The 72,089-nt window shown below is 34.8% G+C and overlaps 4 protein-coding genes and 1 long non-coding RNA gene across 8 annotated transcripts; 3 read left to right on the top strand and 2 right to left on the bottom strand.

Annotated features, from left to right (window-relative positions):
- Positions 1-16,674: 16,674 nt before the first annotated feature.
- Positions 16,675-62,307, top strand: LOC102621644 (cytochrome b-c1 complex subunit 6-1, mitochondrial). 3 transcript variants are annotated; one of them, XM_052440482.1, is made up of 5 exons: positions 16,675-16,686; positions 59,740-59,786; positions 60,039-60,123; positions 61,876-61,965; positions 62,067-62,307. In XM_052440482.1, coding segments are annotated over exons 2-5 (210 nt in total). In that variant the 5' UTR covers positions 16,675-16,686; positions 59,740-59,784; the 3' UTR covers positions 62,100-62,307. The 3 variants fall into 3 exon arrangements, with proteins under 3 accessions (XP_052296442.1, XP_006493299.1, XP_006493300.1); XM_006493236.4 differs by lacking the exon at positions 16,675-16,686 and adding an exon at positions 59,386-59,502; XM_006493237.4 differs by lacking the exon at positions 16,675-16,686 and adding an exon at positions 59,468-59,565.
- LOC102622644 (uncharacterized) lies at positions 34,203-35,788 on the top strand. Its single transcript, XM_006493239.4, has one exon. The coding sequence runs from the start codon at positions 34,284-34,286 to the stop codon at positions 35,598-35,600; it is 1,317 nt and encodes a 438-aa protein (XP_006493302.2). The 5' UTR covers positions 34,203-34,283; the 3' UTR covers positions 35,601-35,788.
- Positions 38,682-41,974, bottom strand: LOC102622338 (actin-101). 2 transcript variants are annotated; one of them, XM_006493238.3, is made up of 5 exons: positions 41,811-41,974; positions 41,004-41,074; positions 40,494-40,887; positions 39,300-39,913; positions 38,682-39,169 (listed from the first exon to the last, which is right to left on the bottom strand). In XM_006493238.3, exons 2-5 carry the CDS (start codon positions 41,061-41,063, stop codon positions 39,104-39,106), a joined length of 1,134 nt encoding a protein of 377 aa, XP_006493301.1. In that variant the 5' UTR covers positions 41,064-41,074; positions 41,811-41,974; the 3' UTR covers positions 38,682-39,103. The 2 variants fall into 2 exon arrangements, with proteins under 2 accessions (XP_006493301.1, XP_024949214.1); XM_025093446.2 differs by lacking the exon at positions 41,811-41,974 and adding an exon at positions 41,723-41,744.
- On the top strand, positions 60,130-61,662 carry LOC127902063 (uncharacterized). The gene is made up of 2 exons (XR_008054501.1): positions 60,130-60,392; positions 60,704-61,662. It is a non-coding gene; the product is annotated as an uncharacterized LOC127902063 (long non-coding RNA).
- A 3,937-nt stretch (positions 62,308-66,244) lies between the features above and the next one.
- LOC102621358 (protein SODIUM POTASSIUM ROOT DEFECTIVE 3-like) lies at positions 66,245-67,455 on the bottom strand. The gene is made up of 3 exons (XM_006493234.4): positions 66,932-67,455; positions 66,772-66,847; positions 66,245-66,643 (listed from the first exon to the last, which is right to left on the bottom strand). The coding sequence occupies exons 1-3, from the start codon at positions 67,295-67,297 to the stop codon at positions 66,522-66,524; spliced, it is 564 nt and encodes a 187-aa protein (XP_006493297.3). The 5' UTR covers positions 67,298-67,455; the 3' UTR covers positions 66,245-66,521.
- Between the last annotated feature and the right edge of the window lie 4,634 nt (positions 67,456-72,089).

Here is a 72,089-nt window from a genome sequence, read left to right as displayed (position 1 = left end):
TCTACTAGACGGCCTCAACCTAAAGAATATATCCAGTCTTCTCGCCTGGATCAATGTGCTCTTCAAGCAACCTCTGCTGAGCAATATGTCACTCTGAAAATCCCTTCAGAGTTAATATCCCATTGGAAAAGAGAATGTTACACTCATCTCCATCTTGGAGGCATCAGATTAATCCTTACCCTTCATGGGAGAAAAGGGTTACCGGTCACAGCTCGAATTGCTATGCTTGATACCCGGTTTAAACAGTACTAAGATGCTGTTATAGGCACTGTCCTCACAACTCTTCATGCAGGAAGTGTTTTACTCACCTTTTATCCAAATTTCAACCTTTCTCTCCAAGACACCAATTTGCCCACAGCCTTGAAAGTTCAAGTTCAAATTCAAGGTGCATAACAAATTTCTTCTGCCAAAATAGCCATCTTACACCATCAACTGGTCTATAGGCTTCAAAATCATGCCTTAGATCTACCCACTCCAGAACACCACTCTGACACCCTCATGGTGTTAGCAGAATCTGACCAAATTCCCACAATCATCCAGATCCCACAACAACTTCCCCGTCATGAGCTTATCAAGCTTATGCCTCTTGAATGGATCTCCAATTATGAGCAGTTCCATAACAATACAGCTCCAATTCAGACATCTGAAAGATGGAACAGTCCAAATGACTTTTAAACCACCTCCAAGTGCTCCACAAGAGCCCCCTCGGCTCTCTTTTACCTATTCTTCAATGATCACAGCTATTCAAACAGCTCAGGAAGATCTGCCCATTACAAGGTTCAATTCTGACGGATACCCTATTTATCCAGCAAAACAAAATGGACATTTCCTATGGGATGTCCCAGGCTCCGGCATGTGTGACCCAAATTGTCCCTGTTGGGATGATTGGGAAGAGGACGATGATTATGCCACCAAAAAGAGACCCAAAAAGAAAAAACTTCCAGTCTCATGTCAACACTGTGAACCCAAATCACCAAGAGATCCTCCACCTCCACCAGCTCCGTTACCCATTTACTAAACAAAACTCAAATGGATTGCAAGGCATTGCAAACCTGAGATTCCATCCCCCATCCCAAACTCAACACCGATCGTACAACCAATAGCTTGTATGATGTTTTCTTCTACCTCTTCAGACTACTCTTCCTCCTTTCCTCCATTAGAAACTCACACAGATTCCCAACTAAATGTGGTATCCAAACCTTTTATCCCTTCAGCTATTACCTCAACTGGCCACCTAGAACCTCCCAAACCTTTTGAATCAGTCCTTAAATGGCAAACCCAAAATGCCAGAGCACATAATGATACTTTGTTACATATCAATTCAAAAGTTGAGAAAATCAGTTTACGAACTGAATAGATTGAGACGAAAGTTGACTCCATTATTGCACAGATGTAGCAGATCCACCACAATTACTGGAATGGGCCTTTGGAACTTGGAGGGCAAGATCTGGAGTTTGATGGATGGCATAGGGACAGTAGTGTCAATGGACAGTAACTGTTGGTGGAAAATGACTTGGGATTGATCACTGTCTGAATCATCAGAGGAATTTTACAGTGCGAACACAGTTTCATCAGTGGGTTCATCTTGTTCAGAGAAATAGAATTCTAGTTCATCCTTCTCGGGAGAGTAGTCTATAGTGGCTTGAAGATGCTTAACTAGCCGAATAGATTTTTCCCTTTTGTTGGGACAATCTTTGGCAAAATGACCTTTTCTTTTGCAGATGAAACATCTGCTTGATTTTCTTCGTTTAAAGTCTCTGGAAGAAGATGACAATGACTTCTTTCTGAAGAATCTGTAAGGCTTTCGGGATCTGCAAGGCCTGGATGAAAATTCTGGATTTTTTGAATTTCTGAAAATGCCTTTTCTTCTTAGAACTGCAATCACAATCCTTTTTCTTCTGACATTTGATCTGCAAGTAAGGCTTTTTGCAAGTACTCCAGAATGGTTCTTTATCTTTCAACAGTTCTTTGAAAAACTGTTTCTGTTCGCAAAGTTTGTCAAGACAAGTTTTGGCAAGTTGGAAGATTTTGCCAAGAGAGATGTTGTCAAGGGCAAGATTGGATGCGGTGAGTTGTCTCTGTATGTCTGGTTGGAGTTCATCAAGGAGGGAAGCTAGAAAGACATGCTTTAATGTCGGCTCATTGAATCCATTAAGCTTATAGAACAGCAGGGACATTCGTTTATAATGGAAGTCAAGATCCTTAGCATTGAGTGAACAGCATTTCATATTGAGATAGTCTCGGCGTGTAGCTTCAAAAACTGCAGAAGGGTCTCCAAGGAATTGATCACTGGTGGATGCTGAAGATTTTGTGTCAGGTTCGGTATGGCTATCAGAAACAGCTAGATTGGAATCAGAAGTTTGGTCATCTGTAGTAAGTGAATGGTCGGCTGTGTGGGCACTAAACTGGTGCATGGGTTCTTTATCCTTAGATTGAGGAGGAGGTTGGGATAAAGGAGTTGGTGGAGGTGCTGGTGGTGATGCCAGTGTATAACCAGGGGATTGTTGGCCAGGGATGGAAATGGATGAGTGATGAATTGTGATGGGTCGCGGTTGTGGTTTAGGCTTTGGTGTAGGTTTAGGTGGTGGCGGCAATGGATTGTCTCGGAAAAGAGTATGAGTCATGCCAAATAACTTGGAGGGATCATACTGCTTGATGGGGGAAAGCATAGAGGCAAATGGATGATAAGTTGGGCCGATGGAAGGGATAGAAGGTGATGTGGTAAAAAGGGTAGGTCTTTGTTTTTCAGATTTAATATGATCAAGTTCAGCTTTTAAGCGTCTGATTTCCCTTTCCTTTTGGTCAAATTCTTGGCCATAATAACGTTGGGCAAGCATAGTTCGTAACTCAGAGTTGAGTTGGGTAATTCTAGACTGGAGATTTTGGTGGATCTGCTACATCTGTGCAGTGATGGAGTCGACTTTTGTTTCAAGTTGTTCAGTTCGTAAACTAATTTTTTCAACTTTGGAATTGATATTTAACAAAGTATCATTCTGTGCTCTGGCATTTTGGGTTTGCCAGTTGAGGACTGATTCAAAAGGTTTAGGTGGTTCAAGATGACCAGTGGAGGTTATAGCTGAAGGGATAAAGGGTTTGGACACAACATTACGCTGGGAGTCGGTGTGGGTTTCTAAAGGAGGAAAAGAAGAGGAGTAGTTTGAAGAAGTAGAGGAAAACATCATACAAGCCAGTGGTTGGACAATAGGCGGTGAATTTGGGATAGGAGATGGAACCTTAGGTTTGCAATGCTTTGCAATCCATTGGAGTTCTGCTTTGTAGATGGGTAATGGGACTGGTGGACGTAGAGGATCTTGTGGTGGTTTGGGATTAGAGTGATGACATGAGACTGGAGGTTTTTTCTTTTTGGGTGTCTTTTTCCTTGAGGTTGCATAATCATCGTCTTTGTCCCAATCATCTCAGCAAGGACAATTTGGGTAACACATGCTGGAGCCAGGGGCATCCCATAGGAAATGGCCATTTTGCTTGGCTGGATAAACATGGTAGCCGTCAGAATTGAACCCTGTAATGGGCAGATCTTCCTGGGCTGTCTGAACAGCTGTGATCATTGAAGAATAGGTAATGGAGAGCCGATGAGGCTCTTGTGGAGCACTTGGAGGTGGTTTAAAAGTCATTCTGACTGTGTCATCTTGTCGTCTTTCAAACATGCTTTCAGATATCTGAATTAGAGCGGTATTGTTATGGAACTGTTCATAGTTGGAGATCCATTCAAGAGGCATAAGTTTGATGAGCTCATGACGGGGGATTTGTCATGGGATCTGGATGATTGTGGGAATTTGGTCAGATTCTGCTAACACCATGAGGGTGTCAGAGTGGTGTTCTGGAGTGGGTAGATCTAAGGCATGATTTTGAAGCCTATAGACCAGTTGATGATGGAGAGTGGTAATTTTGGCAAAGGAAATTTGTTCTGCACCTTGAATTTGAACTTGAACTTTCAAGGTTGTGGGCAAGTTGGGATCTTGAAGAGAAAGGTTGAAGTTTGGATAGAAAGTGAGTAAAACACTTCTTGCATGGAGGGTTGTAAGGAGAGTGCCTATAACAGCATCTTGGTATCGTTTAAACCGGGTATCAAGCATAGCAATGCGAGCCGTGACCGGTAACCCTTTTCTCCCATGAAGGGTAAGGATTAATCGGATGCCTCCAAGATGGAGATGGGTATAACCTTCTCTTTTCCAATTAGAAAGCAATTAGGAGGGTATTTCCAAAGTGACATATTGCTCAGCAGAGGTTGCTTGGAGAGCACATTGGTCTAGGCGAGATGACTGGATATATTCTTTAGGGTGTGGCCGTCTGGTAGAGATCAGGGTACGAATACTACGGGTAAAGGAACTGGGGCGTTTATATAACTGGTAAGGGCTGATGAGAGGGTAGGAGGACTCACTGATTTGGGCTGATTCAGGGATGTAGGAATATTCTACAAGGTTTTCAATCTTATTGGTGGTATGAGAAGTGCAAGATTTGGGCAAAGAAAGGGTAGAAGAAAGAGTAACAGGATTGGAAGAAGTTGAAGATGAAGTGGAAGCCATGAATAAGAAAATCTCTCTTTACTCCTGAAGCACTAGAAATCAAAGGAGAACAAAGAATTAAATCATACCATTTTGGTCATGAAAAACTGAGTTTTAGAAAACAAAAGTTCAGGGACGAGTATGCCAAAAAGAAAGGGAAATCAGACGCTTAAAAGCTGAGCTTGCTCAGATTGAATCTGACAAACAAAGACCTTCCCTTTTTAACACATCACCCCCTCTCCTTTCCATCGGCCCAACTTATCATCCATTTGCCTCTATGCTTTCCCCCATCAAGCAGTATAATCCCTCCATGTTATTTGGCATGACTCATACTCTTTTCCGAGACAATCCATTGCCACCACCACCTAAACCTAAACCAAAGCCTAAACCACAACCGCGACCCGTCACAATTCATCATTCATCCATTTCCATCCCTGGCCAACAATCCCCTGGTTATACACCAGCATCACCACCAGCACCTCCACCACCTCCTTTATCCCAACCTCCTCCTCAATCCAAGGATAAAGAACCCATGCACCAGTTTAGTGCCTACACAGCCGACCATTCACTTACTACAGATGACCAAACTTCTGATTCCAATCTAGCTGTTTCTGATAGCCATACCGAACCTAACACAGAATCTTCAGCATCCACCAGTGACTCTGAAAAGTCCTATGCTAATATCACAAGAATCTTGATGGCTCAACCTGATCAACCTGCCCAAGGCCAAATCTCTCATACAGAACCCTATGTTGATATTCCCTCAGAAGTTGAGGAAGAAATGCCTGAATCTTCTGCCACAAACCAACCCCCTCCAACTCAAGCCCAGACCGGTTCCACAAGCCAAAAATCATCAAATGGTCCATGGTTCACATTTAATGATCTTCCATCTCATAAATGGCGTGACCAATTTAATGAAATGTCTGCCTGGATTGACCTCCAAATGCTAAGGCCAGGAGCCACAACTGAATCCGTCCTTAGAGAATTTGCTACTCGTTTTACGGGTGCTCTAAGAGATTGGTTTGATTCTTTAGGCCACTACCGACAGTTACAGTTTGTTCAATTACCAGAGGTCTCAAGTGCCCTTGCGATTATCCATGATCAATTCCTTGGAGACCCTTCTGCAGTTTTTGAAGCTGCACGCCGAGACTATCTCAATATGAAATGTTGTTCACTCAATGCTAAGGATCTTGACTTCCATTATAAACGAATGTCCCTGCTGTTCTATAAGCTTAATGGATTCAATGAGCCGACATTAAAGCATGTCTTTCTAGCTTCCCTCCCAGATGAACTCCAACCAGACATACAGAGACAACTCACCGCATCCAATCTTGCCCTTGACAACATCTCTCTTGGCAAATTCTTCCAACTTGCCAAAACTTATCTTGGCAAACTTTGCGAACAAAAACAGTTTTTCAAAGAACTGTTGAAAGATAAAGAACCATTCCGGAGTGCTTGCAAAAAGCCTTACTTGCAAATCAAATGTCAGAAGAAAAAGGATTGTGATTGCAGTTCTAAGAAGAAAAGGCATTTTCGGAAATTCAAAAATCCAGAATTTTCATCCATACCTCGCAGATCCCGAAAGCCTTACAGATTCTTCAGAAAGAAGTCATCGTCATCTTCTTCCAGAGACTTTAAATGGAGAAAATCAAGCAGATGTTTCATCTGCAAAAGAAAAGGTCATTTTGCCAAAGATTGTCCCAACAAAAGGGAAAAATCTATTCGGCTAGTTAAGCATCTTCAAGCCACTATAGACTACTCTCCCGAGAAGGATGAACTAGAATTCTATTTCTCTGAACAAGATGAACCCACTGATGAAACTGTGTTCGCACTGCAAAATTCCTCTGATGATTCAGACAGTGATCGGTCCCAAGTCATTTTCCACCAACAGTTACTGTCCCTTGACACTACTGTCCCTATAGCATCCATCAAACTCCAGATCTTGCCCTCCAAGTTCCAAAGGCTCATTCCAATAATTGGTCTCATCGACACCGGCGCCCAACGCAGCATGTTAAACCCACATATTCTTCCATCGGAATATTGGACAGAATATGAAAAATATTTTAAAGCTGTCAATGGCAAACTATTCACCACCTCTTTGATTAGTAAAAAACCCATTGGTATTCAAATCTTCCCCAATTGTGTCATTTGGACCAAGGTTATCAGTTCAATCCTTCCTAATAAGGATATCTTGTTAGGTTTTGACATCCTTCACCAGATTAAACACCTCCTTAAGCTTTACTTTTGTCAAAGTCATGCTTTAATTATTAAAGCCCACTTTGTCACTTTGTAATAATTAAAGTCGTGTCATGATGTGTCTTTTACTTTTGCTTTTGTAAAAGATAGGGGTCCTGTCCTATCTTCCCGAGAATTCTCCTATATAAAGAATTCTCCCCTCCCTTGTAAGATAAGAAGCTTTGAAATAAACTCTCGTGTGTTTCCAAAAAACTCCATGAATTTCTAAACTCTCTTCTCTCTCTCTGTAAATGAAAATCTAGAAAAAGAAAAGAATAAAGAATTCAATTTGTTCATTTTGAAACCTTAAGGAAGTATGCTCTGCACTTGCCTTCCCGTAAGGATCCTGTGCATCAGAAAACTTAGGATGATTTCTTAAATGGTTTGGTGCCCTGTTTTAAGACTAAGGAAAGTCTGTTTTGGGTTATATGACCTTAAAGAAAACGTTTTAAGTTTTACTGCGCCTTCTATGGTATCAGAACCGAAAGCACTCAACTTGCACGAACAAGCAAGCACTCAACTTGTACTCAAAATCAATATCAATGAAATTTTCTTTTCATAAGCACTTTGCAATTTCTTTAGACAGCAACCAGCAAGCAAGTAAGTAGTTTTACTTTTTATTTTTATTTAGCTTTCGGGTTTAGAAGTCTCACCAAGTTAACGAAAGTATAAATTATATTTAAAGCATTAACAAAAGGTCGTCCTTGTTATTATTCAAGAGCAATGAGTTTTTAGAAGGAAAGTTTTTAATGAAAATTAAGGTTTTTTTTTTGACAAAAATAATAAGAACTTAGTAAAAATTTCTACTGATTTTCTGAAAGCTTCTTTTTAAACACAGTTAACGTTGGCCCGTTTAGTTATTGATGTGTTGAAAAGACATTTTAGGGCATTGATCAGGAGTTGAAGGTATTTTGAACCTGCATGCTTTTAGAAGCAATTAAATGAATTTTGAAAGGACAGTTTTTGGCAAAGTAGCTTCCGCAATTTTCATAAAACGTTTTTGGGAAATACTCTATATATAGGTGGGAAACCAGCGACGTATGTTTTGATGGTAAACCCGAATGGGGACTAGATCAGTTTGCACTGCTGATATAACAAGCCACATACAAGTTTCCCTTGAACAGAACCCAGCATCTGTTTTCTCTTTCCTTCGCTTTGGTATCAGAGCACCTCTTCTGTTCTTGTTTTAATTATTTTTTATACGAGTAGTTACAAGGCAGACTTCATTTGTTATATGATATTTTTCCACGATTGCTAATTTTGACCAAACTCTTGATAGTTATTACAAAAATCCTTTTGCTGTACTAGAAAAAGATTCTGATAGTTGGATAGAAAATAACCCCTACGTAGAAATTTTAGAAAGCGCTTTAGAGATTGCAGAAATAGAAGTAAACAGAATAAATATTGAATAAGTATTTTTAGACACTTTAATAGAAGAAAGGTTAGGCAATTTAAAGCTCCCAGTAGATTGATTACACATCTCCTTTACCACCTGAAATAGAAAGAAGAATAAATACTAAACATTACGCATTTACAAATTTACCAGCATTTAATTTTAGAAGACATAATTTGCAATATTATAATATAAATAAACAGAATAGATTATTAGAAAAATATGAGACGTTAGCATTAAAAATTAGGAATAGATTAGAAGATTTAGTAAATTAGTTTATGAATTTTCAGCAATTAGACTATTTAGACTTACAAATTAGTCATTATAAAAAGCAAAAATTAAATTTGACAGAAAGAATAAAAGTTAGTTGTAACATCGAACACTTAGAAAACTAGTATAAACATATTCCACACACTAGTAATAGTCAACAAAACTTCATAGTAGATTTATTAATTAATTCAGGACAACATTTAGAAGTCAACATAGAAAGGCTAAAAGAGTTAGTATTAGGACTAGGCAAATTCTTTGAGACAAGTAATATAAATACATTAAGAAGAAATCTAGATTATATCAAAGAATTATTAACAGAATTTAATAGTCAAGTTAAAAGATTCCTGAGCAAGAAAGAAATAGTAGAATTAATTCAATTATTAGACATAAAAACACCTAATCCCATAGGATCAGAAATTAAACATATTGTAGAAAGTTTAAAATTAGAAATAGAAAACATTAAATTTACACAACGTGATTTACAAGTTCAACTAGACTCTATAAAAATAATTGTTAGTGAATGAGTTCAGAAAAAATAGTAATTGAATCGTTAGCAGAATTAAAAGGAGAAATTCCACACCTAAATCCAGTAGGTTATAGCAGTAGAGAATTTAGTCAAGAAAGTAATAATATTCAACAAGCACAAGCTAACACAATAGTCAAATTATCAGTCAAAATCAATGTACGTGGCGTTGTTACACCAGAGTGATGAGATCCTTGGCAAGCCAAGATATTTAAATCTCCTTTGGACCAGTAGTCCGCACACTTTGGTTTCCAGCCGATATACACTTATCCAGTTAATACCAAATCCGAAATTCATTTTTGAAAATAATTTTTTCACGATACCACCCGAAAGCCTTCAAAGAGGGTGAACGTTGTGAGAAAACACTTTCATTTTAGAAAAATCAGTTTTGGAGGATAAACAGGACCTTTCTGATGCACGAGATCCTCAGGCTTGAGGCAAGTGCAGAGCATACTCAGTTTAGAAATTTTGAGGTGAGTGTACCATTATTAATTCAAATAATTTCTTCGATTCCTAGAAGAGAGAGAGAGGTTTAGGGAAACATGATGCATAAAACTTAAGCTTTTTTATTTCAGATTGGCTCTCCTACAACTGAGACCAAAGGTGCCTTACATAGACGATCATTGAGAAAAGGACCTCTCGAATGATCATATCACATAGCACACCTTTTTTGACAGCAAAACATGCCGATAAGGACTTTGACAAAAGGGAAAGCATACTTACAAGGACTTTAACAAAAGTAAAGCACACCGACAAGGATTTTAACAAAAGTAAAGCATACCGACAAGGACTTTAGCAAAAGTAAAGCATGCCGACAAGGACTTTAACAAAAGTAAAGCATGCCGACAAGGACTTTAACAAAACTAAAGCAAAAGACAAACGGGAGTCACATGGGTTGTGCTATCAAAACTCGCGCGACAAAGATAAGGCGTTGTCATGGAGTGAAGGGATAACGAGATGGTGACACGTCGCCTGTGTCTTTTTCATATTGGCGCTTGTGCCGACGCCTCTGCCTTTGGTCGAGATACGCCTCAGCTTGCTGATACTTTTCTTCATCAACTTCAGACATGTGCTGTGAGGTAGATGGAGCAGGAGAGTCTGGGTTTGTGACAGTATAACGGGGAGTGTCAGTATGGAGAAGGGACTGAAAGTCTTCCCATGGGTCCTGAGCATCTTGGAATAAGACATTAGTATAGTCAGGACGTTGTTCCATGACAAGGATTCCGTGAGGACTTGAACTTGAACCTGGAGTACAGCCTTGTGTTTTTGGAATTATTTCAAGGGTGTGTGATGGTCCAATGGAGGTGTGGTGAATATCTGTGGCAGGTGGAGGAACATTGTTAAGTTCCATGAGATAGGCTTTGAGAACGGAGGTGACCGATGTATCATGGATGAAGGTATAAGGATGAGGGTAAGTTCTCCATTCATATGCCATGTCCTGTGTCCAGTAGTCCCGTGTTTCTGGATGCTAAAAATAAGGCCTGTGAACAATGAAGGTTGTAGTCCACATGTTAGCTTCTTGTGCTGACATTTTGTCTAATCCATGAAAGGAGACAAATGTTGGAGTTGCTGGCGCCACCAAGTGAGGGGGGAATACCATTCAAAGAGAGTCCAGAGAAGGTCTGGTGAGAACTCTGGAGTGGTAAGGTGAGTCAGGACTGGACAGAGAGGACAAAGTGAGGCCTGTGAGAAACAGGTGCTCCATGCAAAGATTAGGAAAGCGGTCAGGTTTTTTGGTCTGAACATTAAAGAAAAATCTGTAAAGGAATTTCTTTGCAAAATCCTGAAGTTGGTAAGCTGATTGGAAAGAGATGTTCATGGGGAAATTTCTTTGGTTGAGAGCTTTGAAAGGAAGTTGGCGATTCATGGCTATAACTGGAATGGTTTGAATTGAGAAAATGAGTGCGGGTTTATTTATAGCTGGACGGGTGAGGAAGTCTGGAATGAGGTTTTGGTTGCCTTTTATTTGTTGAACAGTGAAATCATACTTAGCAAACCAGGTTTTGAGGCTGAGTAATTGCTTGTCAGGTAGCAATTTGTTCTTGAAGTCAAAGATGCGGGGAAAAGAAGAGTTATCCATGTTGATGAGGAATTTGTGGCTAATGAGATTGAATTCAAATTTCTTGAAGTCACAGGGCTCACTCTGTCCTCTCTGTCCATCTCTGAAGATGAGCTAGTTGGTACATGTGGTGTCTCACCACCTTGTATGCTACAAAGCTAGTTTTTCCCATCAAACCAGTCCTGACTCACCTTACCACCCCAGAGTTCTCACCAGACCTACTATGGACTCTCTTTGAATGGTATTCCCCACTCACTTGGTGGCGCAAGCAACTCCAACATTTGTGTACCTTTCATGGGTTAGACAACATGCTGGAACAAGAAGCTAACATGTGGACTACAGCCTTCATCGTCCACAGACCTTATTTCCAGCATCCAGAAACACGGGACTACTGGACACAGGACATGGCATATGAATGGAGAACTTACCCTCATCCTTATACCTTCATCCATGATACATCGGTCACCTCCGTTCTCAAAGCCTATCTCATGGAACTTAACAATGTTCCTCCACCTACCACAGATATTCACCACACCTCCATTGGACCATCACACACCCTTGAAATAATTCCAAAAACACAAGGCTGTACTCCAGGTTCAAGTTCAAGTCCTCACGGAATCCTTGTCATGGAACAACGTCCTGACTATACTAATGTCTTATTCCAAGATGCTCAGGACCCATGGGAAGACTTTCAGTCCCTTCTCCATACTGACACTCCCCATTATACTGTCGCCAACCCAGACTCTCCTGCTGCATCTACCTCACAGCACATGTCTGAAGTTGATGAAGAAAAGTATCAGCAAGCTGAGGCGTATCTCGACCAGAGACAGAGGCATCGGCACAAGCGACAATATGAAAAAGACACAGGAGACGTGTCACCATCCCGCTATCCATCCACTCCATGATGACACGTTATCACTCTCACACAGCTTTTGATGCAATCACCCATGTGACTCCCGTTTGTCTTTTGTTAAAGTCCTTATCCACATGCTACTTTTGTTAAAGTCTTTGTCTGTATGCTTTACTTTTGCTAAAGTCCTTGTCGGTTTGCTTTACTTTTGTAAAAGTCCTAATCGGCGTGCTTTGCTTTCAAAAAAGGTGTGCCATGTGATATGATCATTCGAGAGATCCTGTTCTCAATGATCCTCTATAAAAGGCACCCTTGGTCTCAGTTGTTAGGGGAGCCAATCTGAAAAATAAAAGCTTAAGTTTTATACATCATGTTTCCCTAAACCTCTCTCTCTCTTCTAGGAATCGAAGAAATTATTCGAATTAAATGATACGCTCACCTCAAAATTTCTAAACTGAGTATGCTCTGCACTTGCCTCAAGCCTGAGGATCCTGTGCATCAGAAAGGTCCTGTTTATACTCCAAAACTGATTTTTCTAAAATGAAAGTGTTTTCTCACAACGTTCACCCTCTTTGAAGGTTTTCGGGTGGTATCGTGAAAAAATTATTTTCAAGAATGAATTTCGGAATTGGTATTAACTGGATAAGTGTATATCGGCTGGAAACCAAGGTGTGCGGACTACTGGTCCAAAGGAGATTTAAATATCTTGGCTTGCCAAGGATCTCATCACTCTGGTATAACAACGCCACGTACAACTACCCATTGGTATCAGAGCAGTTTGAACTGTAGAGATGATGGAAATATCTTCAGAATCTGAAGATTTTGCAATTAGAAAGGCAGTATGATCATCTTGGGTTGACTGTTCTGAAAAATTTGATTCGACATCGTCATTCTCAGATAGCAAAGAAGAATGTTGAAGATGTTGTATAAGACGAACAGCTTTGGCTGGTTTGTGTGGACAATTGCGGGCAAAGTGACCGCGTTTCTTGCAAATAAAACAACGGTTGGATTTTTTCTTCTAGTACTGAGAAACATCTTTCTTTTTGAAATACCGAAAAGGTTTTTTGGAGGATGACTTTCTGTGGAAGTGTTTTCGGAAATGTCGTTTCTTTGTGGTTGGACAAACACATTTCTTTTCATCCTTACACTCGATTTTGAGATAAGGTTTTTTACAAGCTTCAGAGAAGGGTTTCTTGTCTTCCATGAGATCTTTGAAGAATTCTTTTTGTTCACAGATCTTATCAAGAGATAGCATGGCCATTTGAAAAATCTTTCCCAGAGAGATATCAGCTATGCTTAGATTTGTGGCTGTGAGTTTTCTTTGAAGATCGGGTTGTAACTCAGGGGGAAGAGAGGCAATGAAGACATGTTTAAGAGATGGCTCATTGAACCCATTTAGCTTGTAGAATAGAATACTCATTCTTTTGTAATGAGCATCCAGAAGATGTCTTTTAAGAGAACAACATTTCATCTGATGGTATTCTTTTATGTCTGCTTCATGGAAGCAATTTTTTCACCAATGAATTGCTCATGAATAAGATTGAGGGTTGTACCAATCGGAGATTCCATGAATTGGAGCTGTCTATATTCTCCTAAGCTTTCTAGCCAGTCTCGTAAAGAACCCGTGGAGCGGGCCATGAATTCACGAAGAACGGCTTGAGGTTGAGCATTAGGCTTGGTACCTTGGAGATCAATCCAAGCAGCAAATTCTTGAAGTCTAGCGGCCCATTTGTGACGGGGAATGTCATCAAATGTAAACCAAGATGCTGAAGATGGTTTTGTTGAGTGTTCATGAACTGGTGGTGGTATGGGTTCTGTTTGAGATGCTTGGTCAGAAGGATTGTCATCAACAATGGGTGTTGAAGTAGAAGCACTTGGATCTGCAGTTTCAGTGGCCATTAATATGCCTGTAATGTCAGCATATTCAGAGTCGGAGTCAGTGGAGGCATTTGATGAGTCATAAGAGGAGGACGAACATGAATTGTGTGTTTCAAGCTCAGAAGAGTCGGAGGAATCTGAAGATTGGGTCTGGACAGTATGATAATGATACTGATCCATTGGGCCTTTATCTTTTTTAAGAGGCTCGGGACCGTCTTGTGGTGATTCTTCTGGAGGAATTGTAGATGTAGAGGAAGAGGAAGTGGCCTTGGGACGTGGTTCGGAGATTTTAACTTTAAATTGTGCCTTTTTGGGTGAAGATGGTTGAGGAGTCGGTTGAAGGTGGGAGAAACCAAAGAACTGATTATAAACAGGTTGTTGAGGCTGGGATGGTGTGTAGAAAGGTGAATATGTTTCAAAGAACGGAGGAGATACGGGTTTAGGTTGTGATTGAGTAAAAAGGGAAGGTCGAGTCTTTTCAGCATCAATCCTGGACAATTCAGCTTTGAGTTTTCTGATCTCAGCTTCTTTTATATTAAACTCTGGACCCCAGATATGATTATTGATCATCCGTCTGAGATCGGCATCTAGCTCAGAGATCCGGTCTTGGAGATGTATATACATCTGATCTAAACGACTGCTGATCGAATCAACTTTAGTTTCAGTCTGGGAGACTTGAGTGGCAACACGGTCAATTTTCTTACCGAGTTGTTGGAGAGTATGATTTTGAGCATTGGCATTTTTGGTTTGCCAATTCAAAACAGCTTCATACTATTTTGGTTCTTCAGGTTGCCCAGAGGCTGTAATTGGTGATTGAACAAAAGGTTTGGAGGTGACACGAGTTTGTGTGTTTGTCTGTTTTTCAAGTGGTGGAAAGGATTCTTCATAGGAGTGACTTGAAAACATAAGGCAAGATCTGATTGGATGGACAGGAGATTTGGGATCTGGTGGAGGATGTGGAGGAAAAGATTTGCAAGATGATGGTGGATAAGAAGATTTTTTTTCTTTTTCTTTTTCTTTCTCTGCATAATTTCCAATTCTTCGCCAATATCCGTATCATCCAAGCAAGGACAATCCGGGTTGCACATATGGGCTTCAGGAACATCCCATAGAAAATGACCATTGACTTTATCAGGATATACTGGATACCCTTCGGAGGAAAAACCATGAATAGGAAGTTTCTTTTCTTGACCAGTTTGAACTGTTGTGATCATAGCAGTATAAGAAAGCTGTGGACTGTTTGAAACAGGCTCGGTGTCAGGGGTTTGAAAAGATAGTTTAACTTGACCAATTGGGCCTCTGTTAAACGTGGCTTCTGTGGTTTGTACTGGTTCCAAATTTTGGTGAAAATGCTCATAGTTAGTTAGCCATTCAAGAGGCATGAGCCTGAGCAATTCTTGTTTCTGGATTTGTTTCGGGATTTGAAGTCAAAGATGCGGGGAAAAGAAGAGTTATCCATGTTGATGAGGAATTTGTGGCTGATAAAATGGAATTCAAATTTTTTAATACCATACTTAACTGCCAAAATCTCTTTGTAGATCACATGGTAGTTCTTTTCAGAGTCTTTGAACTGGCCGCTTGCATGTGCACAGAAATGACGCACGCCATTGATGTCTTCAAGGAGAATGGCACTCCAATAATCACCGCTGGCATTAGTCTGGAGGATGCGTTGTCCACTTGTGGGAATTCGAAGTGGAGGTGATTGTGCTATCACTTTTAGCTGCTTGACAGCTTCTGTATGAGCAGGGCCTTATGGAGGGCACTGTTTCTTGAGCATACGTGACAGCTGGCTGGTGTGGATTGCAACTTTTGGGATAAAATCACGGACATAATTAACAATCCCGAGGAATTGTTGTATCTGCTTTCTATTGAGATGTGTGTCCGGAAACTTGAGTAATTCGATTGTAATATGGGGACCAGGCTGATACTGGCCGTCTTTAATCACCATGCCAAGAAAGTCAATTGATTCCTTTCCTATGCTGCTTTTCTTTTCAGAAAGCATGATGCCATGTGCCTGCACAATGTGAAAGAAATCCAAAAGGAGCTTCTGGTGGCTCTCATGGTCAGAAGAAAATAACAAGATATCATCAATGTAGACCAATACATGATGGAGAATAGGACTAAAGATTTTTGTCATGGCTTTTTGAAATAAGGAGGGAGCGACTTTGAGACCAAAAGGCATAACCGTCCATTGGTAATGGGCATCAGGGATGCAGAAGGCAGTTTTGTGACGGTCAACTGGTGAAATACGAAGTTGCCAAAAACCAGCTTTTAAATCAAACTTAGAGAAGATACGAGCCCCTTGAAGATGGACAAGCAGGGTCTGGATTTTTGGAAGGGGAAATTTATCATCTTTAAGAAAAGAATTGAGTGGCTGGTAATCAATTACTAATCTCTTTTTCCCACGAACTAATTCAGATCGTTTTTCAACATAAAAGGCTTGACAAGCCCAATCTAAATCAGTAGACTCAATAAGACCTTGTCGGAGTAACTGAGAGCATTCTTGCTTGGCAAGTAAGAGGTCTGAAGGAGACATACCCAGGTGTGATGCTTTTGTGGGGTTTATGTCTTCATTGAGTTTGAAGGGAAGGTGAATGAAGAATTGTTCATTTTTCCAAAGAGGTGAAGGATGGTGGAATTGTGAGTGGTTTTCTGGACAGAACTCTAAGAGCTTTTGTGAGATATGATTGTATGGAGAGGGTGTGTCGGAAAGGGCATACAGACGGAGAGTGTCTATATAGGGCAAGAACATTTGTTTGTAGCGAACTCCAGAACTGGTAAGGAAAAGATTTTTAACCAAATGAAGTATGTCAAAACCGATGAGTAAATCTTTATCTGGAAGTTTGGAGGCTACAATCTTTTTCCAAATTATACAATTCGGAAAGAATTGAATATCAATGGGTTTTTTGGTAATCAAAGTTGTTTCAAAGGTCTTACCATTAACTGCCCTGAAAGGTTTAGAATGAGATTCCCAACAGTCTGATGGAAGAATAGAAGGATCAACCATACTGGTATCCGCACCAGTGTCAATAAACCCAATAACAGGAATAGGTTTATGGAATTTGGAAGGAAGGATGGACATCTTGAGAGAAGGTCTTGGAATAGTAGAAACATGGTGAACAGTTTGAACTGTAGAGATGACGGAAATATCTTCAGAATCTGAAGATTCTGCAATTAGAAAGGCAGTCTGATCATCTTGGGTTGACTGTTCTGAAAAATTTGATTCGACATCGTCATTCTCAGATAACAAAGAAGAATGTTGAAGATGTTGTATAAGACGAACAGCTTTGGCTGGTTTGTGTGGACAATTGCGGGCAAAGTGACCGCGTTTCTTGCAAATGAAACAACGGTTGGATTTTTTCTTCCGGTACTGAGAAACATCTTTCTTTTTGAAATACCGAAAAGGTTTTTTGGAGGATGACTTTCTGTGGAAGTGTTTCCGGAAATATTTTTTCTTGGTGGTTGGACAAGCACATTTCTTTTTATCCTTACACTCGATTCTGAGATAAGGTTTTTTACAAGCTTCAGAGAAGGGTTTCTTGTCTTCCATGAGATCTTTGAAGAATTCTTTTTGTTCACAGATCTTATCAAGAGATAGCATGGCCATTTGAAAAATCTTTCCCAGAGAGATATCAACTATGCTTAGATTTGTGGCTGTGAGTTTTCTTTGAAGATCGGGTTGTAACTCAGGGGGAAGAGAGGCAATGAAGACATGTTTAAGAGATGGCTCATTGAACCCAATTAGCTTGTAGAATAGAATACTCATTCTTTTGTAATGAGCATCCAGAAGATGTCTTTTAAGAGAACAACATTTCATCTGATGGTATTATTTTCTGTCTGCTTCAGTGGAAGCAGTTTTTTCACTGATGAATTGCTCATGAATAATATTGAGGGCTGTACCAACCGGGGATTCCATGAATTGGAGTTGTCTGTATTCCTCTAAGCTTTCGAGCCAGTCTCGTAAAAGAACCCATGGAGCGGGCCATGAATTCACGAAGAACGGCTTGAGGTTGAGCATTAGGCTTGGTACCTTGGACATCAATCCAAGCAGTAAATTCTTGAAGTCTTGCAGCCCATTTGTGACGGGGAATGTCATCAAATGTAAACCAAGATGCTGAAGATGGTTTTGTTGAGTGTTCATGAACTGGTGGTGGTATGGGTTCTGTTTGAGATGCTTGGTCAGAAGGATTGTCATCAACAATGGGTGTTGAAGTAGAGGCACTTGGATCTGCAGTTTCAGTGGCCATTAATATGCCTGTAATGTCAGCATATTCAGAGTCGGAGTCAGTGGAGGCATTTGATGAGTCATAAGAGGAGGATGAACATGAATTGTGTGTTTCAGGCTCAGAAGAGTCGGAGGAATCTAAAGATTGGGTCTGGACAGTATGATAATGATACTGATCTATTGGGCCTTTATCTTTTTTAAGAGGCTTAGGACGGTCTTGTGGTGATTCTTCTGGAGGGATTGTAGATGTAGAAGAAGAGGAAGTGGCCTTGGGACGTGGTTCAGAGATTTTAACTTTAGATCGTGCCTTTTTGGGTGAAGATGGTTGAGGAGTCGGTTAAAGGTGGGAGAAACCAAAAAACTGATTATAAACAGGTTGTTGAGGCCGGGATGGTGTGTAGAAAGGTGAGTAAGTGTCAAAAAATGGAGGAGATACGGGTGTAGGTTGTGATTGAGTAAAAAGGGAAGGTCGAGTCTTTTCAGCATCAATCCTGGACAATTCACCTTTGAGTTTTCTGATTTCAGCTTCTTTTTTGTTAAACTCTGGACCCCATATATGATTGTTGATCATCCGTCTGAGATCGGCATCTAGCTCAGAGATCCGGTCTTGGAGATGTATATACATCTGATCTAAACGACTGCTGATCGAATCAACTTTAGTTTCAGTCTGGGAGACTTGAGTGGCAACACGGTCAATTTTCTTACCGAGTTGTTGGAGAGTATGATTTTGAGCATTGGCATTTTTGGTTTGCCAATTCAAAACAGCTTCATACTATTTTGGTTCTTTAGGTTGCCCAGAGGCTGTAATTGGAGATTGGACAAAAGGTTTTGAGGTGACACGGGTTTGTGTATCTGTCTGTTTTTCAAGTGGAGGAAAGGATTCTTCATAGGAGTGACTTGAAAACATAAGGCAAGATTTGATTGGATGGAGAGGAGGTTTGGGATCTGGTGGAGGATGTGGAGGAAGAGATTTGCAAGAGGATGGTAGATAAGAAGATTTTTTCTTTTTCTTTTTCTTTCTCCGCATAATTTCCAATTCTTCGTCAATATCCGTATCATCCAGGCAAGGACAATCCAGATTGCACATATGGGCTTCAGGAACATCCCATAGAAAATGACCCTTCGGAGGAAAAACCATGAATAGGAAGTTTCTTTTCTTGACCAGTTTGAACTGCTGTGATCATAGCAGTATAGGAAAGTTGTGGACTGTTTGAAACAGGCTCGGTGTCAGGAGTTTGAAAAGACAGTTTGATTTGACCATTTGGTCGTCTGTCAAACGTGGCTTCTGTGGTTTGTACTGGTTCTGAATTTTGGTGGAAATGCTCATAGTTGGTTAGCCATTCAAGAGGCATGAGCTTGAGCGAGTCTTGTTTCTGGATTTGTTTGGGGATTTGGATAATGGTTGGAATTATGTCTGTGTCTGCCAAGATCATCAAGGCATCAGAAGTTGTGTATGGTGTAGGAAGATCGAGGGCATGATTCTGTAATCGATAGACTATTTGATGATGGAGGGTTGCAATCTTTGATGTGGGTGTTTGTTCTGCTCCTTGGAGCTGGATCTGGAATTTAAGGGTTGTTGGAAGGTTGGGATCCTCAAGAGAGAGGTTGAAATTGGGGTAAAAGGTTAATAAGACACTGCCAGCATGAAGGGTTGTCAGAACGGTGCCTACAACAGCGTGTTGGTACTCCTTGAACCTGGTATCTAGGAGAGCAATTCTAGCTGTAACAAGTAAGCCTTTTCGACCATAAAGAGTGAGAATTAATCGTACACCACCAAGATGGAGGTGTGTGTAGCCTTCTCGTTTCCAGTTGGCAACGAGATCTGAAGGTATTTCCATAGTGACATATTGTTCACTCTGTGAGGCTTGTAGAGCACACTGGTCCAGTCTAGAAGACTGGATATACTCTTTTGGGAGTGGTCTTTTAGTGGAGATGAGGGTCCGAATACTTCTAGTGAAAGAAGTTTTCTGTTTGTAGAGATTGTAAGGACTCATGATGGGAAACTGGGACTCATTGATTTGAGCAGATTCTGGAATATAAGAATATTCAACAAGATTCTCAATTTTGGAGGTTATGTGTTTAGAGCATGATTTGGGAAGAGAGAGAGTAGAAGAAAGAGAAATATGAGATGAAGAGGATGTAGAAGTTGAAGATGTGTTTGTTTCCATGGTTGATGAATCTTCTTCTAGGAGATCAAATAAGATTATTCAAATTACTAATGATACCACCTCAACATGAAGTGTGGCTCTGATACCACAATTCCAAGGCCTTCTCTCAAGATGTCCATCCTTCCTTCCAAATTCCATAAACCTATTCCTGTTATTGGGTTTCTTGACACTGGTGCGGATACCAGTATGATTGATCCTTCTGTTCTTCCATCAGACAATTGGGAACCTCATTCTAAAGTTTTCCGAACAGTTAATGGGGAGACCTTTGAAACAACTTTGATTACCAAAAAACCCATTGGTATTCAATTCTTTCCGAATTGTATAATTTGGAAAAAGATTGTAGCCTCCAAACTTCCAGATAAAGATTTACTCATCGGTTTTGACATTCTTCATTTGGTTAAAAACCTTTTCCTTACCAGTTCTGGAGTTCACTACAAACAAATGTTCTTGCCCTATACAGACACTCTCCGTCTGTATGCCCTTTCCGACACACCCTCTCTATACAATCATATCTCACAAAAGCTCTTAGAGTTCTGTCCAGAAAACCACTCACAATTCCACCATCCTTCACCTCTTTGGAAAAATGAACAATTCTTCATTCACCTTCCCTTCAAACTCAATGAAGACATAAACCCCACAAAAGCATCACACCCGGGTATGTCTCTTTCAGACCTCTTACTTGCCAAGCAAGAATGCTCTCAGTTACTCCAACAAGGTCTTATTGAGTCTACTGATTCAGATTGGGCTTGTCAAGCCTTTTATGTTGAAAAACGATCTGAATTAGTTCGTGGAAAAAAGAGATTAGTAATTGATTACCAGCCACTCAATTCTTTTCTTAAAGATGATAAATTTCCCCTTCCAAAAATCCAGACCCTGTTTGTCCATCTTCAAGGGGCTCGTATCTTCTCTAAGTTTGATTTAAAAGCTGGTTTTTGGCAACTTCGTATTTCACCAGTTGACCGTCACAAAACTGCCTTCTGCATCCCTGATGCCCATTACCAATGGACGGTTATGCCTTTTGGTCTCAAAGTCGCTCCCTCCTTATTTCAAAAAGCCATGACCAAAATCTTTAGTCCTATTCTCCATCATGCATTGGTCTACATTGATGATATCTTGTTATTTTCTTCTAACCATGAGAGCCACTAGAAGCTCCTTTTGGATTTCTTTCACATTGTGCAGGCACATGGCATCATGCTTTCCGAAAAGAAAAGTAGCATAGGAAAAGAATCAATTGACTTTCTTAGCATGGTGATTAAAGACGGCCAGTATCAGCCTGGTCCCCATATTGCAATCGAATTACTCAAGTTTCCGGACACACATCTCAATCAGATACAACAATTCCTCGAGATTGTTAATTATGTCTGTGATTTTATCCCAAAAGTTGCAATCCACACCAGCCAGCTGTCACGCATGCTCAAGAAACAGTGCCCTCCATAGGGCCCTGCTCAGACAGAAGCTGTCAAGCAGCTAAAGGTGATAGCACAATCACCTCCTCCACTCCGAATTCCCACAAGTGGACAACGCATCCTCCAGATTGATGCCAGCGATGATTATTGGAGTGCCATTCTCCTTGAAGACATCAATGGCATGCGTCATTTCTGTGCACATGCAAGCGGACAATTCAAAAACTCTGAAAAGAACTACCATGTGATCTACAAAGAGATTTTGGCAGTCAAATATGGAATTAAGAAATTTGAATTCCATCTCATCAGCCACAAATTCCTCATCAACATGGATAACTCTTCTTTTCCCCGCATCTTTGACTTCAAGAACAAATTGCTACCTGACAAGCAATTACTCAGCCTCAAAACCTGGTTTGCTAAGTATGATTTCACTGTTCAACACATAAAAGGCAACCAAAACCTCATTCCAAACTTCCTCACCCGTCCAGCTATAAATAAACCCGCACTCATTTCCTTAATTCAAACCATTCCAGTTATAGCCATGAATCGCCAACTTCCTTTCAAAGCTCTCAACCAAAGAAATTTCCCCAGGAACATCTCTTTCCAATCAGCTTACCAACTTCAAGAGTTTGCAAAGAAATTCCTTTACAGGTTTTTCTTTAATGTTCAGACCAAAAAACCTTACCGCTTTCCTAATCTTTGCATGAAGCACCTGTTTCTCACAGGCCTCACTTTGTCCTCTTTGTCCATCTCTGAAGATGAGCTTTGGTATATGTGGTGTCTCACCACCTTGTATGCTACAAAGCTAATTTTTCCCATCAAACCAGTCTTAACTCACCTTACCACTCCAGAGTTCTCACCAGATCTTCTCTGGACTCTCTTTGAATGGTATTCCCCCCTCACTTGGTGGCGCCAGCAACTCCAACATTTGTCTACCTTTCATGGATTAGACAAAATGTCAGCACAAGAAGCTAACATGTGGACTACAGCCTTCATTGTTCACAAGCCTTATTTTCAGCGTCCAGAAACACGGGACTACTGGACACAGGACATGGCATATGAATGGAGAACTTACCCTCATCCTTATACCTTCATCCATGATACATCGGTCACCTCCGTTCTCAAAGCCTATCTCATGGAACTTAACAATGTTCCTCCACCTGCCACAGATATTCACCACACCTCCATTGGACCATCACACACCCTTGAAATAATTCCAAAAATACAAGGCTGTACTCCAGGTTCAAGTTCAAGTCCTCACGGAATCCTTGTCATGGAACAACGTCCTGACTATACTAATGTCTTATTCCAAGATGCTCAAGAGCCATGGGAAGACTTTCAGTCTCTTCTCCATACTGACACTCCCCGTTATACTGTCACAAACCCATACTCTCCTGCTGCATCTACCTCACAGCACATGTCTGAAGTTGATGAAGAAAAGTATCAGCAAGCTGAGGCGTATCTCGACTAGAGGCAGAGGCGTCGGCACAAGCGCCAATATGAAAAAGACACAGGCGACATGTCACCATCTCGTTATCCCTCCACTCCATGACAACGCCTTATCTTTGTCGCACGAGTTTTGATAGCACAACCCATGTGACTCCCGTTTGTCTTTTGCTTTACTTTTGTTAAAGTCCTTGTCGGCATGCTTTACTTTTGCTAAAGTCCTTGTCGGTATGCTTTACTTTTGTTAAAATCCTTGTCGGTGTGCTTTACTTTTGTTAAAGTCCTTGTAAGTATGCTTTCCCTTTTGTCAAAGTCCTTATTGGCATGTTTTGCTGTCAAAAAAGGTGTGCTATGTGATATGATCATTCGAGAGGTCCTGTTCTCAATGATCGTCTATATAAGGCACCTTTGGTCTCAGTTGTAGGGGAGCCAATCTGAAATAAAAAAAGCTTAAGTTTTATACATCATGTTTCCCTAAACCTCTCTCTCTCTTCTAGGAATTGAAGAAATTATTTGAATTAATAATGGTACGCTCACCTCAAAATTTCTAAACTGAGTATGCTCTGCACTTGCCTCAAGCCTGAGGATCCCGTGCATCAGAAAGGTCCTGTTTATCCTCCAAAACCGATTTTTCTAAAATGAAAGTGTTTTCTCACAACGTTCACCCTCTTTGAAGGTTTTCGGGTGGTATCGTGAAAAAATTGTTTTCAAAAATGAATTTCGGATTTGGTATTAACTGGATAAGTGTATATCGGCTGGAAACCAAAGTGTGCGGACTACTGGTCCAAAGGAGATTTAAATATCTTGGCTTGCCAAGGATCTCATCACTCTGGTGTAACAACGCCACGCACATTGATTTTGACTGATAATTTGACTATTGTGTTAGCTTGTGCTTGTTGAATATTATTACTTTCTTGACTAAATTCTCTACTGCTATAACCTATTGGATTTAGGTGTGGAATTTCTCCTTTTAATTCTGCTAACGATTCAATTACTATTTTTTCTGAACTCATTCACTAACAATTATTTTTATAGCGTCTAGTTGAACTTGTAAATCACGTTGTGTAAATTTAATGTTTTCTATTTCTAATTTTAAACTTTCTACAATATGTTTAATTTCTAATCCTACTGGATTAGGTGTTTTTATGTCTAATAATTGAATTAATTCTACTATTTCTTTCTTGCTCAAGAATCTTTTAACTTGACTATTAAATTCTGTTAATAATTCTTTGATATAATCTAGATTTCTTCTTAATGTATTTATATTACTTGTCTCAAAGAATTTGCCTAGTCCTAATACTAACTCTTTTAGCCTTTCTATGTTGACTTCTAAATGTTGTCCTGAATTAATTAATAAATCTACTATGAAGTTTTGTTGACTATTACTAGTGTCTGGAATATGTTTATACTAGTTTTCTAAGTGTTCGATGTTACAACTAACTTTTATTCTTTCTGTCAAATTTAATTTTTGCTTTTTATGATGACTAATTTGTAAGTCTAAATAGTCTAATCGCTGAAAATTCATAAACTAATTTACTAAATCTTCTAATCTATTCCTAATTTTTAATGCTAACGTCTCATATTTTTCTAATAATCTATTCTGTTTATTTATATTATAATATTGCAAATTATGTCTTCTAAAATTAAATGCTGGTAAATTTGTAAATGTGTAATGTTTAATATTTATTCTTCTTTCTATTCTAGGTGGTAAAGGAGATGTGTAATCTACTGTCAGCTTTAAATTGCCTAACCTTTCTTCTATTAAATACTTGTTCAATATTTATTCTGTTTAATTCTATTTCTACAATTTCTAAAGTGCTTTCTAAAATTTCTACGTAGGGGTTATTTTCTATCCAACTATCAGAATCTTTTTCTAGTACAGCAAAAGGATTTTTATAATAACTATCAAGAGTTTGGTCAAAATTAGCAATCGTGGAAAAATATCATATAACAAATGAAGTCTACCTTGTAACTACTCGTATAAAAAATATTTAAAACAAGAACAAAAGAGGTGCTCTGATACCAAAGAGAAGGAAAGAGAAAACAGATGACGGGTTCTGTCCAGGGGAAACTTGTAAGTGGCTTGTTATACCAGCAGTGCAAACTGATCTAGTCCCCATTCGGGTTGACCATCAGAATATACGTCACTGGTTTCCTGCCTATACACAAAGTATTTCCCAAAAAAGTTTTATGAAAATTGCAGAAGCTGCTTTGCCAAAAACTGGCCTTTCAAGTTCAAAACACCTTCAACTCCTTATCAATGCCCTAAAACGTCTTTTCAACACATCAACGGCTAAACAAGCCAATGGAGATCGTGTTTAAAAAGAAGCTTTCAGAAAATCAGCAGGAATTTTTATTAAGTTCTTATTATTTTTGTTAAAAACTTTCCCTCTAAAAACTCATTGCTTCTGAATGATAACAAGGACTGCCTTTTGTTAATGCTTTAAATATAATTTATACTTTTGTTAACTTGGCGAGACTTCTAAACCTGAAAGCTAAATAAAATAAAAAGTAAAACTACTTACTTGCTTGCTTGCTAGTTGCTGTCTAAAGAAATTGCAAAGTGTTTATGAAAAGAAAATTTTATTGATATTGATTTTGAGTACAAGTTGAGTGCTTGCTTGTTCGTGCATACACTATTTTTCACATGTATGCTCTTTACATTGACTTAAGACTCTTTAAACGCAAGACTCTGGTTAAGACTTTGGACCATTATTGACATTGATTACAAAAGACAAAAGTAGAAAATGACTCTTTACATGTGGCGAAAAGCCAATGATTAATTTAAAAAGTACAAACTGGCTAACTAGTACCTTTATAGTGACTCACTATCTATAAACAGTAACTGGCTACTATTTTAAGTGATGACTCATTGTCGGTAAGAAAAGACAAAATAAAAAAGGTGTTTTTACAGTTTTTCCTTTATTGAGTAGCAAGTAAAGGTTATTTGTAAAACCACGTGACTTTGTCTATTTTATCTTTACACTGACTCTGACTACTTTGTTTTTAGTGGTGTCCCCTATCAGTCCATCATTTCTTCAATTGCTTCAGCTATGTCCTCATCCAAAGACTGATGACTCATAGCTTCTGATTCATGTCCTAATAATGGCGTGTCATTTATTTCATCTAGTGCCTCCAAATACTCTTCACGTTTATGTAGATTATCAACTTTAATTTGTAGTGAAGGAATGAGTAACTCCTCACGAACAAGATGCTTTTGGGCTATGATTGTGTAGTGCTCTGCTTGTACGATGATCCTGTCATGAGTATATAACCATTCATAGAAGGCTGTTATTTCATGAGTTAGTCGATATAAATCCTTTGCAAAGAAATTGGGCTTGTCATGATAAAATCTTCTTTTGTACCTCTTGGCTCCTTCACAAATAAAAATGACACGGTAGGCTGGTAATATGACACCGGTCTGTGCCATAACTTCACAATGATTACAAAATTGTATGGAAGATGATGATGATGATGATGATGATGCACTGTCTAAAGGATTATATAACTGTCTAGATGATGATGCTGATGCATTGTTTAAAGGATTTATTAACTGACTAACATGATAATTTGGTCCTATTTCATGTCTAGCATATTCTATTGGGGTAAAAGCTTGTTTAGTCCCTATATTATGAGGTTAGTGTCCATTTAGTCCCTGTATTTTTAAAAACATCTCAAAACGTCCCTGCTACTAAATATTGACACTTATGCCATTATTTTTTATTATTTTTAACTTGCTTTTACAATATTACATTTTTACAATAATGTTTCTTTTTTGGATATTAATAAAAAATTAAATTATCAAATTAAACTCAAAAATAAAATAAAAACAAAAAATATATATATTAATTTTTGTGGTAGCTCACGTATGTCTAAAAAATTAATATCGTAAAAAATTACATTATCAATTTTTTTAGAAAAATTAATATTTTAACTCAAGAGTGTGTTCCACAAAAATTAATATATATATATATATATATATATATATATTTGTGTTAAACTGGTAATTTATTTTTTTCTTTTTAATAATGTCTAAAAAAATTATTATAATAGGGTTATTTTTTCTTTTTAATAATGTCTAAAAAATTATTATAATAGGGCAACATTATAAAAATAAGTTAAAAGGATGGTAGGGATGGTTTGAGGTATTTTTAAAAATATAGGGACTAAACGGACACTAACTTCAAAATATAAGGACTAAACGAGCTTTTACCTTATTCTATTGCTTCATGAAATGTGTAAAAACCTTTAACATATGGATAATTGATCATCAAATCAATTACCTGTTTCCACTGACTATAAATTCCTAGTTGTCTACCTCTAACTAATACGAAAAATGCAAAAGGTTTACTGTCTATATGTTCATTAATTTGTCTAAAATAATGCATGAGTGCATTGGCTACTTTTAGTTTATCTTGTGGGTTATTAACACACCACAAATTATCTAAAATGCATTGTTGGCTGTCTAATAACTGAAATTTGCTTTTAAAACTTAAATTTATTCCTGATGGGAACTGTCTATTGGTAATGCTAAGGGTTTGAGATTTTTAACTATTCGTTTAAGTTTTTGAATTAACTTTATATCTTCACTATTAAAGTATTTTTGTCCATTTTTACTTAATTTATTATATAAGGGTCTTATTAATGTACTGAGATTTGGTATAAATTTTCTACTATAATTTAATAATCCTAAAAAAAATTGCAATTCTTTTGTGTCTTCTATTTTATTTGGAAATTCTAATATTTTACTGACTATATGCGGTTGTAGTTCTATTGTTCCTCTGTCTATTGTTAATCCTAAAAGGTCTATTTTTTGTTTTAACAATTCTATTTTCTTTTTAGAAATGACTATATTATTATTTTTAAAACAATCTAGAATTTTATGTAAATGGGTAATATGCATAAATTTATTCTGACTAAAAACTAAAATGTCATCTATATAAACTATACAAAATTTTGCATAAGGTTTTAATATTCTATTCATTCTAGCTTGAAATACTTGTGGGGCGTTTTTAAGTCCAAACAGCATAACTAACCACTTGAAATGTCCTTCTGAACAACTAAAATATTAGCTATTGTCTAAAGTATTATCATTTAATCTTTTATAGTTAATTACCATTCTACTTTTTCCTCGTTTTTGTTCACTATGGTCATTTACAATAAATGCAGGGCTCCTATGTCTACTCGTACTATTTCTAATTACTTTTAAAGCCATGCAAAATATTTGCTTCCTTTAATTGCCATGCACATGCCGCCCACTTTGCCAATTTCCTTTTTCTTCAATTTGATTTCCATAATTTAATCCAATGCACGCAATCTTTTTAAATTGGTCAAGTAAATCCATGCACATTAAACAAGTTTCCATTTTATGCATGCTTGTTCCCAAAGTCTTTATTAATCTCTATGAAATCCTATATGCTTCCAAATGTGCATCAATTAATTAATTGGCTTAAAAAAAATCTTCAGTTATTTCCTTTCGTAATTCCTTCAAGCAGATTTCTTCTTAAATGTTCCGATTTAATTTCTCTTTAATCCCATAATATATCTAAAATAAAAAAATAAAATAAAAAACTAAGATAAAAACTAACACAATAAAAATATAATTTACTGAATTAAAACTTAACTAAAATAACTAGAATTTTTAAGACCAAAACAAGAAAGAGATGGAGAAATTAATAGCAAAATATACGAAAAATATGCACTTATCAAATTCCCCCACACTTACCCTTTGCTCATCCTCGAGCAAACCTAGAACAAAAATAAAATGAAAAGGAAATCTAAACTAGTCCACTTTCGTAGGAAGTCAAGATTGCATTTAGCGTATGCAACAAGCCTTTAAACCCGTAGGCGGCCCTAGTGGACGAGTTATAGTCTCGTGAGGGCTTTAGTGATGATACCCACAAACATCATTGTAATTTTTTTTAATAGCGAAAAAAGAACAAAAGAATTTAAAATAAAACTAGCCTCAAAGATTGCATAAGTCATATAGCTCAAAGAAAATTTCAAATATTATCGAAGTTCTAACTTTAATTCAATAGTCAATCCCATCTCTCTTTTGATTCTCATAGTGTGTGTGTGAATCAAATCTATCAAAATCCATTCCCAAAATCTTCAATATCAACAGCCTTTGCCTTGAACAAAGAAAAGAGTAGGTCAAACTAATTTTATCATCTTGATCTCTAATTTTTTTTTTCATAGGCATTTTCGTGTATTTTCTTTTGATTTTTTTTCATAATCAGGAGCTTTCACTCTACCCCTTAAGGTAGCCTTCTTCTCATGGTAGATTATCTTCTACATACTGGTGGTACATAGGTTTAAATTACTCAAGGATAGCTTCACTCTTAAGGGTTATAGGTATCTATTTCTTACTATGGTACCTGTGTAGACTACATTGTATTATGGAGATAAGAATCAAGACAAACAGTCATTTACTCAATCTAAAATTCTCAACTCAGGCTGCATCAACGTCAAATTCTAAGTCAAAACTATGACAGTTGTAAGGAATAAATAAATAAATAAAGTAAGGATCCAACCAGCCAAAACCTCCCACAGAATTGGTTCATTTCCATGTTTTTGGAGGCTTCTAGTCCATATAAATATTTCCTTTCTTTTTGTTGTTTCTTATCACATCATAAAAAAAATATAGAAAAAACGTGGATTTAATAAATGGACATTTCTTACAAACTCTTTTATACCAAACTTGCTAAGGTTCCTCTAAACAGCTGCCATTTTTCCAAGATCCCCAGCGACCTAGATGCCAAAAGGAATTACAATGCCAGAGATTAATTAGACAAAAAAAAGCAATTGAAATCCACCTATACTATTAATTTGTTATAAAAAAAAATCAACCAAACATTCATCTGCGACAAAAACAGCTTAAAGAAATAAAATGATATAGCTCATAAGTTGCAATGATACGCAATAATGTCTACCACTACGACACATGCTTATTGCCTAAACACACATCAAATGATTTAATTCTTGCAGAAGAAAGAAAAAACTGTTGTGAATTTGCAGTAAAGTTTGCACCAATGGCCAGGGAGTATTTTGAGATACCTACAACTTTTGGTCTAACAATATCCACCAACCATCTAAAGATTAAGGTCTATGGAACAAATTATCTCCTTGAATGCAGATAAAAAAAAAATGAAAGCAAATTAAAAGAAAAGTTCCGATCGCCCAAAGTACAAAATAATCATTTTCTTAACATAAAATAATAAAAATAATATTTTCCATGATAAAAAAAAATTAATTATGAAACAGTGACAAACATTATGTACTCTACAAAAATGCCAATACACATATATGCAAAATATAGGCCAAACTTTTGTGAGATCCACTATCCCACCTTTTGAAAACCGCATATAGTTTAAGGAATATCGACTCAATGACCATAACAAAATATTGAATAAGCTAATATAATTACACAATTAATAAAGGGTGCCCAAAACAAAGATATATTGTATAAGAATATATTGTTTCTACTCTATCTATTGTGACAAACAAAGATATAAACTCTCTAGCCAATTGCTAGAACAGCTTTCCTTTTTAGGCAAAAGAAGACATATGGATACTGGATAGAATCTGCTTGAACAATAATTTTTTTATCTAAATTTTTCTTCTGAAGAATACATAAAAAAACATATAACATTGTTACCTTAAGACAGTTATCAATATTAGCATAAGCAAATAATTGGAAATCATCACACCAAAACTATGCAACAAAAGAAGAATAGAAAATGTACAAAATTAAATAATAATTTATATTTTCATGTCGGCTTACTAGTAAAATCAACGGGCCTATCCTGATAATCTTAGCAAAGATTACTATGCATTGTGAAAATTGTCCTGATTATCATTCCCCGCATAAGAGGGGCAACATATGAACTCATATTGATTACTCATAAGACTTGATCCAATTGATTATACTATAGTCCATTGTCAATAATTTCAAAAAGAAAAAAAACCAACAAATAGAACTCAAGGTGAGAAAATTAAAAAGTTAACATATATTACTCTTAACCTTTATACTACTAGGTGGAATTCCACCTATTTTATGTTGATGACTACATTGAAGTTTCAAGCAACATTTGGCAGGACGGTAGAAGTAGATAAACCTTATAACCCATACTTTCACGAAGAAGAAAATAATAATCAAAGGGTGGGCTTACCTGGACTTGAAGATTAGGAGGGTGCCGAACAAATCGTGGAATTCCACTATGTTGTTTTTTATCCTTTAGAGCGTGACTTCTAATCTTTGTTATGATATCATTAGCTTAATTAAGAGTTCATTTACTGCATTGGAAACAAGTAAAGATCCTTAGATGATTTCTATGGCTTTTAATATGATGGATAAATTTGATAAATATTAGGAGTCCATGGGAAAAATAAACAAAATGTTGATTGTTGCCTCCATTTTTTATCCATGGGCTAAAATACACTTTGCTCAACATATTTTTTAGATCATTTTTGCCAATGATAGTTCAAAGATTGAAGAAATGACCACAACAGTGAATGACTTGTTAAATGATCGTTATGATATAGATTATGCATTATACTCCACACCACCTTTGTATGGTAAGAGTATTCCTAGTGGCATTATGGTACAAGTTTTTCTCCACCTATTACAACTAAGGTTAGTTTCATGGAGGTTGCTAGTGATGATAACACTCTTCGAGTTTCATGAAGGTTACTTTTTCTCTTTGTTGAAAATTGGAAAAACAGACTAAAATGAGATAATTACAGAAAAATAATAATCTATTGCCCACAATAATTTGTAAAAAAATTGATAATAAACAAAAAAAAAGCTCAAAATTACCTTTGACTTGAATTAACCCAAATCAAACTTTAAGCCAAACTCGACCTAATCGATATATAATCCTAACCTAATCTGATCTGAACTCAACTTGTATTCTTTATCGGATCCGATCCAATTATATTTAGATTGGATCAAATTGGATTATAAGTCTAAATTAAGTTTGGATGACTTTTTTTTTCCAGACTAATTTACCCAAAACCCCAATTAAATTGATCTAAACCTGAATTTGCACATTCCCTAACCCCAACTTTCAAGAACAGTTCCTATGTTAATTATAAGCATAGATAGTCAACATCAAATTGATTGTTCAGCAAAAAAAAAAGTAAAATATAATAACAAAATGCTACCGCTAAAAAATCCAGAATGAACAAAACAAAGCATGCCCACTATTTGTAGCAACCAAAAATGCAACGAGAAATCCTCATTACCAACCACATTCATTTAAATACTATTAGATATGGGAGCGGTGACTTGAGGCATAGCTTGTGATGGATTTTTTAAAATTGTCTCTTTTTTCTTGTAATTAATGAATACCATTGGGAGATTTTGATAATTTCACTTTCATTTATTTTATTTTTTTAAATCCTAAATAAAATAAAATTATTTTAAGAAACAAAGTCTCACCTCTCACTAATGTGAGAAAATAAACCACATTTCTTTTGTGAGAAAAAAATTGTGTAGTATCCCATCACTTCGATTAAGGTGGTGGACAGTCTACTAGTACTTAGAGTAATGAATTTTAAGGTGAGATCATATATCAAAAAATTAGCGAGTTAGATTCACTATTCTGCCACATAGCATAATAATAGATTGTTCCACATAAGTTTTTCTCTCATTATTAGGTGTCTATTGTAATTTTTTATGGTATCTTTTCTTTCTATACTCATTATCGTCATTCTTCTTGAATGCTCTGACACAACATTTTTCATGACATAATAACTTTCTTATGATCTATTAGAATGCTTCTTCAAACATAGCAAAAAAAGCTATATAGGACTACCCCCACCACTTTAGCATTCTAATATATTAATTAAAAAAATCAAATTTATCATTTCATCATTAATTTGGTAACTGTCTTTATTTATTATTAAATGACATGTCATATGCCATATTATTTAGAATTCAAATAGCATTGATCTTTTTTTTTTTAAATGATAAATGTGGTCATGATTCTTTTATTCAATACATTTGAATTCAAAATAAATATGTTGAATTAAAAAAAAAATTGATTTGATTAATAAATGAGTCGAAATCACTGAACTAACTAAATAAATGAGCCAAATATAAGTTTGAGCTTTGATTTACTAACTAATTTAAGATTAGTTTAATAAAATTATTTATTTACTTTTTATAATTGTAAAATTCAAGTTGATAAAACTTGTAACTTAAAAGGTAAATTTGTAGTGAATTAGATAAAAGATGAAAAGAAAAGTTAAAATTATATATTATAAAAATATCCTTGTGCTCCTATATATTGTTAGTTTCCAAATTAAATTAAAAGGATTTCTCTCTAATGATGTATATATGTTTTTATAGCATTGATATTGGGGTTATTGTGAACCCTTAGATTTAAGTAATTTCCTTATCTTTTTAATCTTTAAAAGAAAATTATTCGTTTAATTATTTTTTAAAAGTTCATTGGAAAAAAATAATAATAATAATCTGGTGAAGATAATTTTATAAGTTGAAATATAATTCTTTTTTTACTTAATTTTTTTTCAATTTTTACTCATATGTTTATTTTTAAATGTCAACTATATGAATAGTTAATAGATTTTATTTTTGGATATTGTAATTTAAAAACTGAATACTAAATTAATCATGAGTGATGTATCAAGAAATTTAAAATAATCTATTAATGCATTTAGAACAAAATGATCAATGAATTGACATATGTGAACGAATTTATGCCTCTAATTTCTAATGCAAATATAATATTGCAGTATATTATTATAATTTATTTTGTCTATATTTGAATAGAGAAAATTAAAGGAGTTATGATTTGTTAGAATAGTATCACATAAAAAGTAAATATTTTTTGGGCTCTCTACCTTATTTAATTAGTAAAATATCTCAATCTAATTTTCTTTAATTGGTAAAATTCTTTTTACCCAATAAATTTTGATATTTTACTTAATTTTAATTAATTACTATGAATCGTTGGATCTCGTCTAATAGTTCACTTTTATTCTACTATTGATACTGAAATTTTAGACCAACAATATAGAGGGACTCAAAAGTAAAATTTAAGTTAAAAGGAATTAAAGGAATAAATTCATTTATTAACCGGGTCAAATCTTGATCCTGACATTATTATTCATTTATTTTAGAAAACCTTGAAAAATTATGGAGCGTGATGATATTAACCCATTACGAAGTCCCTAGTTTTGAGTATTAGACCTCAGCACCAGTGTCCAACCCCTGGCTTAAAAAACCCTAGAAATCAAAATTAAACTCTAGGAACTCGAGATTATCTGATATATCATTTGGTGATGGACTCCGTAGAGAAACTCGAGATCAGAACGAGACCCAAGCCGAAGCGTTTCGTTAAAAACCAAATCCCAGAATCAATCCTCAACAACGCGTCCCTCAACTCCGCTATCGCCCTCCTCCCGCATAACTACAGCTTCGAAATCCACAAATGCGTCTGGCGCATCCGCTCCACGCGAGCTAAGCGCGTGGCCCTCCAACTCCCCGAAGGCTTACTCATGTACTCCCTCATTCTCTCCGACATCTTCACGTCCTTCGCTGACGTCACCTACTGCTTCATCCTTGGTGACGTCACTTACGGCGCGTGTTGCGTCGACGACCTTTCCGCATCTGCTCTAAACGCCGATCTTTTAATTCACTACGGCCACAGTTGTTTAGTCCCCGTTGATTTTACGAGAATACCCTGCCTTTACGTCTTCGTCGAGATCAAAATTGACGTCAACCGTCTGATTGACACTATCAAAGTCAACTATAGTGATCCTGGGAAACTGATACTTGCAGGTACGATACAATTCGCGTCAGCAATCAGGGCCGCCAAGCCAGAACTTGAAAAACAAGGATTTAAGGTTATGATTCCGCAGTCGAAGCCGCTGTCCGCTGGAGAAGTACTTGGTTGTACAGCGCCGAAGATTCCAGCGCGTGAATCGGACTTCAATTTGGTTTTTATTGCGGATGGGAGGTTCCATTTAGAGGCGTTTATGATTTCCAATCCAGGGATTAAAACGTTTAGATATGATCCCTATTTAGGGAAACTGTTTCTGGAGGAGTATGATAATAAGGGGATGAGGGAGACGAGAAAACGAGCAATAGAAAAGGCAATGAAGGAGGCAAGGACTTGGGGAATTGTGTTGGGTACATTGGGAAGGCAAGGGAATCCGAGAATTTTGGAAAGGTTGCAGAAGAGAATGGAAAAGAAAGGGTTTGATTACGTTGTCATTATGATGTCGGAGATCAGTCCTGCAAGAGTGGCGTTGTTTGAAGACAGTGTGGATGCTTGGATTCAAATTGCTTGTCCGAGATTGTCCATTGATTGGGGAGATGCGTTTACAAAGCCACTTTTGACTCCTTTTGAGGCTGAAATTGCACTTGGAGTCATACCTGGGTGGTGGGAAAGGGACAAGGAGAGGGAGAGGGAGAGGGAGAGGGAGGAGAGTAAATCATGTGGTGGATGTGGAAATGAAGATAAAAATTGTGACGGAGATGGTGATTATCCTATGGATTATTATGCACAGGATGGTGGGGAATGGAATTCTTCTTATGTAAAGAAGAAGTTAATGTTTCGTCCTTCTGCTGCAATCAGTGCTTCGCATGAAATGTAATGCAAGGAGGTTACTTGTTCCATGTGAGAAGATTTAACTCTACTTATTCTTTTTTTTCCAATTGCTATCTGTCACTTAAGTAAATGCCACAATTTTGATGTACATGCACCTATTTCATAGCTTTTGTAGTATTGGTAGTTTCTCTATGATACGTCCAGTTTTAATGAAAGCTCTCTGATTTATATGCATATGCATCTTGAAAAAACGCATATTCTTGCTTTGATCAGTATATTGCGTCCAAGAATGGTCTATCTTCAATATCACCATTGTGTTGGAATAGGGCAAAAGACCTTACTGATCGTAGACAAGTTACATGCAAGTCCTTAAATTGGTAAGTCTTTATATGTCACTGCTGGCACTAACATTAAATGAATTTAATTAATTAAGGTGCATACTCTGTTGCCTGACATCAAGAAGCCTCTCTGTATCCATATATTTAGGCTTTGGACAATTCTAAAAATCTTAGATCCGTGATCAAAAGCTACAACATTTTTTCCAAGTATTTGTAGGATTCTGCATCATAGTTCATTTTTTCTCGTCTCACATGAATTTGATCACATCTTCATAATCAAAGAGGTGCATGTCAATGCAAGTATGCGTATTAGCTATTGCTACCATATTGTTTTGATCGATGGTGTTTACTTAAATTGTTAAGTTGAAATAGTACATAGACTATTTGTGAAATCTTGATTTGGCTCTTCTGGCTGATGGATCCAACAAGAAATTTCCCTAAGATTTTAAACGGTTAGTTTTAGCATTTCATGTTGTTTTTCTAGATTTGCCCCGTCTTGACTGCTAAATGCTCATAAAGTCGTATTCCTTTTCACATGCATATTCTAATACTTTTTCAAAATTACAATTGATGGTACATTTTGAAAAGCAAGGAAACATATTAGACCTTTGTAATCTTATGTTATAATACCATTGTTATTAGAGACTCGTGTATCACTCATTGCTTCTTTTGATTTGCCAAATGTCACCTACGCACTAGCTTGATAATGTCACTAAAAATGTTGACCAAAAGCATTAACATTATATTGGTGCGAGTTTAATGGTAGGAGCATAATTCCCGTAAAAAAATTTAAAAGCTCCTCTGGTTTCATCTTCATATTTTCCCCACAAATTCTTCTTGTGCATTAATCAAACTTATTCTACTAAGAGTAATACATATACAAGCTCATTCACATAAACTGACGGTGATGTGGCAATAACATAGAGTGTACTCATGTAATTGTTTTAGAATTTGTTTAATTAGACTGTATCTATACTTGTATTCTTTTCTCAATTGAGTAATTTTGATGTCTTGCATTGTTACCAAGTTATCTGTCAAACCCTTTAAGAGTAGAAATCCAACGAGTCTCATTCTCCATGGCAGGAGGAATATTGATTGATAGACCCGACATGAAGCAATATTAGACTAAGCTTTGGCAGTTCAAATGCCCAGAAAGATAAAAGATAGTGATAGCGAATTTATGGGTGTTGATGTTGCCCAATACGGTCCAATTTCAATAAAATACAGATTGAGTAGTTTTTCCGTAAGATTTCAGTCCAATCCAGTATTTGAATATTGAAAGAAGCAAAATCTGTAAATTTTTCACTCATATTAGTCATCAATCCACCAAGATGAGTCCAATAACAACTATTAATTAGACTACAACTGATTGTTTTACCCTAGGGACAACTGTTATTTTATCCGCAGATGTCAACGTCCTCGAATATTATTTTACCCTAGAGATGTCTATTATTTTACCATTATTATTATTCAAGGAACGTCGACATCTATTACACTTATTATTTTACCCTCACCAATATTCGATCCTCTATTATTTTACTCTAAGGATGTCTATTATTTTAATCTTACTAATAATATTTGATCCTTGAATATTATTTTACTCTAGGGACTTCAATCATTTTACCCTTACTAATATTTAAGGGGCGTCAACGCCTACTCCATTTACTATTCTACCTATTCGAGGGACGTCAACGTCTACTCCACTTATTATTTTACAGATTCTCACTAATATTCAAGGACGTTGACTAATATTATTTTACCTTAGGGATGCCTATTATTTTGCCCTCACTAATATTTGAGAAACACCAACGTCGTCGAATGTTATTTTAACCTAGGGATGTCTATTATTTTATCCTTACTAATATTCGAGAGATATCGATGTCTACTCCACTTATTATTTTACCTTCACTAATGTTCGAGAAACATCAACATCTACTCAACTCACATTTTCGAGGGATGTCAACGTCTACTCTACTTATTATTTTACCGTCACTAATATTGTAGGGACGAGGTCGACATATACTCGACTCACATTTTCGAAGGACGTCAACGTCTACTCCGCTTATTATTTTATCCTCACTAATCTTTTAGAGATGTCAACATCTACTCGATTCACATTTTCAAGGGATGTCGACATCTACTCCACATTATTTTACCCTCTAAGTCGACATTTACTCGACCACTTACACATTATTTTACCCTTCGAGGGACAACGTTGACATCTACTCGACTCCCATTTTTTAGGGACATCGACGTCTACTCCACTTATTATTTTACCTTCACTAATATTCGAGAGACGACATCGACGTTTACTAGACCACTGACACATATTATTTTACCCTTCGAGGGACGACGTCGACATTTGCTCGACTCACATTTTCGAGGGACGTCAACGTCTACTTCATTTATTATTTTACCCTCAATAATATTTGAGGCACGTCGAAACCTACTCGATTCACATTTCAAGGAAGGAATCAAGTTCTTATATTGCAATAGGGGGACTCGAACTCATGGTCACACAAATGTGCAAGCATGAGTTCTTTGGCCGAGTGGGTGATGAATCAAGTAATTAAAACCAATCAAATTGAACTCGTTCCATGAACTAGTTCAATACTAAATATGGGTGCCCAAACATCTGACTAGTGTGTCTGTCGTGCTAACAATCATGCAGAAAAAAATTGAAAAATCAAGCCAGAAACAGCAAATTGAAAAGACATTTAACTCACGATTTGAGCAGAGCTTTTCTCAAGCATTCATCTTTTAACTAAATAAAATCATTTGAATACCAGTTCACAAGCAAACCAGGAAGAAAGCTCTCAGCGAATAGACATCGAAAACAAAGTTATTCTTACAACAAAATATATGACTCAAAAACCCCAAAAGGGAGAAAATAAGAGAACAAAACTTTAACATTCTCTTCTAAGACAAGGCACCTAAAACTTTTTTGGCTAAGTGAAAAGTATAACTAGACCAAATAAAACAAGACCACTAATAAAAATACCAATACCAGCCACTCAATGCCAATAATAATTGGCTTCTAAAACCTAGTGAGATGGCTTATGGTATATATATTTCAAGCTCAAAACCCCTAGCATACACCATGATCTTTTTTCTCAATCAATAAAACAAAGCTTCATAAGTCAACCAAGCTGAACTCACATCTGATACAATACCGACTGATGAAGACTCACCATCAATGTGTTCACCCAACCTAAAAGCATTTTCTGTGTACAATAGCTGGACCAGATTCGTCATATTCACCCTTGGATATCCACATCTGCAGCAAGGGGCACAGAAATCAGCAAAGAAGCCCAATAACATTTGTTCAATTCATCACATCCTTACTAAACCTAATGTTGAAGAACAGCATAAAGCATACATTAAAAAGAAATTAACAAGTAGGGTACCTGTTGGAAGGTGCTGAGAGATGCTAGAATAGATCCACCAATCCAGACACTGTACTTTCTTTCGGGAGGAGCAACTACCTTGATCTTCATGCTACTAGGAGCAAGGGCAGTAATTTCCCTGCTCATCCGATCAGCAATTCCAGGAAACATAGTTGACCCACCACTAAGCACAATGTTTCCATACAGATCTTTCCTGATATCAACATCACACTTCATTATGGAATTGTAAGTGGTTTCATGAATTCCAGCTGCTTCCATTCCAATCAAAGATGGCTGGAAAAGTACTTCTGGGCAGCGGAACCTCTCAGCTCCAATTGTAATCACCTGCCCGTCAGGCAACTCATAACTCTTCTCAACTGCAGAGCTGCTTTTTGCAGCCTCCAACTCTTGCTCATAATCAAGGGCAACATACGCAAGTTTTTCCTTCATGTCACGGACAATTTCCCGCTCAGCAGTCGTGGTAAAAGAATACCCTCTCTCAGTGAGGATCTTCATCAAGGCGTCTGTTAGATCACGACCAGCAAGGTCCAACCGAAGGATGGCATGAGGGAGGGCATAGCCTTCATAAATGGGTACTGTGTGGCTCACACCATCACCAGAATCCAACACAATACCTATTCAAATAATCACACTTCTGGTGAATGCAAAAATCAAGAGATGAGTAATAAAGGTGAACAAATTAGCAATTTTCAATAACAATATAGGGAAAAAGAAGTTCAATCATCTGCCAAGTTTTCAGAACAAATGAAAGGTGAAGTTATTCCGTCCAATTGAACATCTTGCAACTTAGTCCCTTCGAGCTGGAATTATATTGGATAACTTAATTTCTTTTTGTGTTTATTCCACATTAAATACCACCTTTCCCTACTTTCTTATGGATCTCTCCAGTGAGGCATATAAAGCAATAAACTAAGAATTCACTGTCATTTCAACCTATAAAGGTTCTAGTAATCATTTAAAAGTTCATTCATTAAATCAATGACCTCCAAATATATTAGGTAGCTAATACTTTTCTTTTATTACTTCCTTGTGTTTCCTTTGTTTATTCTCCACCTTTCCCTATATCCTTATGCAGCTTTCTAGCGAGCCATAAAAAGCACTATGGACCAAGGATTCATAACTCTAATTTGAATTATATGAGATTTACTAATCACAGAATACTTGCAAGGCCAAAAATTTATAATGAATGCAAACCTGTTGTACGACCACTGGCATAAAGGGAAAGAACGGCCTGGATTGCAACATACATAGCAGGCACATTGAAGGTTTCAAACATGATCTGGGTCATTTTCTCTCTGTTGGCTTTGGGGTTGAGGGGTGCTTCGGTCAGAAGTACAGGGTGTTCCTCAGGGGCCACACGAAGCTCATTGTAGAAAGTGTGATGCCAAATCTTTTCCATGTCATCCCAATTGCTGACTATACCATGCTCAATTGGGTACTTCAAAGTTAGGATACCCCTTTTCGATTGGGCTTCATCACCTACGTAAGCATCCTTTTGACCCATCCCAACCATGACGCCTGTGTGACGAGGTCTGCCAACAATACTAGGGAAAACTGCCCTTGGAGCATCATCACCAGCAAAACCAGCCTGGAAATTATCACGACGCCGAAGAAATCAGCACTTGTCCCAGCAGAAAATTTGCTAAATTTTTCATCAGAGTAGATTGAACGAATGATATGAAACCAAACAGATAATATACTAACCTTGACCATTCCAGTTCCATTGTCACAGACAAGGGGTTGAATATCCTCAGCATCAGCCATCTTTTATGATTCTAGAAAAGAGAAATCATAGTAGGAGATGAGAAGGAAAAAATACTTAAAACAATCAAAAGAAATACAGATAAAACAAAATCTTTTCAAGTAGGACATGCTTAACTCAGTATGAAATTCACAGATAAATATGAACACCCCAGAAAAAATTAAAATCAACAATCCATTCGTCACATGATATAAATAGGTAAACAATCCATTTCTTGATTGTTACTTCTTCTGATAATTAACCAAACATGCCAAAGACTGATCATTTACCATTTGAATCTTGTTAAGCATGTTTAAATCCATATAATAATCACTGTAACTATTGGGGCAATAGCAATTTCAGATCAACGACACTTATCACAGATCCTACTATCACATTTTATTAAAAGCTGAACAATGCCAATAATTTTTAAAAAAGATGTTCGAGATCAAACAAATGATTTTTAGAGGCTCATATGACTGCAAAAACAAAAAGTAAAAAGGCCATTTGATTGCCAAAAATTCTCTAGTCCGACAGATTTCCAGAAACCAACCTGTGAGTCAGGCTGATTCAAAACCAAAATATTAACTGAAAGCAGAGATTAATCCAAACAAAGAAATATGCATGTATAGCAGCAGATCTACATCAGTAAAAAAAGGGGGGGAGGGGGGGTAGTTTCTACCTTTATTGAAACAAACAGAAATAACAAACAGTGGCTTCATATGAAAGATTTTGGAAAATTGGAGGACAGATAATAAAAAGGAACATACCTTTGATTAAGCAAAGGAAAAGCGTTTAATCTTCTAATCTGTGGAACGCAAGTAAAAGATTAACTTCAGCTAGCGGAAGCGGAGAAGCACTAAAGAATATATATTTAAGGGTCAAAATGTTTTTATATCACCAAGCCAAATGAAAACGAAATGCAAATGGAATTTAACTTGAGCTGTATTTGGTAGAAAAGAAAAGTGCTTACTTGCAAAAGAAAATAAAATGTGAAATCTTTACTTCTTTTTTCAATTTTTTATAATTGTTTTTAAATTTTTTTTTTCCAATTCGGAACCTACAAAGGATATACACTGCACCACAACTATCGACTTAAGTTTTTAGGCTAATCGAAAAGCACTTATCTTACCTATAGGATTAGACTTTAAGTGGTTCATTTGAACTGGATTGGATCCTTTTAGGATTAATTAATGTCACTCGATCATTATCAAATTGACTATATTTTTTTTTATTTACAAGTATCCTATCAGAGTGCCTTATACATCTAATAAATCCAAAGAAACTGAATTCCGAAAGAATGATCCTACGGGTCCAAAAAGAGAGCAAAGGTCTCGAGAGAACAATGTAGGCCACCAGAGACGTGACTGGGAAGCACAGCACGACTATCAACCGAAGCTTTTAGCCTATAGTTGCAATCTTTGCTCACATTTTCTTTGGCGTAAAAATAATAATAAAACTAGAGAAGGAAAGTTTTAGCCGCCCAAAGTGTAAAATCAATGCAACCGATATGGTCAAGTCTAATAATATGTGTTACGTACAAAATGTAATAAATCCACGTCAGCAGGGCGGCTAGAATGTGTGGGCGGTGGTTGGTTAAAAACGGTCATCCTGATTGCTGAGTGTTGCCGACCACATCCTACGAAGTCTATTTGTGTCTTCGTTTTCCAAGCAGGCAGTGTCTTTTTTTTTTTTTCGTCCATAATTTGGTATCATACATGCTCTTTACGCCTAGATACTAAATTTTAATATGTTCTCTCTTTTTTTAATTAATTATTTTTTGGTGACACATATTTTAATAATTTTTTTTAAATATTTCAACAGGTGATATTTTATTAACTTGTACCATTAATTTTAATAAGAATAGTAAATTAGTCACAAAATGATATTTTTGCCCCTACAATTAATTATAAAACATAATGTTCTGATTCTTACAACTAGTTACAAAATGATATTTTTACCCCTACAATTAGTTACAAAATGATGTTTCTACCTCTATTTACTTATTTTTAATTTTTTTAAATAGAAAAATATATTAAAAAATAAATCTAAATCAAATTAATAGGTTTTTTTGGTTAAATCAAACAATCTTTTAAAAAACAACTCTTGTTGAATCAAACTAATTTGTGAACATAAAGAAGCAGATCTCTTATGAATTTTAAGGCATTGTATAAATAGAAAAATATAAAAAAAATTAAATCTAAATCAAATTAATAGGTTTTGTAGTTAAATCAAACAATTTTTTTAATAAAAAACTTCTTATTGAATTAAACTAATTTGTAAACATAAAGAAGCAGATCTCTTATGAATTTTAAGGCATTGTATAAATCAATATTTTTATCCCTTTGGCTTTATGAAAAAAAATCTATTTTTTCAATTCTTCCCTTGGCCGATTAAATGTAATGGCAAAAGTTAACAAAATGATATTCACTCGAGTATTTTTAAAACATATACCAGTTTTTTTAAAATTACTTTTCAGATTTTTTAATCTTTCAATTCTGCAACTTCTATATCTCTGTTTAAATTTAAAAATAAAAATATATTTCCCATTCTTTGATGTGTTTATATAATTCTTTTGAGTTCTGTAAGAAGTGTCGGACATCATTTTTAAAGGCCTTTGTTTATAGTAGTATTTTTTTTTTATTAAACAAATACAAAAACAACCAAAACTCATAGCATAAATAAGGTATGTTCAGCGTCTCATGAATAGATCAAAATTCTCACATGACTTGATCTTTTATATAAGAAAATATAATCACGTGATTGCAATTGGATTGTTTACTCCTAACACCAATTTTTTTATGGAAATAACACTGCTAGACTGCTAGTTCTTTTGAATTATATAAGAATTTGTACAAACTTTATTCAAACATTTGTTTAAGTACTTTATTTAACCTTAGCCATTCTCAAACGCACTCAAATTGAGTTAGCTTGCATTGTGTGAAATCTTATTGGATTGAATAAGAAGTTGCAAATGCAGCAGAGAAAGCAAAATTAGAAAAGATAGAATAATGCGTTCTATGTTCTGTCATTTTGTATATTTGATTTGACTTCCTCTCACTCTATTTTATTCTTCTTTTTAATTTGAATAATTATTTTAATTTAAAAAATAACATAAATTATGTTAATTTTATTAAATTAAATATTTTAAAATTTCAATTAATATATTGTGGCAAAAATTATGCCTCTCCTTGGAGCAAAGCCCAGCCCGACGTTTATTTTCAAAACTCGGACTTTGGTAATTAGCCCATCCAAATCTTTTGGATGACATCCTTTTTGAATTTTTATAACATCCTTTTTGAATTTTTTTTCTAAAATACTTCACTTTAATTTATAAAGTACGAATTCATAAATTAAAAGTAAATTATCTTCCCATTAAGTTTTACTCTAAAAGAATTATTTCTTTCAAGTTTTTTCTTATAAATTACATACAAATTCTAAAATATGAAATAATTGCTTCATGTTATATAGCTTCTAACTTTATAAGCTCAAACTTTTACAATTTTTTAAAAAATAATTAAAATTTAAAATACAAATATAACTTATGAAATGAGACGGGTGTAACAATTATGTTAAAATAATAATTTATTTGATAATTTAATTGAATTCAAATTCAAATTAAGAAACAACAATGATAGGGATCTCACCATTTGGATCCCAACTTAAGTCATAACTAATGTAGCAACTGTTACATCAGTCAGTCATTAATATTTATTAGCTTAAGGTTAATTATTATTTCATCCATCTAATTATATGAATTTTATTCTCACCTCTAATAAACCCTAGCGCAATTCACACTTATGATGTCTCTAATTTCCCACAAAACCTAGCGCAACTCCTCCAGACTAACTCAACAAGTAGAATTCTAAGGTGTTAAATTTTTTGTTAAGATTCAAGGTATTGCTGAAATATTTCATTATTAATTATTTGTTTTGGGTTTTGTATTTCTTTCAACTTTAAAAGTGAAAATTGTATCTTAATTTAGTTTAATTATGTTTACAAAGATTTTTCATTTGATAATATGGTCGATTGGTTGCTGACAAACTAAGCTGAAATGGTGATTAATAGGATGAAAAAAATAATTTATCGTTTTGTCTTTTGGTATGAATGGTGGTTATGGTTCTACAATTTTTATTTTCTTCCATTGCAATTGAATAATAATCTTTCATTTGTTTTCCCTCAAAATCTAGTTGCAGGATAAGGTTAAGAAGAACTTAAAGTTGGAACTGTACGTACATATTGATTGTGCACCATCTTGTTTCAACATTTTTTTTTTGGCAAATCATTCATCACTATCTTATAGTATTCACCTTGATAATTTTTGTAGGCACTGAAGAGGTATAAGTTTTCCTTATTATTGAAATAGGCCAATACTATTTCAATGTCATGCTTCTGGTCAATTATCGTTACATCAAAAGAAACTATTTTAAGTTTTTTTTTTAATTTCTTTTTAATCATTGAGATGGAGGAACTTGAATTAAGAGAATTGGAATATTGTTTACCAGAAAATATTGATTTTGAGTTTTTTTTTTGTTAACATTGTTTACAAATTTCTTAAAGATATTATTTTAAGTTATGATGCTTGCTAATGTACTTTAATCAAACAATCTAATCTTGAATTACATTGATAGTGAGAACGAAATAGAAATGGCGACAAATGTTGAAGAAGAAGTAGAAAAGCCCAAAATTGGAATAATCTTGGATGTTGTTGCTGAGTCGTTTTAGTTCTACAAATTATACGAAAAACTAATGGGGTTTGAAGTTATCAAAAGAACTTTATGTAAAGATGATGAAGGGGTGCTGAAATTTGTGAGTTTCAATTGTTCATGGAATGGCAACTCAAGATGTAACAACTCAAGATGCAAATCAAGGCATGCATTTAAATTGTGTTCCACAACAAAAACAAATTGTAAGGTTAAAGTTAGTTTTATTGTGCATCTTAATGAAAGCAAGTGAGTTCTATTGTTTATGAGCATAATCATGAGCTTAGCATGCCAAACAAAGCTTAATTTCTTAGAACAAATGAAAGTATGAAGGCATATATGAAGAGAAAGCTGAAATTGAATGATAGAGCTGGAATTAGGCAAAATAAAAATTTCCATTCTTTGGTTATTGAAGTAGAGGGAGATAAGAATTTATCATTTTTGGAAAAAGGTACTAGAAAGCACCTAAATAAAGAAAGATGCTTACGACTTGGGAAAGGTGATGTTGTTGTAGTACAAGATTATTTCTAAAGATTTCAAGCTGATAATTCAAATTTCTTCTACATTATGGATTTAGATGAAGATTATCGTTTAAGAAATATATTCTGGGCTGATGCAAAGAGTAAGGTTACAAGTAAAGAATTTGGTGATGTTATCACATTTGACTTGACATATTTAACAAATAAGTATTATATGTCGTTCTATGCCTTCATCGAGGTCAATCATCATTGTCAATCAACTTTATTTGGATTTGGTTTTATTTCTAGAGAAGATATTGACACATACATTCGGCTTTTTAAATCTTAGCTCACGTGTATGGATAGTAAGGCTCCAAATGCCATCGTCACCAATTAAGGTAAGAAAAAACAATTGAAATTATTTTTTCTAATGCACGTCATAGGTAGTGTTTGTGGCATATAATGGAAAAATTACCTGAAAAGTTAAAAGGTTGTCAACAATATGAATCAATTAAGGTTAAATTGCAAAATTTTGTGTATGATTCATTAGTCTCTTCAAATTTGAAGAACGTTGGGCTTTGTTTACTAAAAAGTGCAAACTCCATAACAATAATTGGTTAGCAAGGTGTATACTAAAAGCAAACATTATACTAAAACACAACATTATGTGCCAGCATATTTAAAGGATATGTTTTTTGGGTAGGAATATCTACTGCACAATGCAGTGAAAGCATGCATGCATTTTTTGACGAGTACATAAATTCAAAACTACCTTGAAAAAAATTGTCGAACAATATAAGAATGCATTCTATGATAAGGTAGAAAAAGAAAATCAGGTAGACTTTAGTTCTTTTAATTCTTAAATCCTTTGTATTACTCAATATGCCTTTCAGAAGTAATTTCAAGAAAATTTAAAGAATTCCAGCGAAAACTAGTAGCTAAATTCTATTGTGAGTTATCCTATGATAAAGATAATGTTTCAAATTTAGAGTTTATAGTGGATGAAGATGCTATAATTAAAGTGAACAATAGTGGTGTCTCTTATATGGTTTGCTTTAACGAGGCTATTGGTGCAGCTAAATGCAATTGTCAATTATTTGAGTTTAGAGGAATATTATATCGACATATACTTGTTGTGCTTATTCACAAAAGAATTTCTATGTTCCTATACAATAAATTTTAAGGCAATGAAGGAAAGATGTTAAACGATGTCAGACTAAGGGGAAGATAAGTTACAAGAATTGGAGCACTAAACCTAAAAGTTTTAGAGTTAATAAGATGAGTAGTTCATTCTATAATGTGGTAGATTTGGTTGCTGATAGTTAAGGATAAATGCAATATGGTGTTGGAGGTGATGAATGATCTGAAAAAGAAACTAACATCTAAGTTAGATATTGGTGGAAGAAGTTTTTTTTTTTTACAACAATTTGATTAATGGTAGTGCAAAAGGAAAAGAGCTTCATAATATTTCAAAGGAGAATTCTCAAATTCTTACTCCATGAGCTGTCCAACCTAAAAGTAGACCCACATTCAAACAGAAGCAATCAAAGGTTGAGCAAGTTATTCGAAAAAAATAGAAAAAGAAAAAAAGAAAAAGGTGAAGGTAAGAAATAAACTAATCAAAAGAAGCTTGTAGAATATTTTTATGTGTTTGTGTGTGTAAATCTTAGCTAATTAATTATTGTTATTATTATTACTTTTGAAGATGCTGAAAAAAGTAAAAGCGATTATGTCACTGGCATGAACATCCAATTTGCTTATAACCATGGAGTTCAAATTCTTGGGACACAAGAAAGCACTATTGTACAGGTAGTATTATTGATTGGTAGTTTTTAATTTTAAAAGTTAAACATGTTGTTTGAACTGTTGTACTAATTATGAATTCCGTTATTTTGTGAATGTCATTTTCATGTGTTATCGGTTTTTGTTTATGCTTTAATAATGATGAACTATAATTCTAATGAATTGTATATAGAATCTCGAGATCCCTCCTATTATATACAGAGATGTATTTGCAAATGCAGTATGAGGAGTAGATAACATGATTTGTTCAGCATTTCCTTATAGAAATCATATTCAAGTAATTTATCTCCCCACCACTTCTTTTTTAAAAAAATCATTTAATATGATAATTATGGCATAAAATGTATGATTGTTATTGTTTTATTAAATTTGTATTTTGCATAGAATAGCACAAAGTTTCAAAGAAATGGCAAAAATATATAGTTTCAAATAAATGGCAAAAATATATGGTATGGTACCAATGATCAAAAGTTAAGTTTTGAGAATGATCTGGTGGAGAAGAGCCTGGTTTCAGGAAAATTCATGTCACTAAGCAATATGGTTATTTTGTACTAAAGATCAAGTTTGTGTTAATGTGGGCTTTCTTTCTTTCTATCTCTGATTATTAACTCTTGAAATTTATTTTTCAAATATTATGACTGAGTGGAACAATCTTTCTTAAAAGTATTTCTCACCCTATATAGTTTATTCTTTATAACATCAAATGCTTGACAACATCTCTCCATTTACAAATTTGTTTTGAAGTTACAACTTCCATTAGCAGCATCTACACTTTAATAATACATTTACAACTTACAAATTCATATATAATCTAACAATAGTTATATAACAATATGCACTTCATATATGATAAAGATTTATTGCATCTCTTGCTTGTGAATAATGAATAAAACATAATTTATAGAATATATTGCCAACATATATTAAGTACTCAAAAAGTGAATTAAATCCCAAGAGTATTGGGATAATATGCTCTTTAAAAGCATATGTGTTTATTTAATTGTAATAAATAATTTTTCTGATTAATAAAATAAATGAGGTATTTTATTCAAATATCTTAATTGCATTTATATTTGTATTAAAGTCCATTTAATCATATTATATGTATTTATGTGATCACCATGTGGATTCACAGAAGACATAAATACAAGTTATCTTATGATTAAATAAATTTAGTTCACAGTTGATAAATAAAGTTGGGCACTTTATTTAGGTATAGACTGTAATAAATTCATTGAATGATTTGTCTTAATCATGTATGAATTTATTGATGTAGTACGACTACATTGAATAGGATCACATATGAGATTTAATTAACTTTGTAATAACTGTCAGACTTATTAAATCTCATAGGCGTTGATTTTACTGTAATCTTAATCTTGAGTTAATTATGATTTCATGATTGTAATTGTTATTCCATTTGAGTTACCAATGGGCACGACACAGCCTTGTGGTCAAGATTACCCGGTATCTTGGTGGGAGCAATTATGAGTATTAGAGTTATGGATTAACAATATAGAATTTGTACAACACATCTCTTGATGGGTTTTCGGCACTTGATCATAGAATTCTCTGGCCAGAGTGTGTCAACATATTTAGTATGTTGAAAATGATCATTAGAGAAAACCAGTAAGGATCAAGGAATAAGATGTTATTAAATTGATTGGACAGTTGAGATATCAATTTAATTAACGATGTGGTACAAAGGATTGTGCAGTAAAGAAATCAATGTGGCTTGGGACGAATTATTATTCGAGCATACAATTATGGAAGTCAGTTCCAATCTTTTAGTGGAGTAGATTTGGAATTAAATAATTGGGCTAGTTTAATTACATGCCTAATTATTGTAGCCATTATTGTATGTTCCCAAATAATCCCCGGGTTAGCTCATTTAATTGACTGCACCACTACTTGACTAATAAGTAAGATAACTAGCTATTTGGGTCAAAAGCCTAAATATATCATTTAGTGAGAGGCTCCATTTAATTAGCTTTGTATAAGGGGCCTTATGTTATTTTACAAGGTGGGTCCCCTATTGAAAAAGAAAATAACGTGAGTTTTATTTAGGACATTATTTGGAGCCTAGGGTTTTCACTAAAGGGACATATATAAGGCTTATTTTCTAAAAAGAAAAGAGAAGCCACTTTATACAAATCAGAGAATAAGATTTTTCTCTCCATTATTGAGAGAAAAATTTTCTCGTGCTAGTTGCTTTAGTAGTGATAAAGGCGCCCACACTTCAAGTGCAGATCGAACCTGAGTCATAACCTGGAAGATCATTGGAGACAGTTCGTGATCTAACAAGCGTGGTGGTGACGGATCGTGATCTAACAGGAGTGGTGGTGGCGGATCGTGATCTAGGAGCCTAAATCACTTCAACGGAAAAAGCCAACTCAGATTTTCAAGATACGATTTCTAGAATACAAATTCTTATATATTATATGAGAGCGATCTTCAAAAGGTTTAATAAAAATTTAAAAACCTAATTTTTCCCCAATAATTGGTATCAGAGCCATCTCATATTAATATATAAGAATTTCGTATGAAATCATTCTTGAAATTTATGTATTAGAGTGGCACAATTTATTCAAATATATATTATTTGTTTAATATATGAATGAAGCATGTTTTGGTTTGTCTTAATTCATGGTTAGATTTTTCGTTGTATTTTTCTTTGGATCTGTAACAAGAGGGGTGGTTTTTTATCACCATGTTTCCCTCTTGATTTATTTTACTGTTATAGAATTTTTGTAAGCCAAAATTGGCCTAAGAAATTTGTAAATTAATCTCGGATTTTCAAGATCGGAGCTACGGAGGCCGAAAATTTTGACAGCGGCAGCAAACCAGGGCATGCTGCAGCAGCGCGCGCGGCCAGCAATGGCCAGCGGCGCGCGCTGCGCTGCACGCAGCAAAGCAGCACGCGCGGCCAGCATTGGCCAGCGGCGCGCGCTGCGCTGTGCGCAGCAAGCAGCGCGCGCTGCATGTGCTGCAGCTGGAAGCAACGCTGCCAGCAGCAAGTTGCGCGCGGGTTTGGTCGACTTCCGGTGACGCGGCGATGGTGGCTTCTCGTCGGAGATGTGACGGAGACTGGCCGGCGTCTCTGAACAGCGGCGGTTGACCGGGAACAGCGGCTGGTGCTTTGTGGAAATGGCGGCTGGGAAGAAGAAAGAAAGAAAAATATGATTTTAGGGTTTCATGGTTTTTATCATGGAGGTCCCTATGGTTTCATAATTTTTCTTTAGGGCAGAAAATTTTAATTTTTTGCATTTAAGTTCAAAAATAGTTTTGGGCTTGATCAATCCTAGTTTTAGGCCCAATTTCAATTGGGCTTAATGGATTAAAATGCATAGATAAAATTGAATATATTAAATTTATTTTTGGTCCAAAAGTTTTATTTTAATAAATTTTTTTTAATTAATTATTTATTTCCTTTAAAAATTAAAATTGGACCAATTATAAATTTAAAAGTCTAATTTCCCCTAGTCCATTAACAAAGACAAACTTATGGAAGATGGACATTGACAAGAAGCCCAATGAAGATTAGGCTTAGGGTTAATGTATTTTTCATTATTAGGAAAGCCATGAATTAAGATTATTTAATTTTTTTTTATATGTTATGTTTTGGATGATCACATGCCATGATAACATGTCATATAGAATAGGTAGTGCCACTCTATGCATAATGATACATGTCATTCATTAATAATGAATTTCATTATATTGTTTGAAATTTGCATATGCTTAATAATATTTGATATCATCTAGATAATATTATAGGAAGCATGCAATTAACAATATGTATGTTTTAAAAAGTAAAAACCAATTTTAAAATATTGAGTGGGAGAGGGAAAATTCAAGATAATTTTTCCCACGGGCTCCATTGTTAGTTCAATAATAAAATTATATATATACCTCGACTTCATGATACGGTGATGCTCCCTACGGAGGGTATATATATTAGATATTTTATTTGATGAACTTCTTGAAAGATAAAATTAAAATATTTTTCAATCAATTGTTCACCTCAACGGCGACTATTGATATGAAAAATACGTAGATTGAAACAATGGTTATACACTCAACTAAAATTTGTTATTAACCTTCCCAACGAAGCTCTGTTAATAAATTTAGGCCCAAAGGGATAACGATAATTATTTATCATGTCTTTACATGAAAGTAAATAATCTAATGGATAATTGGGTATAGTAAGTGTAGACATGACTTCCCCAACGAATAGCTTGTCAAAGCAGTACTAGATTATCGTTACAATAAATTAAAATGCATTTATGGTTTTTTGCATTTTTGTCATTTATTGTGAATATTGTTTCAAAGTATTTATGCATGTATATTTTGTTTTTTTTTCAGAAAATGTCTTCCATCAACCCATTATTATTTATCCTTGTTAAAAATGAACTCACTGGCGAAAATTATTTAGATTGGAAACGCAATCTATTTAATATTCTCACTGCTAAGGGAAGCAAATATGTGTTGATCCAGCCTTGCCCTCCTGAACCATCGTTATACGATTATAGAAATCAGAGGGAGCCTTATGAGAAATGGTGCAAAGCTAACAAAATGGCTAAGCGCTATATATTGGCTTCGATTTCTGTGGAACTGCATAAGAAACATCGGAGCATGGAAACAGCCACTGAAATAATGGCTTGTCTTCATCAGATGTTTGGGCAAAATACCCATTTTGCCAGAGAAGCAGCATTAAAACGTATTACGGATACTAAGATGGAAGAGGGCACAAAAGTTCGTGATCATGTCCTCAAAAAGATGGACTATTTGAACGAGGTAGAGATTCATGGTGTTCAAATCAATGATAAATCAAAGATTAACATGGTGATTGAATCTTTACCTGATACATTCAAAGAGTTTAAGGTCAGTTATATCTTAAACAATAAAGATATGACCTTAATTGAATTAATGCACGAACTACATGCTATAGAAGAATTCTATCATAGCAGAAAACTTCCTGAAAAAGGATTCTCTTCAAGGCTTAAGTCGAAAGACAAGAATGAGCAAGCAAGAGTTGGGATCGGCAAACTGTCCACTAAAACAAGTGGCAAGCCAAAAGGCAAGTGTTACAAATGTGGACAGAAGGGTCACTGGAAAAAAGATTGTCCTAAGATTATTAAAATCAGGTATAGGAAATCTTTAAGCTTCCGAATTAGTTCAGATTTCTATTGATTCATACAATAATGAATTCTGAGATAACTAATCTTATTTATAATTCATTTATTTGGTTTTCAGGAAACCAAGAGATTAAGTGAAGAAAGCTTCAAACAGCAGTTGAGGACATGCTAGTTTATATCAATTGAAAGACTAGATCAATTTTACAAGACTTTAGTTTTGATATTTTTCTTTATTTTTCCAATTATTAGAGGAATATTAATTTCGGTGACTTGTTTTAATAAACAGGAGTACACTGTTATTTTTTGATCCTCTGTTTATTATTTATTTTGGTTATTTATAAAGACAATTTATATCATATAAGTCCATTGATCTATTCAAAGCAAGATATAATGATAAAGAGTATATGCATTTATCTAAGAAAAGAAATGTTTCTTCAAACCAAAATTACCTCTGATATTTATGCTTAAGTCATATAAACTATAATAAGATTTTAAGAAAATGATTAATGATAGACTTGTTGGCCTATTAAGATTGATCATTGTAACTCTATAAATCTTATTTAGAAAAGTAATATGACAAGGATGCTCTGTTTGAGCTAAAAGCATAACATTGTATTTGATGATTTAGCGCATACAAATGTATACGGACTAATCAATTTACATGTTATAAGAGGTTGTGAGTATTCTATCAAACTTGTTGATGAATATTCATTTTATTTCTGTTTGTCTAAGTGCGTCATGATTCCATTGCTTTTGAAATTCAAAAGAGTACATGGATAAGACAGAAGTAATTAGACAGGAACATAAAAGAACATCGATATGATCGAAACAAAGAATATCTCTATGGAGAATTCAAGCACTATTTGGTTGTCAATGAACACTATAATACAATAGTGTAATTAAATGGAGAAACAAGATTCTTTTGGATAAGACAAGATATATACTAAGTGGTTTATCATTTACCTTTTTTGATTCTAGATACTAGTATTTAAAACTACAAAGTTTATTGAACTTAGTTTCATCTATCTCGGTGTCTACTACTCCAAGAAAGTATGAAAAAGTCACAAATATGGTTTGAGACACATTCGTATTTGGAGTTTACTAGTATTTCTACTAGAATCAGAGATAGACAAGATGGATTCGTGTTCAGAAGCTTGCATGTTTTAGGTATCTTAAAGGAATAAGGGAAAGTCTGAATTATAGTCCTCAAGATAGGAATGTATTTATAGGAATATTCTTTACTTTCTTTGAGGAAGACTCTATAATGACTTATAACCTAAGAGTAAGGTAAAACTAGAGAAATAAAAGAGATCAGGTTGATGCTCAGCTTTCAACACCTGTTATAGAACATGAAGAACAGCAACAACCAGCTGATCAGCACAGGATTATCCTTGAACAACCATCACTTTTAGAACTTTGTCGTAGTGGGAGGGTAACTAGGTTACCTGCGAGATACATATTTTTGGGAGAAACCTATATGGCTATCTCAGATGAACATGTACAAAATCCCACTAGTTACAACGAAGCTCTAATAGATAGAGATGTTAAATTTTGGAAAAAGGCCATGAATCAAGAAATGGAATCTGTGTATTCCAATAAAGTCTGGGAACTTGTAGAGGCACCAAATGGGGTAAAACCTATAGACTGCAAGTGGATCTACAAGAGAAAAAGAGGAGTAGACGGAAGGGTGGAAACATTTAAAGCAAGATTAGTAGCCGAATGGTTTACTCAGAAAGAAGGAATCGATTATGAGGAAACCTTTTTCTACGGTTGCTATGCTTAAATCCATCAGGATTCTGCTCTCCATTGTTGCAGTGCTAGATTATGAAATTTGGCAAATGGATGTCAAGACTGCCTTTCTTAACGGGTATCTTGAAGAAAACATCTACATGCAGCAACCAGATGGATTTATACAAAAAGGCCAAGAACACATGGTATGTAAGTTGCAGAGATCCATTTATGGATTGAACCAAGCATCCCGGTCATGGAACATCAGATTTGATCAAGCGATTAAATCACTTGGATTCATTCAGAACATTGATGAACCATGTGTGTACAAGAAAATTCAGGAAAAATTTGTAGCCTTCCTAGTTCTTTATGTAGACAACATTCTCCTGATTGGAAACGATATAGGAGTATTGACTACAATAAAGATTTGGTTAGCAAAATAATTTGATATGAAAGGCCTGGGGAGGCAAGTTATATTCTTGGTATCAAGTTACTACGAGACCGGAAGAATAAAACTTTAGCCTTGTCTCAAGCGGTCTATATCGATAAGATATTGGCTAGATTTAGCATGGAAAATTCCAAGACTGGTTTATTACCATTCAGACATGGAATTACATTCTCTAAGGATCAATCACCTAAAACATCTGAAGAGATAGAGAGAAAGAGACGAGTTCCCTATGCAGACGCTGTGGGAGGTCTCGTGTATGCCATGCTTTGCACTAGGCCAGACATCTGTTTTGCGGTAGGGATGGTTAGCAGATATCAATTTAATCCTGGACCTCAATACTGGACTGCAGTCAAGCATATTATAAAGTATCTGAAAAGAACTAAAAATTATATGCTTGTGTATTCTGGTGATGAACTCATTCTAGTGGGTTATACTAATTCTGATTTTTTGTCAGATAAGGATTTTAGAAAATCAACTTCCGGCTATATGTTTACATTGGGAAGTGGAGCTATTAGTTAGATGAGTGTGAAACAATCTTGTATCACAGACTCAATAACTAAAGCTGAATATGTGGCTACATCTGAAGCTGCAAAAGAAGCTATATGGCTCTACAAGTTCCTACGAAATCTTGAGGTGGTACCTGTTGTAACTGCACCCCTTAAACTATTTTGTGATAATGGTGGTGCGGTAGCTCAATCTAAGGAACCAAGGAACCACAAGAAACAAAACATATTGAAAGGAAGTATCATCTTATAAGGGAATAGTGTAGAAAGGTTATATGAAAGTACCCCAAATGGCATTAGATGCTAAATGGCAGATCTTATTACAATGGCCAGTAGTGGGAAACCTTTATAACCTGCACTTAGAGTCCTAGAGCATGTGCAATATGCCAGATATGCTTTGAGAGCTAGTGGGAGATTGTTGGGATAATATGCTCTTTAAAAGCATATGTGTTTATTTAATTGTAATAAACAATTTTTCTGATTAATAAAATAAATGAGGTATTTTATTCAAATATCTTAATTGCATTTATATTTGTATTAAAGTTCATTTAATCATATTATATGTATTTATGTGATCACCGTGTGGATTCACAGAAGACATAAATACAAGTTATCTTATGATTAAATAAATTTAGTTCACAGTTGATAAATAAAGTTGGGCACTTTATTTAGGTATAGACTGTAATAAATTCATTGAATGATTTGTGTTAATCATGTATGAATTTATTGATGTAGTACGACTATATTGAATAGGATCACATATGAGATTTAATTAACTTTGTAATAACTGTCAGACTTATTAAATCTCATAGGCGTTGATTTTACTGTAATCTTAATCTTGAGTTAATTATGATTTCATGATTGTAATTGTTATTCCATTTGAGTTACCAATGGGCACGACACAGCCTTGTGGTCAAGATTACCCGGTATCTTGGTGGGAGCAATTATGAGTATTGGAGTTATGGATTAACAATATAGAATTTGTACAACACATCTCTTGATGGGTTTTCGGCACTTGATCATAGAATTCTCTGGCCAGAGTGTGTCAACATATTTAGTATGTTGAAAATGATCATTAGAGAAAACCAGTAAGGATCAAGGAATAAGATGTTATTAAATTGATTGGACAGTTGAGATATCAATTTAATTAACGATGTGGTACAAAGGATTGTGCAGTAAAGAAATCAATGTGGCTTGGGACGAATTATTATTCGAGCATACAATTATGGAAGTCAGTTCCAATCTTTTAGTGGAGTAGATTTGGAATTAAATAATTGGGCTAGTTTAATTACATGCCTAATTATTGTAGCCATTATTGTATGTTCCCAAATAATCCCCGGGTTAGCTCATTTAATTGACTGCACCACTACTTGACTAATAAGTAAGATAACTAGCTATTTGGGTCAAAAGCCTAAATATATCATTTAGTGAGAGGCTCCATTTAATTAGCTTTGTATAAGGGGCCTTATGTTATTTTACAAGGTGGGTCCCCTATTGAAAAAGAAAATAACGTGAGTTTTATTTAGGACATTATTTGGAGCCTAGGGTTTTCACTAAAGGGACATATATAAGGCTTATTTTCTAAAAAGAAAAGAGAAGCCACTTTATACAAATCAGAGAATAAGATTTTTCTCTCCATTATTGAGAGAAAAATTTTCTCGTGCTAGTTGCTTTAGTAGTGATAAAGGCGCCCACACGTCAAGTGCAGATCGAACCTGAGTCATAACCTGGAAGATCATTGGAGACAGTTCGTGATCTAACAAGCGTGGTGGTGACGGATCGTGATCTAACAGGAGTGGTGGTGGCGGATCGTGATCTAACAGGAGTGGTGGTGGCGGATCGTGATCTAGGAGCCTAAATCACTTCAGTGGAAAAAGCCACCTCAGATTTTCAAGGTACGATTTCTAGAATACAAATTCTTATATATTATATGAGAGCGATCTTCAAAAGGTTTAATAAAAATTTAAAAACCTAATTTTTCCCCAACAAAGAGTGCATAGGAAATTCAGGACTTGGTTATAAAAATGATAATCAAAAAGTAAATTATAAGTTGATGACTGAACAATTTCAACACAATTACAAGGAAGAAATTAATGTCCTAGATCCAATGAAAAAAATATCAAAAGTGGCACAAGCCAAAACTTTGAAATAGTTTCTTTTGCCGTAAGGACAATTGACTAGAAGCATCACATTGAAATAATGTCATTGCTTTTCAATCATAAGGAAAATTCTTACTTCTCTAGTGCCTGCAAAAACTCTTGAAATAATGTTATCAAGGTGAAAACAATAAGACAATCATGAATAATTTGAAAAAAAAAATAACACTAGTGAAACAAGATAACGCCCAACCAAGAGGTAAAATTCTAGCTTTCAATTCTTCATAACTTTATTCTACAAGTAGATTTTGAAACAAATGAAAGATTATAATTTAATCACAATGGAAGAAACTACAAGTTGTAGAACCATAACCACCATTCATATTGAAAGGCAAAATGATAAAATTATATTTTCATCCTATTAATTATCGTTTCAGCTTAGTTTGTTAGCAACCAATTGACCTTACTATCAAATGAAAAATCTTATTTTATAAGCAATATAGTTAAAGTAAATTAGGATGTAATTTCCGCTTTCAAAAGTTGAAAGAAATAAAAGGCCCAAAACAAATAATAATGAAATTTTTAAGCAATACTTTGAATCTTAACAAAAAAATTAGTTGTTTGCTATTAAAAAGACAACTTTAAGGGCTGAGAGTAAAATTTGAAATAAAAATACACAAATAAATTATAATGATAAAATAATTAAGCAGTACTTAAAGTAGGAGTGTAAGAATCAACTTGACACAATTTTTTAACAACCTTTCATCATCTTTATGTGAGTATTTTTTTTGATAACTTCAAATCCTAGTTATTTTTCGTACAATTCATAGAACTACATTAGCAAACATCATAAATTAAAATAACCTTAGAATTTTGCTCGTTGAATAAGTCTAGAGGAATTGTGCTAGGTTTTGTGGAAATATTAGAGATACGGTAAGCAAGATTCCACTGGGGCTTATAGGAGCTCAAAATAAAATTCATATAATAGAGGGGTAAAATAATAATTAACCTTAAGCTAATATATATTAATGATCCAACCAGATTTAAATTGAGATTCAAATGGTGAGATCTCTATCATTATTGATTAAAAAATGAATTTTGAAGGGTGTGAGAGTATTGACAACCTTAAATTTAGCCCAGCCCACATACCCAATGTTCATTCAGTAGGCCCAAAAAATTTGCAGAGAGACGAGCTTACGGTAGTTTTTCTTTCTTATGGGTTCTGCCCCAGCCGTCGACGAATTCAAAAAAACAAAGGAAAATGGGGCAGGCTCTCAATGAATTTAGGAGTGGGCAAAATATTCGATCCGATCCTGATGGAGGTAATTGGATTCGGATTCGGAGCAGAATTTGAAATTAGAAGGAAGAAGAAAGGAATCCGAATGAAGCAGACCCCAAGATTCGGATCGGATCTGACGATCGAATGCCTTTTATGGAATTCGAACAATCCGAAACCCTATCGGATTGACCCGATCCGAGTCTCCCCCAATAACCAAACTCAAGCAGTCAAAGCTGTCTTTTATTTAACCGTTCACATTCGTTTAGAACAACTACTCGTATCATTCAAAGTGCTCTGCCCTGAAAGGTAAGACCAAAGAGCCAGACAGCACCCCCGCTTTTCTTCTTTTTGAGATTTAACCAATAACAAGTCTCTTTCTCTCTGTCTCTCTCTCTTGCTTGCTTTGATCGATATTATCAGATCTATATTTTTTTCTTTTTTTCAATATCACTCTATTAAATTTTGTTTAGGGTTTTATATCTTTTTTCAGATTTACTATTTTTGATATTTGTATTTCTAATTCTTTTATTTAATATGTGTCAGGTGATCCAGCCATCTCTCTTGACATTTACTTGCCCTCCATTTGCAATGTAAGCAGATGATTGATTTGTCTTCTTACTTTTGTGCTTGTGCTGATTTGAATAATTGGAGAAACATAATTGGAATTTTTGAAATACAAATGCTGGGGTAGATTCTTTTTCCCATAAATTTGTGTCTGGGTCTGTACCCAGCTTAAAATATGTAGTCATGTTGATTTTCAATGCTTTTTCAAACTTTATATATTATGCTTCTTGTACACACTTATATTTTGCTTCATTTATTTATTTATCTATTCTATAAAGGGCGGATGAGGAACTTGTTGATCAGAAGAAGTATTTTGAAGAAGCATGCAAACCAAAGTGTGTGAAACCGTTGCTTGAATATCAGGTTTGTAGTAACATTATGGAAGATTTAAATCATGACATTCTGATCAAGTAATTGGCTATCTTGTGGGTGTTGGAATATGATATTGGTAAGAAGTGCAAGTTATGGATGAGAATTATTTATTAACGAATTTATATTAATGACCTCTGTACTGAGTGAGGTATGATTTGAAATGAATTGGTTTTTCTGATACCATGTAACAATGCTTTGTTAGGTTCTCTGTGTTTGTTTTTTAGGTTTTGGTCTCCAAAGGCACTCCTCTGTAACGGGAGGTTGGTTTCTCTTTGGTTTTGTCCTTACTTTTTTGACAATAGAAAATAATCTGGGTCATTTCCTCTCTTGCTCTCTCCATTGCCTTTTTGGAAGGTTTGGAATAGATGGGTATATGAAGGAAACTATTCTAGATTGTGGCTGATGTTGGCAAATAATGTAGAGTAATCAAATAAAGAACCATTTTAGTGAATAGTTAATCTCCAATAGTTCTGAGAGGAATTTTTAATAGACTGTCTCAAGTTTTACAGAGTTTCTAATAAGGTCTTTTTTTGTTGCTCTTTGCCCGGTTCTTTGGTAATTTGATGGCCAGGGCCCTCTTCTATACATCTGGCAGGGCATTCATCAGTTAAGTTTATAAGTGGGATTATGTGTGTTTTGCCGATTCAAACATAAAGGCGTTTTTCTAATTAGCTTCTCCTGTACAAGAGATGCAACAAAATTATTATTGTAATTGTAATGGAGTAAATGAGAACAAGACCTATATTCTCTTTACTGTGCTCAAGCATAACTTTATTTGTGTGTGAATTTATTTCCACTGTGGGCTTTTCTCTGAAATTCTAACCCACCCTGGCTGGCTACTTGTATTTATTTCTACTAATTAGTCTTCTTGATATTGTAATCTTTTCTACTAAAATGGAATCACCCTCATTCACTTTCAGGAGGTTGGGTAAATGAGTGTCCTTGCTTGGATGTTTCATATTATTATTTGCATTTTCTATTCTTGTTTCATATGATTAGTACTATGGGAATAACATTTTATGAGTAATATGGTTGCACCTGAGTGAACAAGAACCTTTGATGTTATTTGACTGATGGTCCACCTTGTGGGTATCTGAAGAGAAATTAGACCTTTGGGGTTTAAGTTTCTAAAATCTCTGTACATATTATGCATTAGAAGGTATCAAATCCATGACTGTTATCATGTGGATTTTAGTGTGCCCTTGCATTCTTCATTGTTCTCATATATCGGGGGTTGCACAATCCTTTTGGTGTTCTCTTCATACACTTATTGAAAGTTGCTCATTATTTATTGTCATTTACAAGTCCCTGCTTGTAGTCAAGTTCATTCTGCGATGTAGTTAGACTTCGATATTAGAATTGTTAAAATTGCTCATGTTAAATAGAAACCAACAAGGCAATTATAAAGGTGTGAAAGCTGAAGTTCAAAAAAGAAAAAAAGCAGACGGGTTTTTATTGAACTTATAGAGCTTTATTAATTGTCTATTGCATCAGCGGTGAAAGCTAGATTCAGTCAATGTTGTTTAAAAATGGGAGTTTCCTGTTTGTTCCCTTGATTTACTGGCAGCTCTGTCATTAAACTCGATGTTGTAGCTGTCCAAAATATTCTTCTTTTGAGAAGTTTACTTATCTGAATATTTGATGAGCTTGTCTGGTAAATGGTGCTGAACATCTCGTTGCTAACATTTTAATTTTAGTTTGAGAATGGAGATGTCATCATGGTAACTTATAATGTTGCTTCAGGCATGTGTTAAGAGGATACAAGGTGATGAAAGTGGGCACAAGCACTGCACCGGGCAATATTTTGATTATTGGTCATGCATTGACAAATGCGTAAGTGTTTATTCTTTAATGCAAGAGTTATTTTCTCAGCCCACAAGATGGGGAAAAAAATTATTGTATATTTGCCTGAGTTTATTTATAATGGAATGCAGGTTGCAGTAAAGCTATTTCAGAAACTGAAGTGATGGGGAGTAAAATTTTGTTATTCATTGTACTATGCTTTTTTGTTTTAGATTCAAAAACCCTTGTGTACCCTCAATTAGTCATTCCTTTATGGTTGAGACCCTGATATTGTTGCATACGGGAGGGATAGGGAAAAGATTCCTAAGGTTTTGTACTATGGAAGCATTGGTTTATGATTAATAAAGGATCCTGTGATTTATGTTTGACCAATTGATTTTTAGATTGTTGTTTTGAGCTTCTGTTTTCCGAAGTGTTTGCGGTGAGATTGACTTATGAAAATGTGAAAACAACTATGCTTTACTTGTTTAAATTAACATTACTCTGTGCTTGCTGATCTAGAATGCTTGGTAACAGTGACTTTACTTTGCTTAGTAATAAATTGTCCAAATGAGAATGTTATTTGGATGCAAAATGTTATTTGGGAACTTAACTTCTGATGACATGTGCAGCTTTTTTAACTTAGGGCTGAGTTCAATTTTTTTAGGTTCATATATTTGACAAGATAGAATAGAATTTAATCCAACCATCTCAAATAGGGCATCATAATTCCTAGAGAACTAAAGTGCTCACCCGCTTTCTTTTAGTCCTAGAGGCATAGCACATCTATGGGCTTATGTGGATTGAAGAAGAGCAAAGGCGTATGTGCAAATGAGCCGAATGATGCACTCCTTCAATACTGTTAATGGTGGGGAGATTGACTTATATCTTTAAAATCTTGAGCAAATGCAGACCCAATTATGTATACTCGTGTACTTGTCCCTACAGCTAATTATCTTGAGCAAACGCGCAAACTTTGTAATGACTGTTGCTAGTCTTGCTCCAACTACAATTCCAAAGCATTCATATGCTTAAACCGTATTATATTATTAAAGTTGTAATCTTGCACATATATATATTTATATGCTTAAGTGTGTGTAGGCCTAAAAGCAAGCATGCATGCATGCATATGCATTCATCATTTTGTGCGATGAGTTAGTCACTTACTTCCAGTCTTACCAGTGTCAGTAGGCCTTTTCTTTCTCGATAAATGTAAACGGCGGCAAAATGCCAGTATTGTGACTGCAACTTCATGCAGAGCTTCGTCGAAAATGGCATATGAAAACGACTGAGACAAACAATTTCTATAGGGAGCTCTTTCATTGAGTTTAGATAATGCGAGTTTTGATGAAGTTAAAAGAGCTTACAGAACGGTGGCTCTTTGATATCACCCCGATGTGATTTGCGCTTCTTAGAAGAAGGCAGAAGCGACGAGGATTTTTGTTAAACTACATGCTGCTTACAAGACTATCGTATCCTGTTTTGCGTGCAAAGTATGACTATCAATTACGACTTTCCAGAAATAATTATGGGGATTTTTGTGTTGATAATCATGATGAAGCTGCCATGAGAAAGATGTGGCAAGACCAAATTGTTGAGTTAAAGAAGAGGGCAGAAAAAAATGGCTCCTGGGGAAGCAAAATGAGGGCTCAAAACACACACGAGATGAAAATCAAGTAGTTTCGATTTGGTTGACTACATTAGCATGCAATTCTTATTAATTTCAAGGGAATTTTGTTGATTCTGTAATACGTAGGCAAAGTTGTAAGGTAAATTTTATATCCTCAACTTTGTAAGAACACAGTTGCTATTCTTTAATTAGGTTCAGTTAACAACTTTTTATCTCTAATTATTTTTTATTAGGAAATTATCAAATCGAACACACTTAAAGTGTTGTGCTAGATGGCACCTACAAATATATATATATATATATAAACTTATGCACTCATTAAATCTCAAACCTATGGCCCCTTGGACTTAAGATTGAAGCTATACTTGGGACTTAGTATCGGAGCTATGCCTTGGCTCTAAGATAAATTCATGTGATATAAATCATAACTATAAAATTTTATGGGTCTAACTGATATTCAAAAGTTAGCTTAAGAGTTGAAAATTGCTTCAAATTTTATTAAGCCCAAGATTTAATCTAGGTCAATGTGGAATTGTTTCCTTCACACCTCTATCACGTGCTATTCTTGTCACGTGATAAGGTAGTGTGGCACACTCTTGCATGAGTTTAGGTGTGACAAAAAAAAATTGCGAAAAATGATGATATTGAGCCACACCCAAAGGTGGTTGACAAAATGCTTCCGAGGAAATCAACTATTTTGAAACACTGTTTGATTTCTAAACACCATTGAGTCAACTTAGCAAGATTAAAAAAAAGACACCAATAGTTCATTTTATTGCATCGTTCAAAATCCCTTTAGGGATTGTAAAATATTAGTCTTGAGTCGTGTCTTAACATATCATTTAAGGATTATTTTTAGGGATTTCCCCTGAAATTTGGCGTATTAACACTCAAAGAGAATGTATCCACGTAATTACAAACACCTCCCCTGTCGTTAGTATCCAAATACGTATGGAATCAACATATAAGGGTAAATGTGTAAAAAAAATTTTAAATTCAAAAGAATTCAAAAGTGAAGCTTTGTGTTTCTTGATGTCTGATATATATGTAAGAGTTTACTCTATTAACCAGAATTTTATAATAACCACTGGACAAAAGAAGATAAAAGAAAACATAATCATTTCAATCTGCTTTCTCTTTCACGTGAACAACACTCAACACCATCTTCATCTTTAAAATACTTAAAATTAATTAACCATACAAAACACAAATAACTCCAATCATCTTGGTCAAAACCTCCCCAAAATCATTCAGTTTCTTTTCAACGAGGTATCCTCTTCGCTCTGCGAAGCAACATAAATTTGCCTATGCACTTTCCCAATCTCAGTCTTCATTCTAATCTGTATAACCAAACACACACAGTTCCCATTCACAATAGTGATCCCAGCAAAAAACATACATTTTTTCCCTTGAATATATGTATCTAAAGGAACGATTTTGTTCGTTTTGTTAATTGTCTCACTCTCTCCGATCAACGACCCTTGTTCCATTCAGAACGAGTGTGTCGTTGAATTGTTCCAGGATTAAGCTCTAGATTGATGGCCCATCGTTTCTCGAGTTCATTTAACCCGTAGATCTTCGACGTCGTTCCACCTCCACATATTTCAAACCAACTCTTTTTCTCACTCTATAGTGCTTTTTCGCATTCGTCAACTGATTGTGCCCAAGTCGGGAGGATCTCGCGATCCTCGCTTGTTTTTGTTTCACTTATAATTTTCCGTACCCGTAATCTTCGCCTCCTTTCCCCATGCCAAAATCTAACAAAAGTCAAATTTGTTTTGTTTGGAGGTCAAGAAAAAGCGAGAGGAAGCGAGAGATAATTTCAATGAAAACAGAGAACCAATCTAAAAAATAATTTATTATTTGAGGGGAAGGGTACTTTTGTAATTTTAATGGTCTATTAACAGTCAAACTAACTGAATATTAACAACAGGAGAGGTGCTTGTAATTACGTGGATACATTCTTTCTGAGTGTTAATATGCCAAACCTTAGGAGAGGTCCCTAAAAATAACCCTATCTTTTAATGGGTTAGCCTGAGCTTAACCTTATTCAAGTCAAGATATTTACGGACTGGGCCAAAAAGCTCAAATTTTACATTATACATTTTTTAAAACGTTTTCATTGTGTTTTACAAATTTATTATTTATACATTTTTTTTGTTGGATTAAACTTTAAAAGTTGGGTTTATAGAATTTAAAACTATAGATATATGTTATAGGTGGGTTAAATATATGTGAAAAGATATATTTTAATTAAAATAGTATATATTTTTTAACTTTAAATATTTCTTGAACTTTTAGGCCAGTCTCAAGTTTTTCAAGTGAAACTCGAGCCCGGCCCAAATATATAAAATATGCTTAAATTTGATTAATTATAACTCAAAATAACTGAATTCAAGTCGGATGAACCTTCTAGTATTCCTAAAAATTTTTATGTAAACATCTTTACTTATAAAAACTTTATTAACAAAATTTCTATTTAAATAAAATTTATTTAAAAAGATATACTAAACATAGTCTAAATCCTTTCCTTATCGCACTCTTAATCCACCCCATTTTTCATCTACAATATTTATTTTAGTCCAGAAATTTTGGTAAGGTAGTTAGCGTAGAAAAAAATATTAAAGAGCAGTGATAATAATAATAATAATAATCTACACTACAGTATCGGACGTGACTGTGAATTATATACATGTGATGTAGAAAAATAAATAAAAATTAGCACGCATCATTCATTAAAAAGTAGCCATCACAATCAATACTGCTCCTATTCTCATGATCAATTTCCCACTCTTTCTTAAATTTAATTAGTCTATTTCTTGCTTTTAATTTTTTTTTTGCAGCAAGTAGCAATTAAAACCAAATAAAACGTACAATCACTTAATGTGAGGTAAAGATTAGACACGCATGATGATTGCAATTAAGCTTAATTTTGCTGATAAGTGTCTCAGGCATCAGCACTGCAGCACATTCACATTCAACAAGGCCAAAACTCAGCCCTTTTCACCTTTGAAATGCTCTCAAGTACTCCAGTTGGTGATATATGTCCCATCACTGTCACCCTCTTCGTCTCTAGATCTATGCTGAACGATGTAACGCCTGTAAATTGATATGATCCCTTATTTATTAATTTACAGTTTATTTTGTGATATTTACATTACATGCATGTACACTTTCTGAATATAATTCATTGTAACAATTGATAGATGAGTCAAATATATATGTACCTTCCATTTTAGATAAATGTTTCTTCAGTTTGCCAGCACAACCTTGACAATGAAGCGAGACCCTCATCACAACCACCTGCATGTATATTATGCAATTGACGTAATTAAACAAATATACTCATTAATCTATAAAAATGAATTGGAGAATAAGAAATTTGACCTGAAAGACCTGGCCTGATGAAGCAAGAGGAAGTTTAATGAGGGGCATTGACTTTGGATTCGGCTTTGGTTTTGGGTCATGGTGGCTATGAATATCATCTTGTGCTTGTCTTTTGATAGAAGAAGTGGAAGGAACAAAATGAAGAGACCTTTTGTAATTGCTACTAGGAGGATGATGAGAGTTATCAATCAGCTTAGAATATTTGATTAATCTTGTATGATCATCATCAATAGGAGTATTTCTATAATGATCATCAGCTGGTGGCCTCCTTGATCTGGGTACAATGACTGAACTAGCTGAATCATTTGGCATGCAAACTGCAGTTGCTGCTGCTGTTGATTGACACATCAAACCCCTCACCCTCATCTTCTTCTTCTTCTTCTTCTTCTTCTTCTTCTTCTTCTTCTTTTCAGACAGAGAAACAAATTAATATATTTTCTTTTATAAGAGCTTTTGTGAAATGTTGAAGATATAGATAGAGCTACGTGTCTATAAATTGAAGAGGAAGAGAGAAAATAAAATGATAACGATAATAGAACATTGCATTTTCATGCTATATTTATGACTTAGCTAACAAAGGTGGTAACCTAAGCTGGCACTGCCAGTTTCTTCCTGTACACGGTGTCCATCCTTTGAATGCTTTCACCTTCTGTCTTTGTCTTGGATTAATGCTGTGAAATCGACTGCTTCATGCCACATCTTTTTATATATTTGTTTGACTCTTCACTTTTTTGTGATGATCAATCTTTCCTTTTCAATTAAATGATTATTAGAATATTATTTAAAATGAAAGTTAATTATATGCTTAATGCTTTACATATTAAACAAATTAAATTAAATGTCTATATTTCACGATATAAAAGTTTCACTTGTAGTCATTTTATTATTATATTTATTGGTAAAACACTTAATTTTTTTTTTTGTTGAGTGGTAATTTAAGAAATTGTAAATGATGATGTAAATACCTTAATTGAAATTGCTTTGCTGAATCAATAATTCTGACCGAAATTTTTCCCATAAGATTCGGTATAAATTAGCTTCGAAATTCAGTTGATTCAAAACAAAGTCAAATAATGTAGTAATACACTGGATGCTTAATTAATTAAGTAGATAGGAAGGAACTGAAGCTGTGTTTATAATTTTACATGGAAAGAAAAGGACGGTCAAAATGAAGGCTACTGTAAATAGAAATAATTCAGTTAAAGTTGCAGAGGCAGTGCAATAAGTGAGGTAAAATGGATGTAAGACTGTCAACAGCCTCAGCTCACATAAAAGACAAGATTTGGTAACAAGTAACACAACTCATGATTCTGACTTGTTCTTTTCTCAAGACAAATTTTAATTTTCACTGTTGTTGAGTAGCCTGCCTCATTATCATCAATTGTAGTGGGACAAAACTACGTTACAGACTCTGTATGTAACAGCGCAATGGAAATTAGTTTTGTATCAGCTAAGTTCCAACAACTTTTCCTCTTTCCTGCAACGCGTGGATGCTCCTCATTTGCTGCGTTGTAGTGGAGCAAAAGACAAGACTTCCTGACAACTTACTGTTGTAAATTCTGTTTGGACAGCTTTTTCTATTAAGGTATTGCAAGAGCCCATCAATGCGAATAAGAGAAACAGAGAAGAGCGGGGATGAAAACAAAAGTTATTCGTCCTTCAAGATTTATAATAACTGTTTTTGAAAGCACCTTTTCAAAACCACGATTCAAAACCTCACGCTCTAAAAACCTTCAATTGAACCGTGTTTTAACTTCAAATTTACCAAGTGGTTTAACTTTAAGGATCAAGATTTTCTCCTGATTTAATTATATTTTGAGTAAATAACTTAATTATTAATTGGGTGTTAATAAATAAAAAATAAAAGAAATTAAATCTTATCAATATATTACTATTAAAAGATACATAACAAAAGATTATTAAAAACTCAGTAATACTCAAATCAGAAGAGGATCATGTTCCTTAACTTTAAACCACTTGGTAAGCTAGTGAATTGTATCGTGTTTTAAAAGAGATTTTTATAAAAATAATTGAAATCACTATTGAGTTTTTATTATTTTTGTAACAATACTTTTTCTTTGCTTTCAGAACATTTAAGCCCACTCTTTTTCACTTAAATAATATTAAAGAATTGCCTTTTATTAATATTTTAAATATATATCATACTTTTTGTTTAGGGGCAAAGTAAAAGACCAAAGAAAAATGCCACGTATCGATATGAAGTTTTATACCCAAAGTTATAACAAGAATGTTGGCTTACATCGGGTATCCCAGGTGTTTTGTGGGGTACCCGGGGTACACCAATTAAGAATAAAATAGTAAGAAAAATATTTAAAAAATTGTCAAGGGATAAAAGAGACATAATCTCAAAAACGATTAGCTGAGTTTCTAAAAAAAAAAAAAAGAATTAACGAGAAAATCTAATACTACAAAAGAGGAGACAACCACTTATCACTCCAACAAATAAGCTAAAAAGGTTGAGGCTATGACAGTTTGGACCACCAGCTTTCCTCTGCCACACCTGCGAATTCCCAACAACTTTAGCTGAGGTAGGCGAGACCACTCCTCTACATCTAACACGTGAATACACCTCAAACTTATTCTCCAAGTATATTTTGAAACGTCTAAGCCGCCACACATATGAAAAACAAGAATATTCCTGACATGACAACAAGGAATGCCAATAAAATAACGCCAGGTGGCACGGCAGCCGCGGTACACCTTATAAATACTTAAGTTTAATTTTTTTCAAACATCTAACACACATCACAAGAGCTGAGGTTTCTTCAACCTCTAATCTTCATTACTGAGAGTTTGCAAGCTCTCTAACCTGAGAAAACTCAACTTTGACTTGAGCGTCAGAGTGTAGGCTCCAACCACCCCCAACTCCACCTCTAACCTATTTCTCGTTGTTTTGCAAGTTTAAGGTGACTTTTGGAAGCTCTTCACACTCGAAGTCGAATCTCGCAGTCCCCCTTCACTCCATAAAAAACCGAAACAGTCCCGTAAACCCCGAACAAGCGAGGCACCCCGTTCCCCGATAAAAATAAATTTATTGTTCTTAACTTGATTTTGTGGTGTTCATACAAGCATCCAAAATATACTAAAAATACTTTTATTAATTCGGCTAAACTTCTTTATCACGAAAGATTAATAAAATAAATAAAGAAAAGTAAAAGAACTTATTAATCACTTGTCCAATAAGATATCTAAACTGCTGAGTTCTTTTGCATGATTAACACAATTGTGAAAAATGAAATGAATTTAAAAAAAAAAATACACGGATAGAATGAATCGTCAATTTATTTGGCAAGCATGCTGTGAAACATGCTCTTTCAAATAATACCATACACTACTTTGAAAAAAAATAAAATAAAATTTCTAACCCCAAACCACAAGTGGGAAATTTGGACCACTTTGGTATAACGACAATGTAGTCCACCTAGCTGTTTTTTCTGCCCCATAAAAATGAAATTAAAAAACAGTTTTTTTAATCTTTTTTTTATTATTAAATTTCTTCTACTATCCCAAAAAATCTTATCAATAATTACTGCTATTGTGTGCTTGATCAAATCGTTAGGAAATCTTAGTTCATCTTTTCAAATAAAAGGAAAAAACAATTGTCAAGAGTTTCTCTGTTCTTTCATCATAAAAAGAAAATGTGTACATGTATGAGATGTTTACAAAATGAGACAAAAAATGAATATTAAACGTGTCGTGGCAAATAAAATTATAAATAGTGGCATGGTAAGGAGAGTATAATGTATAAATGCAGACCTTTTGGTGGGTTATCTTTGAAAAATAGATGTGATCTAGAACCCATAACTTATGATCAGTTAAATTTCATTTAAAATAAAAGGAAATTTATCAATGAAATTATTATTGTTATTACAATATTGTTATTGTTTTATTCCATCTTTGTTTCTCTAAATTGGGGATTCTATCATATTAAAGTACTATAATTTTAAGTTATAATTATTCTGATAAGAAAAAAATATTGGTAAATATTAAATTTGAATAATAATTCTAATAAAAATAGTAACAGTATTATAATTTTTCACCATAAAAGTCTGTTAAATTAAAATTAACTTAGTTTCAATATTAAAACAACAAATGTTTACTAAACACTTTAAAATTGTCCAACTATAATGCCAAACAAGCTCTTTACTTTCAACATATTTATTTATATTGAAAATGTCAACCTGAGGTCTTGTAACCTCTTTTTTTTTTTTTTTAATAAATAATGAATGACAAGCTACTACTTCTCTTTTATGGTGCGTTTACTTATTAATAATTGGAATGGAAATAAAAAATGAGAATCATAATAAATTATTTACTTGAATTGCAGAAATCGAAATCAGAATGAGCAGAAATCCCATTAATGTGTTTATTTTATCTTGAAATTGGAATCAGAATAAGCTAAATTGTTTTAAGTTGCTAAAATGCCCTTAGTTAATTATTATTATTGTTATTGTTATTATTATCATTATTATTATTATTATTATTTGTGATTTTTATTATTATAAAAATAATTGTTAATAATAATAATATTAAAAATAATATCCTTAATAATTTATTAAAATAACCTTTGTTAATTATTGTCATTTGAAGATGATGATGATAATAATAATGATAATAATAATTAAAATAAAAATAACAATTAAAATAATAATATTTATTATCATTATTAAAATTGAATTCCATAATAATAATAAATAATAATTAACAATAACAACATTAATAAATTTGAATAATAACATTAAGAATAATAATTAACAATAATAACATTAATAACAAATAAGCAAACAATGGGAGGCAATGCTTTAGAAAAAAAAAAGATAAGTATAGACATTAAGAATTTCAGTTCAAAAAAATAAAAATAAAAATAAGCAAACAATGAAATCAGGCCAAGTAATACAATCACCAATCTATATAATTTTAATATACAATCAGTGGCCAAACAATATAAGAAATTAATGTATATAATTTAAAATATAAAATTATAATTCCCAAAACAAACATTGTGCTCATCTTTTCACCGGTGGTAGCAGATCGCCGCGACAAACGGCGACAGGATGAGCGCGAGCACTGCGGCAACAGATCGATAGCGAGCACGGTGGCAGATCGCGACGAACCGCACCAGCAGATCATGATAGCA

This window comes from Citrus sinensis, chromosome 5, assembly GCF_022201045.2.
Source record: "Citrus sinensis cultivar Valencia sweet orange chromosome 5, DVS_A1.0, whole genome shotgun sequence".
NCBI classification, from domain to species: domain Eukaryota; kingdom Viridiplantae; phylum Streptophyta; class Magnoliopsida; order Sapindales; family Rutaceae; genus Citrus; species Citrus sinensis.
Note: the sequence above shows the minus strand (reverse complement) of the source record. Positions and strands in the feature narration are given on the sequence as shown.

Excerpts from the sequence above, each read along its gene's own strand:
- LOC102622644 (XM_006493239.4), top strand. The coding sequence starts at position 34,284 with ATGGACTCCGTAGAGAAACTCGAGATCAGAACGAGACCCAAGCCGAAG.
- LOC102621358 (XM_006493234.4), bottom strand. The coding sequence starts at position 67,297 with ATGAGGGTGAGGGGTTTGATGTGTCAATCAACAGCAGCAGCAACTGCA. Across the intron at positions 66,848-66,931 it reads CATCAGGCCAGGTCTTTCAG|GTGGTTGTGATGAGGGTCTC; the intron begins GTCAAATTTCTT and ends ATATACATGCAG. Across the intron at positions 66,644-66,771 it reads ACATTTATCTAAAATGGAAG|GCGTTACATCGTTCAGCATA; the intron begins GTACATATATAT and ends ATCAATTTACAG.
- LOC102621644 (XM_052440482.1), top strand. Across the intron at positions 60,124-61,875 it reads AACCGTTGCTTGAATATCAG|GCATGTGTTAAGAGGATACA; the intron begins GTTTGTAGTAAC and ends ATGTTGCTTCAG. Across the intron at positions 61,966-62,066 it reads GGTCATGCATTGACAAATGC|GTTGCAGTAAAGCTATTTCA; the intron begins GTAAGTGTTTAT and ends AATGGAATGCAG.
- LOC102622338 (XM_006493238.3), bottom strand. The coding sequence starts at position 41,063 with ATGGCTGATGCTGAGGATATTCAACCCCTTGTCTGTGACAATGGAACT. Across the intron at positions 40,888-41,003 it reads ATGGAACTGGAATGGTCAAG|GCTGGTTTTGCTGGTGATGA; the intron begins GTTAGTATATTA and ends GATAATTTCCAG. Across the intron at positions 39,914-40,493 it reads TGCCAGTGGTCGTACAACAG|GTATTGTGTTGGATTCTGGT; the intron begins GTTTGCATTCAT and ends TTATTTGAATAG.